Source organism: Erpetoichthys calabaricus, chromosome 11, assembly GCF_900747795.2.
Source record: "Erpetoichthys calabaricus chromosome 11, fErpCal1.3, whole genome shotgun sequence".
NCBI classification, from domain to species: Eukaryota; Metazoa; Chordata; class Cladistia; order Polypteriformes; family Polypteridae; genus Erpetoichthys; species Erpetoichthys calabaricus.
The window spans coordinates 79,320,344-79,392,432 of record NC_041404.2 but is presented as its reverse complement, the minus strand read 5'-3'; the positions used below and the strand labels follow the sequence as shown (position 1 = coordinate 79,392,432).

Genomic DNA, 72,089 nt, shown 5'->3' with positions numbered 1-72,089 from the left:
CTTCACACTTCAAGCTGATTTTATGTAGATCGGGTTTGTGAAATGCATATCAATTCAAGCCAGAGATCTATCCTCCCATTGTCTTTTTGGCCTTGGAACCCCTGCACATTTTGGTTTTTTTTTTCTTCAGCCTAACTGGAGTTTTTTTTTTGTCTTTTTCTGTCCTCTGGTCAGCCATCTGTCCTTACCTTTTCCTTTGTTACTCATTCCTTAATATTATTACCCAATCTTATTTGTTTTTTGTTTCATTTAACTTTTTTTCATCTTGTAAAGTACTTTCAGCTATATTGTTTGTATGAAAATGTGCTATATAAATAAATGTTGTTGCTGTTATTTCAAATTGCAAAAACCAAATAGCAACTAGACTTGATCCTCTGATTCAACTCCTGCAGGCATATCTTCCTCATTGAGTTAACAGTCCCATGGGAAGATTTTGTGGAGAATGCATATGAACAAAGAGTTTGTGCTATGTCATCTTAGCATCTGAAGCAGAGGAAGAAGACTGGAATGTAAAGGAACACCCAACTGAGGTGGAATGCAGGAGCCTTGTAGGCAGTTCCACTATAAAACTCCTGAGGGAAGTCGGAATCAGAGAGCAGGCTCAAAGGGAAGGCGATTAATGGAGAAGTCACTGGTTGTGGCTAAAGAGAAAATACTCTATTAAATGACCAGTCAGAATGTTATCATAAGACACACACTCAGGTTTGATCAGGCTAGGGTGGGCCTACCTCAGTTGAGGATGTCTTGTGATAAAAGGCCAAAACTCCTATAGATGCCGAGACTCACAACTAATGATGTTTTACAGTGGTAACACCATCATACAGTGGTCAGCTCTGAAGATTAACTGTCATCTAACTCAACTATAGTGCAGATACATCAAGGATTGTAACATGCAGTCCTACTAAACAATATTTCAGAAGTTTTCCTTGTACCTTGGTCTTGGTGTCCAGGTCAGATATCTCAGAATCCACTTGTTCTAAAATATTCTGTTTTTGCTAAGATGTCACTCAGGAGCTCTACACAAAGCAAATAACTGCACAATTATATGATGAGAACTATAATTTTAGGATGTGAATATCAATTTCAACAACAACAACAACAACATTTATTTATATAGCACATTTTCATACAAAAAGTAGCTCAAAGTGCTTTACATAATGAAGAAAAGAAGAATAAAAGACAAATAAGAAATTAAAATAAGACAACCTTAGTTAACATAAAAAGGAGTAAGGTTCGATTTTCTACAAGCGCATACACAAAAACACATACAGATACCATATTAAAATCACCTTTTCTCAATGTTTTGAACATCAAACAATCAGAATTTGAACTTAACTTGCCAAACCTCTATTTACATGGAAGTAAAAATATAAACCTCAACAATTAAAAGTAAAACAGACCTAGCCACTCAAACACTTCAAAATTTTCAAAGAGTAAAATGTAAAATTATTGCTATTGTAGTGACCAGCAGACAAAAGTATTCATTGATCTGGTGGAGGAAACTGCCTGCAATGTTTATCACATACCACAATAAACATGCCTATGTCTCTTCTATCTTAGTGCTCTTAGCTCCATCAAAAGAGGCATGCAGTAATAAAAAAATAAAATTTTTCCATTTTGCAATTTATTTTCATACATTTATTATCTATTAAGGTAAATATTACTGATGTAACAAAAATCAAAATCCATGTTAGGATATGATGCAGCCGGAAGACTTATATTTTGTAGACTTGCCTCCTTAAACCTGATGTGAACTGTAATGTCTGCCCTTTAAGAAATTTATGAGGCCCTGTTCACTCAGGCTTCCAGCATAATTAATGTTATATGCTTAAAACATATAATCGATGGGAATCAAAACTGGTTTGGTCATGAAGCCATTATATAACCCACTAGGGGGCTCCGCCCCCTGCTCGCTTCGCTCGCCAACCCCTGGTGTTGGGAATGACAAAGAGCGTGATGTATGAATGAGATATAGAATAGTGTGACAGTGTAGATGATGCAAATAGAATGCCAACAATAAAGTGTGTGGCACAGTGTAAAGGTTTATTTGAAAATTTCTTTGTACACGCCGTTTAAGTGTAAAAGGTAATTCCAGCTCAGAACTTGTAAGGTCATTTAAGATGGTTATTGTTGTGATCAGAGTCAAGTTTGTCAGAGCTTAGAAAGAGTTGTGTCTCTCCAGGAAGTAATAGAATGACTTGGGTATTAATGTTTTCCACATTAATATTTTTTGGACATAATGTAGTGCGTTGTGTTAAAAGGGGCATTTGGTCTAATGAGATTGCTGTTCCAAATCTGTCTGTAACTAAGTCGTCGCAGATAAAGGCTTGAAGAATTGTAATAATATGTGGCTGAAGTCCATCTGTATTGGTGAGTGTACCATCTCTCAGTTGTAATAAGCAATTGTTATGATCTGGTTCTGGACATTGCATCTTTTTTACTAACTGTATCTTTTGAAAGCAATGCCAATTGTCTGCGTATTTTAAGGTGCACTGAACAATAGCTGAGTGCATGGCATCTGGAAGAATAGCTAATCACTGTCTAAAATCTCCTCCTCATAAAAGTACCTTTCATCCAAATCGAATATTATTATTCATAAACGTTTGTAGAAGTTTATGAATGGTGTTGAGTAAGTGACTTCATGCCATTGTACATTCATCAATATAAAGTATCTATCTATCTATCTATCTATCTATCTATCTATCTATCTATCTATCTATCTATCTATCTATCTATCTATCTAATTAACATTTTTTCAAGACGGATGTCACGTGCAGTGCCACCGTTAATGTTCATAGTGGATACCGGATCTAATGTAGTTGATAAAGATTTCACTTTCAGGTACATCGTCAGTTATAAGCTTCTGTAGATATTCAGTATATGAATGTAAAGAAGGCAGTCTAATTTGACCCTTTTGACAACAACGTGTAAATGTATTACTTGTATTGCTAGTTGTTTCTTCAGGGAAGTGAACTGAATGACAATGATTGCAAATGACATTCATTAATCCGAATGAATTTTCCCGGTGTATGTTTTGCTTGTGCCGTTTGAGAGGCGCGTTGTTGCATGTGTAGTATTTGGGACGTGTTGTTTTGGAGCTGTAATCGATTTGCCTGTGCTGTGTGAGAAGCCTGTTGTAGCCTTCCTTGCCGTTAACGTATGTCTGAGACGGGAGGTGTTTCGTTTTGAATCCGTGCCTGTTGCGATGCAGCACTTTGATTGATAGATTGCGTCATGTGGATCTAGGATGTAGATTTGTGCATATTTGCGTTGTTGATTTGTTTCAGGGTGCACTGTTCCAATGCGATGCAGTATTTGTGCACATATGTGAAAGCAGTATGGGCCATTGCCTTTTGGTGGCCTGATATTTACTCCGTTAGATGCAAAAGCAAATGAACTATTGTAGGATCTAATGCAGTTCATAAAGTTTTTACTTTTAGGTACATCGTTAGTTAGAAGCTTTACTTGAGCTTTGCGTTTTTGGAGTCGAGACATTTTTTCTTTTAGAAATATGGATAAGTAATAAGGAGTATTGCACTCACTGTTAATATGGAGCCTTTTCTGCGGTTGAACGGTTAATAGTGCCTTATTGTAATGAGATCCACCAATGCTGACACCTATGCTGTCTAGTGTGAAGGTGTTGACGTTCACTTTAGAATATGTGGCTTTGGGTGTCACTTCTTATGGATGTGTGTGTGGGGGGGCTGAGGATTGTTGTTGCGCGAGCGTCTTCTTTCTTTTTGTGTTCCTGTGTCTTGTTGAATCCCCCTCTTTGTGTGTGTCCCGTCCGTTGCTTGTAGGGTGTGTGGGGTGGTTTTGTGTTCTTTTTTTTGTGTTCCATGGGCTTGTTGAATCCCCCTCTTGGTGTGTGTCCTGTCTGGTGCCTGTGGGGGGGGGTGGAGGGGGGGTGTTGCCTTGCTGTTGTGCGCGAGCCTCTTTTTTTTTTTTGGGTCTAGTTTCGTGTGCAATGTGTTTCGTGCTTTGCCTGCATTTGACTACTTTTTTATGTGCCTTTTCCTTTTTTCGGTGCTCCTTGCGCGTCATTTCTCCTTTTTTGTCTTTTTTCTGTGCTCACTCCTTTTTTCTGTGGTCTTGTCCGTCTCTCGCGGCCCCTCATCCGCCTCTCTCGCCCTCTTTTGTCCCCCTCTCGCGGCTCCTCATCCGCCTCTCGCGGACTCTTTTTGCGCCTGCGCAGTACGTCTTTTTGCAGCTACGGCCCATGGCCGGATGTGCCTGCGTCCATCATCCGGTTTAGCATTCTCGGTTAGTAATATGGATAATGATTAACTTGGTATATGTAGATAACAGATAGATAATGAATGGGGCTCTTGTTGCTCCATCATAACATGGAAGTCTGGTGGAGAAGATGAGAGTAATACTTGTAGTTGCAAGATTTCAGAAAAATGCAAGATTATGTTAAACATAGAAGGGGAAGAGAAATAATTTAGGACTGATTGTGAGAAAAGGGTGACTACCTCTTTTTACATTATGCTAGGAAAGGCGTGGATTATTGAGGCAACTGTCTTTAATTCTTTTCAGTGCAGGATATTATCACATACAACTTGTGGTGTCAACGCTACCACAGCTAGAAAAAAGGTAGAAAAAGAGGAATGTGGGGGACAAAGAGAATTTACAGAAAGTACAGGAAAAAAGCACCCTACTATTATGTGCAGGAAGTGATTTGGTACCCAGATCTTGTGATTTCAGATTATGAGGAATATCAGTTAAGCCTGTAATGGTACCCATAGGACATCACACCTAAGGATACACAATAGTTAGGATTCACTGGCATCAATAATAAACAGTTTACAAAAGCCCAAGGCAAACATGATGTTCATGGCCATTCCGGTATCCGTCAATAAGGGCGCGCACAAAAAGGCGACCTTCAAAAGGGCGACCTCAATTGGGCACGGCGAATAAAAGCGCACATAAATAAAAGTGACCTTCATAAGGGCGACCTCAATTGAGCGCCGAATAACTGCGCGCGTAAATAAAGGAGTGCTTCAAAAGGGTGACGTCAATTGGGCGCAGCGAATGAAGGCAAACACAACAAAATTATTACAGAAAATTTATTAGATAAAGGCAATGATTGAACGTATAAAAAGGCGAAAGCAAAAATATTATAACATCCAATTAATTAATGCATGAACTTCTAACGAACTACTTCTAACAAACTATTTCTAAAGCTCTCTATATTTTGTTGTTTTCAAAATTACAGAAAATTAGATTAAGGCAATGACTGAACGTATAAAAAGGCAAAAGCAAGTTACACTTGAAGCTGTAGATTATGTGCAATGCCACGTAGATATTCGAGATGCGGTCTATTAGCATAATCAAGGACAATTGATTTAATTTGCTCTGAAGTGTCTCTGTAGGTCTTCCTTGGCTTTGGAATAGGCTGACCTGCAACGAGCTGTTCAAGACGCAGCTCAATAAGGCTCTGCTCTTTCTTAAGGCCTTCGATCAATCTCCAGATACTTGGATGACATGCTCCCAGCAAGGATGAAAATGCCCGGTGCCATCCTTCAACAGAATTGTTGAATTTATTCGGTGCTCAATTGAGGTCGCCCTTTTGAAGCTCGCCTTTATTTATGCGCGCCTTTATTCGGCGCTCAATTAAGGTTGCCCTTTTGAAGGTCGCCTTTATTTACATGCGCCTTTATTCGCCGTGCCCAATTGAGGTCGCCCTTTTGAAGGTCACCCTTTTGTGCGCGCCCTTATTGAATAGAACCGCTATTCCGGCTCTTGAATCTTGAACCAACTCAGAGATGGAGAAGGTCTACTCCCAGTACACAAAAGTTGGTCCATGGGTGAGCATTGTAAGTGGTACCAAAGGTTCCTTTCTTAAATCTGATAAAGCTCCCATTAACTAACTTTCAGAAGCTATTTATGCTACATTTGACTGGTTTCAGGGTTGTTTGAACAATTCTAGCTAGCTAAACGCTTATTTTTTTAACTAGCCATCATTTAGTAACGTGGTCTGTCAGAAGCATTCAGGCACATCCAGGTTTAGTTCTGCTCAACTGAAGTTGTAAAATGTTCCTGTACTTTATCAACCCTTACAGGTGAGGATATAGTATCTGACTGAGTATTATGAAAAAGAAAGTTTCAAAATGTTGAAGGCTTTCAGGTGCCCACAAGGCAATACCAATCTTGGTTTGTTATTTTTTTATAATTTGACATTACACCCACAATCCTTATGAAACTTACAGCTGAATAACATGCTTAATCCTTCATCCATAACGCTTATATTTGTTAATTTAGCATAACATTATCAGACTCAGTTATACCAACTCCTTTGAGTTTCAGTGTTTGGTTAACTCTGAATCAATTAACCACAAGGCAGACTTCAACTCTGGATAAGGCACCAGCCCATCTTAAGGTCCACTCATAATTTAGAATAGCCAATTAACTTAACATTCCCACCTTTGGAAATAGGAATGAAAACCAGAGTGTCAGCATTATGGCTAAGTCCTGGCTTGTTAATGTTTTGGCATTTTCCCCATTTCATTGCTTTTGGTTTGTCTTGGTTTTTTTTTTTTTTTTTTGCTATTTATTCCTAGGCCCTTATACTCTGTGTTGTCAATTCTTGCTCCCAGGTGCGGCTCCCTGAGTGGCATATCTAAGACTCAGCACAAGCTGCTATGCTCTTCAGATGCATTTTTACTAATCTCTTTACTTGGTATAACATTGGCTGTTTAAAACGTTTGATTTAAGATGTTTGGATTTTAGATTATTCTTTCAAGTTTAGGATTTTAAATTTTAGTTTGGTTGTACTGATTTTTTTTTGTCATGATTCATTAGTTTAATTCTTATAAGTTTTTCTGTTGAATTTCAGGTTGTGTCAATTACAGTATAGAAGTATCTACTGTAATTCCTTAACTATTTTTTTAGCAAGAACCTACTTAGAAAATAAATGTTTCTTTTTAATTCTTTATGTAAATAGTATTTTATTATTTGATTGTGCAATTTTTATTTTTACTTATTTGTTATAGGATTTAAGAAGAAGTTTGGGAAGGATTTTTTGTGGATTTAACATTCTTCTTTAGGGATACATTCACAACAAAGAGAACCAAGAAAAAAATCCATGAAAACACAGTTAGAATGTGGACCTTAGGACATTATATCTCTTCATTAGCTCTAAACATTGGACAACAGTGCCATTCCAAACGTTAACAGTAATGTTTTAATAAAATATGGCAGAAATATATGTTTAAAACATTACTCAGATCTTGGGACATAGCATGTATAAGCACAACATGCAGCCAGATTTTAAAAAACTAATCTGTCACCTTTTGTGACATTTCACATGCCTCACTGAAATTAAAGGGCACTATCAGACTCTTGGAAAAGGGGCTGAGAAGTTCCTTTCAGTATCTTCTGTTGTTCTTGCCCTTTTTCAAACAAAAGAAAGCTTTCTTTCATCTTCCATAAAGCTATATACTGTATAACCACTTCCACCACACTAAGCACACAAAGTATTCATTGTTTCAATGCACCATACAAAGTATTGTCGTTTCTACATGGTGTGATGAAAGCACAGAGCTCCATTTCCTTGCAAAGGTAGTCCTTGAATTCATGCCAACTTGACTATATATTGCCCAGTAAAGAAGGGGTGTGTTTTCAGTTGGAAGAGAAATGACATCGGCTGTCCTCCAGGTTTTTCCCTCCTACATTCTAAGCAATGTTAATGGTGGTGTCACACTTAATTTGTTTTCTGTATCTGTCCAGCACAGACCCATAAAACACTCCCTATACCAAGTGTCTGACAATATATACAGTAACACTTAAGTTAATCAAGTAGATGCATTCAGAGATTTAGCTCATTATATGAAGCTTCATTATTTGAGGTTAATTTAACATAAAATGAATATGGTATGCATTGTAACACCTCAGGGAGGGGTGTGTGTAAACTGGTGTTACTGGTCTCCCCACTATCTCCTGAGTTGACTTGACTGCCATATAATGTCTATGCAGTGCATGGCCACCAGCTGTCCTTCCATGCGGCTCCATGCATTCCCATCTGTCATGTTCACTGCCTAGACATTCACCCTGCCATCACTTTTATTTAAAAATCATGGTGAAATGCCAATCCTATTGTCGGCACAATCATGTTTTCTTTATTGTACTTCAGACACTCTGTGCGACAATCCAAGCCAGAATCCTTAAAAAGATTTGCTGGTGGGTTTGCACCCAGACTTTTGAACTTTAGCAGCAGAGAAGTAACTCTGTAACTCTGTCTGATCTTCAAAGTGCCCACAGATTCTGCTACATGGCATTTCTTTTCTTACACTTCTACCGTCTTTATAATCTGCAGTTTGGTTTCTAAAAATATTGCTATATGTTTTTGTTATATACTGGGCAAATTATATTTATTACTTTATAAAACAGCAGCGCATGTGAAATAACTAAGCCCTCACATATAATATGTTTGCACTTTATAGTATACACAATCAGTAATAGACAAAGACTATTCTGTGTAAGAAACGCCTAATTGATGGAATACAGCTGAGATGATTGTCCTTCTGGCAGGTTCACCCATCTCAGAAGAGGCCTTCTGAAATGCTGTTAGAGAGACCTTTGGGATCTTTGTTACCTCTCTGACCAAGGCCCTTCTTGCCTGGTTACTGAGTTTGGTTGGATTGTCATCTCAAAAAGAGTCTGGGGACCTCATGTATAATGCCTTGTGTAAAATTCACACTAAAATATGGTGTACGGACAAAACTACAAAAAAATGTGAATACACAAAAAATTCATATGCATAAAACTGTGTGTAAGCAAAGTTCTATGCACTTTCCTTTTATAAATCCCAATCAATGTGAATTTTAATGCACATGCACGTGACTGTAACCCCACCCCGACTCCTCCCAGAATTTTGCCTATTTGAATATACAATACAATATAATACAATTTATTTTTGTATAGCCCAAAATCATACAGAAAGTACCGCAATGGGCATTAACAGGCACTGCCTCTTGACAGCCCCCCAGCCTTGAAACTCTCTATGAAGACAAGGAAAAACACCCAAAAAAAATCTTGTAGGGAAAAAATGGAAGAAACCTTGGAAAAGGCAGTTCAAAGAGAGACCCCTTTCCAGGTAGGTTGGGCATGCAGTGGGTGTCAAAAGAAGGGGGTCAATACAATACAATACAATACACAGAACAGAACAAATCCTCAAAACAGTATAAAAATAAAAATTTTAGAAGTACGGAGCAAAATTTAACAGTAGATGATATCACATAATAAGATTTGGATATGTTTAGAGTCCTGGAGACCTCATCCATCAAGCTGCCTCCCCCATTTGGCCATTCCACGGCTGAAACAGTGCTGGGCCAGCCAATCCGATGAAAGGACCCCTCATTTCCATGGTTCCTGCGATCCTCCATCAGGGATGACTTTACCTTAGGCAGGCAAAACAACTTGGCAGGTGGGCCGTGGCACCAAGTGCCACATTTGAGTACCAAGAAGAGAAACAGAATAGGTGAAGGTTAGAATCCAATTATAACTATCATGTTACTTATGTTTTAGTTCTAATGACTAACAACAGAGATGCAGTATGTACAGTTAATCAGCAGCTCTAGTCAGGATATGCTAAACTAAAGTAGTGAGTCTTCAGCCGGGATTTAAAAGCTGAGACTTAAGGGGCATCTCTTATAGAAGCAGGCAGACCATTCCACAGTTTAGGGGCACTGTAACTAAAAGCTCGATCTCCCACTGTTATTTTATTAATCCTTGGAATCATAAGCAGACCGGCATCTTGAGATCTTAATGTGCGCTCAGGTTTGTAAGTCATGATAAGTTCAGACAAGTAAGCCGTTAAAAGGAGTAACCTGTTAAAAGGAGGATTTTAAAATCTGCCCTAAACTTAAGCCAGTGTAAAGATTTAAGAACTGGAGTTATGTGTTCGTATTTTCTTGTTCTTGTAATAATTCTTTCGGCCACATTTTGGATTAACTGGAGGCTGTATAGAGAACAGTTTGAACATCCAGTGAACACTGTATTACAGTAGTCAATCCTACTAGAGATAAATGTATGACTTAATTTCTCAGAATCATGTTTATTTAGAAAGCGCCTTAATTTCCTAACATTTTTAAGATGGAAGAAACATGTTTTGGACAACTTTGTAATATGCGCTTTAAATGACATGCTAGAGTCAAAGATAACTCCTAGATTGCGGGCTGATTCAGTAAAATTAATTGGGATTCCAACTGAGTTAAATGATGACAAAATATTGTTGCGATCAGCGTGATTCCCTCCAACAATTAACATCTCTGTTTTATGTGTATTTTAAGACAAGTGCTTCTCATTCATCCACTCCTTTAATTCACTAACACAACTAATTAAAGACAGCATTGGAGAAACTTCATTTGATTTAAATGAAAGGTATAATTGGGTGTCATCTGCGTACGAGTGAAAATTAACATTATTAGTTAATTTTTTAAATAACAGTAAAGGTCCCAGTACTGAGCCCTGCAAGGACACCGTATTGAACTTCTGTATATAATGATGGAGTACTGTCAGCACATTTCTGTACATATCGATTTGATAAATAAAAACTAAACCAAGCGAGCACAGTGCCTGTAAGCTCAACATCATTTGCTAGCCTGTGCAGTAAAATAGAATGGTCTATGGTGTCAAATGCTGCACTTAAGTCCAACAACATAATTACAGTGGAGTTTCCTTCATCAGAGGATATCAGAGTGTCATTTACAACCTGCGTTAGTGCCGTTTCTGTACTATGACCAGTGCGGAAACCAGACTGGAATTTCTCAAATAAATTGTAATGCGTAAGGTGTGTCTGAAGCTGACTGGCGACTACTTTTTCTAGTATTTTAGAGAGAAACTGTAAATTTGAAATAGGCCTATAATTATTTAGTATGTGTGGGTCTAGGTCTGATTTTTTAAGTAATGGTTTAATGACTGACACTTTTAGTGTATCAGGTACTGTGCCATGCAATAATGAACTATTGATAATATTTAGAATATTCTCTGCAAGAACATCCATTGCACTTTTTACTAGTTTTGTTGGCACTGGATCTAGGGAACAAGTAGTGGGCTTCATTTTAGAAATTAAAGTTAAGACTTCCTTATCAGTTACAGGATTAAAATTACTAAAGTGCTGAATGCAATGTGAGACAGGGTCTGCTAAGCTAGTATTTGGTTTGTACTGTGATGCAGAGATCTGGGATCTTATATTTTTAATTTTCTCATTGAAGAAGTTCATAAAGTCTGTACTGCTAATATCTGTTGGTATTTTGCACTGTTGATCTGAATTTCCATTTGTTAATTTAGCCACTGTTCTAAACAGTACCCGAGGATTTTTATTATTGCTATCTATTAATGTAGAATAGTATTCTGAGCGAGCTTTAAAGAGGGCTTTTTTATATTTATTAACACTCTCTGTCCATGCAATTTCAAAGACATGTAGCAATCTGCGCTCCAGTTTTCGACACTCTAAGTTAAGAGCTCGAGTTTCTATAAGCTTTGATCACTTTTGTTTTAAAGGGAGCCACTGCGTCCAGAGCATCTCTCAAGGTCACATTATAATGTGATGTTAGCTGATCTAAATTGTTTTCCACATTTACATTTGATGTTAACTGATCTAAATGGTTTTCCACAATTACACTCGACTTACTCAAAGTATCTATAAATTTTGAAGCAGAATTACAATCTAGATGTCGCACTGTCTTTGTTTTAATCTGGGAGTGTGTTGGCAAGGGCAGGACTAAATCCAATGTAATTACAGTAAGTAGTGATCGGAAATAACTTCATTTAATGGAGTAATATTTAAATTTTGAATTTCAACTTTGTAAGTTATAATTAGATCTAATGTGTGGTTATGATTATGAGTTGGACCTTTGACAATCTGACAAAATCCTACTGAATTTAACAAATAAGTAAAACATTTGCTAAAAGTGTCAGTTTCCACATCAATGTGTACATTAAAATCCCCCATCAGTACTACGTGATCATAATTTATAGCCAAATCAGATAGAAGGTTGCTAAATTCAGTCATGAACAATGAATATGGCCCTGGTGGTCTGTAGACTAGCACTATAATTGTGTTGGAATCTGTTTTAATATTTAAAATGAATGCCTCAAAGGATGTAAAGTTGCCTACATTTTTAGAAGTGATTTGCATTTTGTTACAGTGAATTATTCCAAGTCCTACTCCTTGACCAGAATCTCTAGACTTATGAAGGAACGAGTATCCATCTGGTGACGCCTCAGCTAGGGGGACAGTGTCACATTTACTAAGCCAGGTTTCAGTGAGAAGACACAGATCAGATTTTCTACTTAATATAATATCATTTAGCAAAACAGCTTTAGTGCCAAGAGAGCGAATGTTCAATAAGCAGCATTTAAAACTGCATGGTTCTTTCTGAACTGGTGATATATTTTTTGTTTTAATTTGATGTAAATTTCTATTACAGATGCCCCTGGTGGAGGGTCTGGTTTTATCTCTTGGTCTAATTATACACCTTATTTTTTGGTTAGCAATTAATTTAAGGTTTGTATCAAGACTAAATTTACTGGATGCCACACGACAGGGATATACAAATCAATATACTATAAATAGCCCCTTTCCATTCAGTGTTTTGTTAAAAGACAATGACAAAAGCATGTTTAAAAAAAATAATTTCAGTGAATGCGAAATTGATGTCCTGCTCAGTGAAGTGGAGGCAAGGAAAAACGTACTATTTGGTGTCTTAAGAATAAGCTTAAGTGGTAGAAGCAAAAGATGGAAACTGACAGAGTGGCGCAGCGTGGCAGAGGCACTCAAAAGTTCAGGTTCAGAAAGTCACACAGAGCCCAAAATAAAAAAGAAGTGATCAGATATCAAAGTCAACATGAAAAGGTAACACCACTGGAGGAGGTAGCGGAATTCTGACACAGTTTAAGCAACAAGGTGCCGCAATTATTGGTGAGACACTTATAACCAGCATTTTACTTATCACCGGCATTTTACTTCTGCTAATTATATTCAAATGAATTTGTAACACTGTCTAATTTGGCTGATCATTTGGTGAATCAGGGTCAGGTTGATTATACTGCATCTCTTAAGGTATGGGCAAGCCATTATTGTGTGCTTCATTATGCAATATGCTAAATGCTTGGACAATGCAACCCACGTTTTGTGAACTACAGAGCAGCACTCCACCAGTCTTATCCAGGCAGTGCCAACAGCCCTTAAGCTGCCCTATAGAATGTTCTACCACTACTATCATTATAACGTCACTCTAGCTCAGTCACTGGGTTGGCAAGCAGTGTGAGAAGGCATGTCTTCAGCGGGTACCCACTGTCTCCTAAGCAATCATGTTATATGGTTACATCATACAGACAACTTACAATTTTTACCAAAATTAAATGTCTTATCTTACCGAGAAGCCAGCTATCACACAAAACACCATTTTCAAGTTTGTTTCCAACACTACTATTTCTCATTATGAATGAATCATGAGTTAATCCAGGCCATCTCACCACAACATTAATGAGACACATTTTCGTATCACAGATAATTTGTCCATTAATAGAACTGAAATGCTTACTATTTACATAAGCAAATTTATTCTCTGAAGGTGCCTTTATAGTAATGCGCATGCAGGTGACCGCTCTGATTACATTTGGAAAACTGAACGTTGCTGCAATTTGCATTTTGATGTTTGCCTGTTCAACCACATTGTAAGGAATTCTTATATATCTGGATAACAAGCAGCTAATACCATCCCATATAGCTGGCATGGTGTGACTCAGTAATGATTGAGAAACACCCATCAGTCAGCCAGTTCACGTTGAAAAGCTCCTATGGCTAAAAATCCGAACTTGCAAAGGAACAGATACAAAACAATTCCTCAAAGTCTGCCTTTGTAAAGCTGGCCCCTGTTCAGCACACAACCCTAAGAGGTTAACTCTTGGAAATTTAAATTGCCTTAGAAGCCAGTCATCATTATGGGACAAGAAATGATCTCTAAATATGCACTCTCTTCTAATTGTTCCATTTGTGATGTCTACTAACAACGCTAAATCAGCCATGGTAGTTGGAATAGTTTGGCCATTCTGTGCATCATTATATTATTACAGATTGATTAGTATTAGGATGTTGTACAATGTTAGCAATTATGGATGTAATGAGAAGTCAAAAAAATGACACCTTTTATTAGCTAACTGAACATATTACAATATGCAATCTTTTGAGGCAGCTAAGGCCCCTTCTTCAGGTAAGTTGAACATCTTGATTACATCTTGCCTGAAGAAGGGGCGTAAGTTGCCTCAAAGCTTACGTATTGTAATCTTTGGAGTTAACCAATAAAAGGTATAATTTTGTTTGATTCTCGTTACAGATTGATTGCAATCAAGAGCCTTAAATTTGCAAATAATATGCAATTAATTTTTCATGTATTTGATAAAGCCCATGTCATGTATGTGAATCTAAAAACAAGAAACCACACAGAAACAGTAGGACTGCTATGACGTTGGGTGCCATCCGTTTACAAAACTGAGCACAAACGTGTATACGCATGGTCTGAGGCTGCCATGAAAATATCCGTAGCATTATGCCAAGTTTCAGTTTTATTGATCTCGATGTGAGATTTTGTGTGCATGCACTGTTTATAAATGAGGCCCCTGGTGGTTCCAAACATCTTCCATTTAACAACAGTTGAGGTCACTGTGCTCCTGGGAACACCCAAATCTTTAGAAATTGTTTCATACCCTTTCCCCGATCTATGGCTCACCACAATTTTATCGAAGAGTCTACCAAGAGTTTATTGAAATTTCTGGTTGGTTTTTGTCCCAACATGCAGTGTGAATTGTCTGACCATACTTACATAGCTGTGTGCCTTTCCAAAATATGTCCAATCAATTCAGTTTGACACAGGCGGACTCTGATCAAGTTCTGGACACTTCTCAAGAATAATTAGAGCAAACTGGATGCACCTGACCACAATCTGAAGTGCCACAGCAAGGGGTTTTTCATTTGTAATAAATTGAGAAATCTTTCAGAAAAACACGTTTTTCACTTTGTCATATTATGAGTTATTGAGTGTAGACTGATGAACAAAAATGGAAAGCTTATCAATTTAAATTTAAATCTACTGTATATCACAGTAAAGTGTGCAGAAAATAAAACAGTCTGAATACGTTTTGAATATGTGCAGTATTTATTTATGTGCTGCATGCAGCACAGTTTTTCCTATAAAAAATGTGATTTAAGCAGTAAAACTGAGAATATAAATTTTAGTCATGTCACAACTGTTTGGAAGTGATTTTTTTACACAATACAAAACCCTAAAACAAAGTTAAATTTTGTGCCAAATTGAAATACAATGAAATTTTAGATTGAAGAAGTGCCAATGAATATTACAATAGCGCCTCACAGTGGTACAGAGAATGGAATACAGTATTTAAATACCACAATGATCCAAATTAGTGTTTAACTCTGTTGTTACAGGTGTTTATTAGACGTTAGAGATTTACATCTTTCTCATTTATATAAATAACGAAAGGTTTAAACATTGACCCCTGTCATTCGAATTTATATTTAACTTTCTTGTGAGCTTTGTTCATTTATACGTTCAGTGCTTACAACACTGAAATTCGTACAAATACCCATCATTTCATTTAAAAGTGACCCTTGCTGACTCACTTGTATTACCTGCCGTGACCCGGATTCGAACCGGGGTTGCTGCGGCCACAACGCAGAGTACTAACCACTATACGATCACGGCGTACCACAGTGGATCTGAAATGTAAATATTCTGGGGGGCGCTACGGCTACAATAATGTATAATTTGTATTATGTATTATTAGTTGACTGACTAGAGTTATTATTCGATACGTTGTTACGCATTATACTATACAAAGATTTTTGCCTTGACTTAAAAAATAAATAGATGTTAAACCAGACAAGGTGGTCTTGTGAAACGTTGATGTATTTGCATTAAGCATGAAGACTCCCAGCAGCATACGGCCAGAAAATAGATAATCGATCGGTGGAAGAAGGGGCCTAAGTTGCCTCGAAAGCTTGCATATTGTAATCTGTTCAGTTAGCCAATACAAGGTGTCATTCTGCGTGACTTCGCATTGCATCCATTATGTCTAACATGGTACAACACCCCAGTACCAAAAATAAATAAATAAATAAAATATCCATCCATTCTTTCCTTTTATAAACCTGCGTTATCCAGAGTTAGGTCACAGGAGTCCCTAAGCCGCTCCACGGAAAGTGGCAAGGAAGTAATAATCACTAGACTGGACAAATATTGTAAAATATACTCACAACAAAACTTTGGCCGTGCTTCCCATATGGTCTAGCGGTTAGGATTCCTGGTTTTCACCCAGGCGGCCCGGGTTCGACTCCCGGTATGGGAACGAAAATGTTTTTGCTATTAGTAGATGTCCGTTTATAATAACATCTATACAATATATGCAGATTTCTGTCCTTCCCAAATCTGTATTTCAAAAAAAGCTTGTTTCCAAGTAAAAGCAGTTTTGCTGCATTTATAGCTAGTTTAACTGACGCCTCTGCCGCTAGATACAAAGACTGGACCAAATGTGCAACATTTGCATTCGACCGGGTCAGCTAGCGTCAAGTAGAAGCAAGTATACAGTTTTACAGTCTGGAATTCTTTATTCGTACTCTAAAACAAAAAATGTACATTTTTTTCCTCACATATATTCCATCTAGCTTGTAGTAGTAAAAACTAAGCAAACACTGCATTTTACTCGAAGGAAGCTGAGTCGTTTTCCCCATGACAGTCACCGGCCATTGCCAGCTTTCTCATTAACCCAGGCCGTGTTCTGCGAAAATGAATGTGATAGGTTCACCCCTTATGTTATAATATCTCGATTGGTTGAGAAGGACACATGATTACCACTTTTAAAATGTGATTGGCTGAAGTCAAAAAATCTCGCTAGCTGAAGAGGAAGTGTAAACATAGCCAGGCATAAGCCATTCATCGTTGTTTTTTTAGGACTGTTAAATTTACATGCTGCGTTTGCTGAGGAACAAATGTATCATGTAGAGTAATAATTAAATAATTAACCTTTCTGGATACTCCAAACAGGCAAAAATTGTCATCTTGATTTAAGAGACGTTTTCGAAATGACCGCAACTACAGAGGAGACCTCGAGTAGGTTGGATTCGCTGTTGCTGCTCTTGATGGATCAACTGGAAAGCCTTCAAGAAAAGCGAGGCTCGTTTAATGCGCTAATCGAGCAGGTAAAGACACTGTAATTCCAATCTGTAATGAAATCTGCTTGGCTTCTGATTATTATTTAGGCAACCAAAGTCAAATGAATAGATGCGAGATGGCACCTGTAAACGAGTGACTTAAAGAAGAGTTTCTCACCAGTAAAAATCCTGTTACAACACTGATGGTATAAACATATTTCTTCCGCAGAAGAACGTAAAACTTTTCATAAGGTGTTTCATACAGTAGCTTTTGTATACAGTCCATCGACTTTGTAATTAAAAGGAGGTGCTTTCGAAATCTAGCCCTGTTTATGTTCACCCGTTTTTAAAATTTTACACTAAATACTAAACGAAGGTTATGTTTTGTTTCCAGGGCTGGTTTTCCTTGTCAAAAGCTCGTTATTCAATGGGTAATAAATGTGTCTCAGCTCTGCAATATGGACACGAGATGGCGCCACTCGTTTATGTCAAATCAAGGTGTGTCATGGTTTGGTTTAATCTGAATCAGTTACCACTAGATTGGAATATTTAATGCCCCTTTTCATCTCACATTTAAATAGATTGGAACATTTAATGTCCCATTTTATGTCACATTTAAATACTATTCTATCAGACTACTTTAACCTGAAATGCTAGCATAATGTTTTTGTTTTTTGGAAATTGTGTACAGTATATATATATAATTTTTTATATTTTTTTTTAGTTCATTAAACAAAGGGCAGATTGAATTTTGCATAGAGCGACAACATCTTAAATTGCCAGAAGAGACACTTCCAGTGGAAGTCATTGGGCCGAAAGAAGAAGGTAAATGCAACATGTTCTGAAACCTGCTTAATCCAATTCAGGATTCCAGGGGGCTGGAGACTACCCTGACAACACTGGCACAAAGACAGGAACCAACCCTCACCAGGGTGTCATTCCTTCAGGGCTAACTCGCACCCACATTCATATTCTTGTTCACAAAGGACCAATTTGGAATCATTCTTTTTCAGATATACAGTAAATTGGGTACTTTAGGAAAGCTGTGGCAGTTAAAGGTAAGCACGTTTAAGACTGAAGCCAGGAAGCACTTTTTCACATGTAGGGTTATGGGAATCTGGAGCAAACTATTGAGTTATGCTGTTGAAGTTAAGACCTTAACAACTTTCAAAAACTAACTGAATGATTTTTTGAAATATTTAGAAATTAGCTAAACAAATGAGCCTGATGAACTCAAGGGTCTACTTTGAATGTCAGACTTGTGGTCTAATTCTTTATCTTCTTCTTAACAGAAAAGGCTAGCATATATTTTTTATTCTGATATTAATTTTCTTAGTCTTCTTTATCCCTTACTTTGTCATGGAGGACTAATTATGAATTCCTGTATCTATCTTATCAAAACATTTGGTGGGTAGGACAGTGTTATTAACAGTTAGCCCTAGTTTAATTCCCACTTAGGCAGCCATCTCAGTGGAATTTCCTGTTCTCCCTATGCTCACCATGGATTTCTTTTGGTGTCTCAGACTGATATTTCAACCTGAGTTAAGTCATAATTTGCAACCATTTATGCAACCCGGTACTGAAAAAATGCATTACAAAAGTCAATGGATTGATGGGAAATGCTAATTATTGCGTAGGTTTAAATTGTAAGACTTGTTCCAGGCATTTTTTTATTTTTATTTATTTAATTTTTTTTTTGTAGCATTATTTTTCTATATATTTGTTGACCATAAATAAGAGTCTTATATTTATCACAAGAGGGAGATTATATATGAATGGATGTCATTTTAATTGCTAGATTAAATTATTGCACAGTTTGTCTCATTCCTGTGTAGTTTTTGCATTCAGGCTCTTATTAATGTTATTTAACTGATTTGTAAATTTAGTGCTTACTTGCTTTAATAAAAAATGGGTTGTACTATATTAATTTAAAAAAAATTAATAGCTGGAACATGTGCCAGACATCGATCAGGTCCTAAATCTGTGCCAGTCCACTGTAGTGCACACTCTCGCAGTCTCATATAGGGGCATTTGCATTTTAGAAACTCCCTTTAACTTAACATGTCCATCTTGGAGATGAAGGAGGATAAACTATGCAGGCATGATATAATCCTCCATTTGAGAGAATCCAAAAAATGAGCAATTTTACCTATTTATCTGTAAAATCCACTCTTTGAATGACTTCGGCATTAAATTGTTTTTCTTTTACAGGAAGAAGCTTTTCTTATTTGCTATATTTGTTTCATTTTAAAGTAGGGCACGGTACAGAAATCATATGTCAACTGTACACGTCTACATTTTGTCAGTTTTGTATATGCTGTTGAGTATGAACTACGTAATGAAAATGCTAGTCAAGCATCACTGTAAATTCAATAATAACCTGTCATTTGCCATCTAGGGTTCCTGTATATCTGTATCATTTTGAAAGTTTCAAAGCATCCTAAGCCTGACACATGTTTTTGAAATTTTTTTAAATGTATTTTTTATTGTTGTTTTATCTTTGTTAAAAGTTCTTCTTTGACTAGTAGACTCTCTATGTAGTATAAAACACATCACAGATTTGATTTGGTGTCTTTTAGTTTATTCATAATTTTGTTTAATTGCACTGGTATGAGTGAATGTAGGCATGTGCAAGTCTCCTATCTAAGGATGGTTCCTACCCAGTACACAGTGCTGCCAGGATTGACACTACCACTCCTCATAACTCTGAACGTGGTTAAGTGGGTTTGACGATTAATAAATTAATGAATGAATGTCAAGATCCTTAAAAAGAACTGGAAATCTTTATAAGTACAGTAAGTATAGTATCAGAATACATGTTAGTGCTTGCAGCATTAAAAAAGAAAAATCTTAATACTGGTCTGGGAAAAAGCAATTGAAGTTCAATGTAGGTTTATCTTGCAAGAAAACGAGAGAATTATTGATTTTGAATACTTCTAAGTAAAACCTGAAAATGTGACTTTTTTACAAGTAAAAATCCAAACTGGCCTATAATTTTAATTACATATATGAAATTTCTTGAAATTTTATAACTAAGAATTTCACTACAATTTCCATCCATCCATCCATTTTCCAACCCGCTGAATCCGAACACAGGGTCACGGGGGTCTGCTGGAGCCAATCCCAGCCAACACAGGGCACAAGGCAGGAAACAATCCCGGGCAGGGTGCCAACCCACCGCAGTTCACTACAATTTGCTCTGTGTAATTTTATGTTTGCAAATTGTATGTGGCAAATAAAATTTGATTTGATTTGTGTTATACTGTAATTTCCCTTGGCTGAAAAGCTACCAACTTACCTGTGCAGTATATTAAATAGTAATAAACACAGTAGATTCAGACTATGTTAGAATGGATGTGTAAACTTAATCCATAGCTCAAAATGGCAAGTAAAATTTCTTTAATTGGAAGAAGAAGCAAGATCTGCCTTTTTATGGTGGTTTTAGAACTCAAAATTGGTTCAATATTTTAGCTATCCCAAAAGAGTTGGGTGCATGGGGAGAATCCACTGTGAAAAGGGTGCTGATGTAGCACTAGGTGCTCTCAAACCCACACCCACATTCACTCACATTGGAGTCGACTTAGTATTCCTATGTTTGGGATATGCAAGGGAATCTAATGTATCCTGGGAGAAAAAGCCACTAAAATATGTGGAAGGCATGTCTGAGCTGGCATTTGAACACAGGACATTAGAGCCAGCAATTTTTTTTTTTTTTTTTTTTTGTTTGACTAGTTATAGTAGTTGGTATTTTATACAACAAACTGAGGTGAAAGATCAGAGGTATACCAGAGTTTGGCAGAAAATCTCTCGACTGTAGTTGCCAGTTGGACTCTGCTCTGAGATTTGTGGTGAAAGTTTTCATGTTGGTTAGTACAAGTAAAAATCTCACTGTACTGTGTAAATGTAACAATAATGATGCTATAACCCCATATTAATAGTATATCTCCATAGCATAGTTTTAGAGAATACTAGTGTGCTTTGCTTTCAGTTTCTGAAACAACAAGGTGTTTAGTCTTGTCTCTTTTTGTAGAGCTCGCTTATATTTATTTGCAGAATTCCACAAATGCAGTGTTTCTTTTTTGTCTAACTTCTTGGAAAACACTTTATTCCTCCAACTTCTCCATTGCCTAACACAAATGTTCAAATTAAGTCATGTCTGGGCTCATTTTAAAAACAATTGTGCAAACTAGAGCATACGTTAATTAGTTTCTCCATCAGTTTTTTTAAGACTCTTGCACCATTCATGCTTATGGTTTCCTGAGGTAGCTGGCTGTACTTTGGGTTAGACACAGTACGCCATCCACTTATTTAGTGGTAGTACAGATTATAGGAGAAACCCAAGTAAATATGAAAAGAGCGTTACAATTATTAATCAGAATAAATATTATAGTTCATCTTTATTAAATCTATATTTAAGTATCATAGTGGGTTTTGCACTGTATGTTTAGGAAATGCAAATTAATATGCACACATCTATTTTACAGCATTAAGTCTCATTTGATAAAAGCTGGAAATTCTCATTTTAAACCTCTGGAAAAGAATGATACCAATGATAACACTGGACTACTGTGTTTACATGTTGCATGATTAACTGTTTTTGTTAATTTTTTTATTTGTTTTCTGTGTCGTTTTCGGGAAATGTTTATATTGATTTTGGGTTTCTACAACTGAGAATTCATTTTTGTCAGAATTTTATTTTTTTATTTATTTATTTCTCTCTCCATTTAAAAGTGGAATATTTTCCCATTATTATGTGACACCATTTTTGTTAATTTCTGGATGCCACCATTTTTTCAGTTTTAGTGTGTACCATTGCAATGGCAATGTTCCCATGAACCTCCAGGAGTATGTGGTCTGAGATGTCCTCACCACTGGAGTACTTTAACCATAGCATAAAGACTAAATCCAATCTCGGATAAATCAAAAGAACCTTTTGTGTGTTTGATTTTGTTTTGGTGTTTTTCTGGTCATTTAGACTCGCAGCTTTGTTTAACTTTGTCAGATTTTTGGTAAAATAATGTTTGCACAAACTTTTCACCATGCTTTTTTGTTACCAGTCTTTACCATAAAACGTTTCCTCTGTCTTTCTCAGGATAGAACATAATGGTTGTTGGGCTCAGGTTATTGTAAGTGTCAAGTTTGCACCTTTGCCTTAGACTTTCAACAGCTATTAAAGTTTCCTCCAAAACTGAAAAGCCATTCTGGTTAAGTGTAATGAGCAATTCTAAGTTGGCCTGGTATTAAGTGGACACGTTCTGAAATGCTCAGATTTTGTTCCTTCTACACAATCGGTGCTGCTGAAATAGGCTTTGGTTCCCTGTATCCATAGAGCAAATGAATGGTTGTAACATTGTTCTAACTCACCCTCACTAGTATAATCCGTTTTTTTTTTTTTAAAACCAAAAGTGTTGCCAATAGGCTGTGGAACTTTACAGATACTGTTTATTAGATAGATACTTTATTAATCCCAAGAGGAAATTCACATACTCCAGCAGCAGCATACTGATAAAAATAATAAATTAAATAGTGATAAAAATGCAGGTATAACAGACAATAACATTGTATAATGTTAACGTTTACCCCCCCTGGGTGGAATTGAAGAGCCGCATAGTTTGGGGGAGGAACGATCTCCTCAGTCTGTCAGTGGAGCAGGGTAGTGACAGCAGTCTCTCGCTGAAGCTGCTCCTCTGTCTGGAGATGATATTATTTAGTGGATGCAGTGGATTCTCCATGATTGACAGGAACCTGCTCAGCACCCGTCGCTCTGCCACGGATGTCAAATTGTCCAGCTCCGTGCCTACAATAGAGCCTGCCTTCCTCACCAGTTTGTCCAGGCATAAGGCGTCCTTTTTCTTTATGCTGCCTCCCCAGCACACCACTGTGTAGAAGAGGGCACTCGCCACAAGCATCTGATAGAACATCTGTAGCATCTTATTGCAGATGTTGAAGGACGCCAGCCTTCTAAGGAAGTATAGTCGGCTCTGTCCTTTCTTACACAGAGCATCAGTATTGGCAGTCCAGTCCAATTTATCATCCAGCTGCACTCCCAGGTATTTATAGGTCTGCACCCTCTGCACAGTCACCTCTGATAATCACAGGGTTCAGGAGGGGCCTGGGCCTCCTAAAAATCCACCACCAGCTCCTTGGTTTTGCTGGTGTTCAGGTGTAAGTGGTTTGAGTCGCACCATTTAACAAAGTCCTTGATTAGTTTCCTATACTCCTCCTCCTGCCCACTCCTGATGCAGCCCACGATAGCAGTGTCGTCAGCGAACTTTTGCACATGGCAGGACTCCGAGTTGTATTATGTAAACTGTTAGACTGTTGTGCAAAACAATAAAGGTGTTAGATCTACATTTACAAACCCAACTGTGAGGTATGCTAAAATGAGCATGTTTCATTATATAATTATCCAAAATGTTTATTAAAAATATCACAGAAAATAGTTTTTTAAGTTACATTTTAATATAAATTTCTGGTTCAGTAATTTAATTTTTAATGTGGACCATAACAGTGGGATTGCTTAAGTGGCAATAAGCTTGGCACAATTATTTTTCAAATCTTTTTAAGTCTATTTGGGCTGTTGCAATTACAAGCACATGTGGATCAGGGAGATTTTTCTTTCTTTGTTTCATTCAGGTGTGAGAAGACGAAAAACAGCTCAGAAGATAGAAGAGAAAAATGATGTTGCACTACCTGAACAAGCACCTCATAATAATGAAAAGTCAGAGTCAGAAACGAAGGCCAAAAGTCAGTATCAAGATCCACTGAGGTGGTTTGGCGTTCTTGTGCCTCAGACCCTGAAACAAGCCCAGTCCAGCTTCAAGGAGGGTAAGCCTTAGTAGTTAAAAAAATCAAACCAGCATCCTTTGAAGCAGTTGAGCATTTTTTTATGTGTAGAACATAAATCCTCTAGTCTGATTCCGTGATCGCCAGTGTGTGTTTACATTGCAGATTTAGTTACTAAATAATTTTGATTACCTGAAATAACATTTTTTTAAATTCTAAGCATGAAAAAATAGGTAGAATGATAATCTGCTTCTAAGCAGAATGCAAAGTAGCATTAAACGTCTCAGCATAGCACAAGCTGACAACAAGAATGTTCCTATAGAGGATAAATAACACAAGACTAAGTGGTGTGTTAAACATGCTAGTTTTGCAATAGATTAACTAAAATATGCCAAGCTATAGTGTATACTGCATTTTATGAACTCAATTTGATCAATATTTTTTTCATACCAGTATCTCATCTGGTGGTAATTCTTTGTGGATTAGAACACTATGTTTTCTTCAGAAAGCCTATAATTATCTTTCTTGGCAATACTTCATTAACATACACAGGCAATTGTGATCTCTTCTGTACTGAATGTGTATTCATAGCTAAGTGCTAGTTTTAATGTGGCATATTCCACTAGTAAGTATTGTTGCAATCAAATCCAGTAATCACAAATAATTATGAGAGTTAAGTCTTGAAATTCATCTCCTCTCAGAAAGGTTTAAAGATAATTTTTAAAAGAAAGATTACTTAAGCAGAAGATTTATCATAGATAATGTCTAATCTTGATAGATACAAATCACATGCACATTCAGTGTAACTAACAACTCAGTGTTTGTGAACACTTTATAATTATCTTTATTCCTAAGAATAAGTTCTGTGGTCAGAAAATGCTCTGAAGAGATGTGTGTGCTTGAAGCAGCGGACAGTTGTTATGAAAATATTTTGACTATAAACCACTTTATCAGAGCTGTCTCTTACATATTTTCATTCCACGTGTTTCACAACTTCCCAACCTTATTTATCTCTTTCCTATTCTGTCTTCCTTGTAGTAATAAAATTGGCAGCTGACATTGCAACTCTGCAGACACAGATAGAAGCCACAAGAGCCGAATTCAGGACGCTGCTTGAACAGAAGCAAAACTTACAGAAGCAAAGAGACATTTAAGAATCAAACTATGCTTCTTATCAAGTTGATTCCAGTTTTTTACCTTGCAGATTTCTTTTTTTGGGAGATGCCAATGAACCCTTGAAGTGCAATAAAATCAGAATTGCTATAATGTGATCTTGTGTTCTTCATAATATCTTTTTTGGCCTGTTCACAGGCAGCTTCACGATAAAAGCCGGCAGCATTAAATATCTACATAGAAAACTAGCTGTGGTACCCGGTGTTGGCCAGGTATACTTATATAATGGGTTTAGATAAGAAAGCAAATGTTTCTGTTTTGTTTTTAAATGTTGCCCATTGGTTATTACTGGCTGAAATGCAAGTGTCTGATCCATCACCTACACTACTTGTAGCTCTCTGATAACTATCAATTTCCCTGCTCTTATGAGTTAACTTTGTTGTACATTACTGGATTCCGTAATTGTAGATCCTTGCTGGAACCATGTAGACCATTTGTTTATATTTCCTGTTTTATCATGGTTTCACAAATATTTGTTTAGGCCTATATTAATAAACTGAATGGCTTGTTGAAGAATTGAATCATTGATGTGGCATGTAAGCTATCAGATTTTTTTTTTTCCCTCTTAAACCCCTACCCACGATGAAAATTTTGAAACTCCATAAACTCTGTACAACCTTGTGAAAAAGTAAGTAACATATGAGGACATATCAAGATTTGATCTTCATTTAATCACTATTTTAAGATAAATGTGATTTATTAAGGGAAAAATGAAAATGTGACTGCAATAATTTATTCCACAAAAAAATGAACTGATGTGCCATTTTTGTGTATGGAAAAAGTAAGCACACCATTGGCTCTAATAGCTGGCCCTGCTGCCTTTGGCAGAAACAGCCTCAAGTAGACATTTCCTATAACTGTCTATCAGTCTCTGACATTGACTGGGAAAATGTTTTTTCCTCCTTACTTACATGCGGAGGTCTTTTAGCTGTGTGATATTTGAGAAGTGACTTACATGTACATCTTCTTTCAAACCCCCACTATATCATGTCGAGGGTTTCAGATCCAATTCGGTCATTCCATTTCGGCCCTTCCGTGGTGGATTTACTGGTATGCTTGGGGGTCATTGTTGCAGGGTCCACTTTCAGTCGAGGGTCTGTCTGTCAGAAGACAGTCTTGTATTATCCTCGAGCATCCTCTAGTACAGTGAAAGAATTAATGGTGAGATGATCAGGGCTGGATGCAACAAAGCATCACAAACCATAACATTTCCATCATCATGCTTTATAGGTAGCATCAGGTTCTTCGGTCAAGTGCTGTCTTTGGTTTTTTGCCAAACATGTTTTCTGGTGTTGTGGCCAAATAACTCTGTCTTTGCTCTGTCACTCCAGAACACATTGTTCCAGACACCCTGGTCTTTGCCTAGGTTTTCCTGGGCGAACTTTAGTCCTTCCATTTGTGTTCTTTCTGGACAGCAATGATTTTCTCCTTGCACATCTCCCATGTAGATGCAATTTGTAGTGGTAGATTCATGCACTATGACCTCAGCAGTAGCAAGAGCTACCTGTAGCTCTTGTGATGAAATTCTGGAGTTCTTAGAGACTTCTTCTTTTAGCATGTTGTGTCTTGCTCTTGGCCAGAACTTGCTGGGGTGGCCTTGCCTGGACAAGTTGGCAGTTATTTGAAACCTTCTCCACTTATAGATGATTTAATAAACAGTGGAATGGCTAATGTCCAATTTGGAGATCTTTTTAAATCCTTTTCTAGACTCCTAGACCTCTATAATCTTCTTTTTGATGCTCTCAGAGAGCTCTTTCAATTTAGGCATGGTGGTAACACACACTTCAACACCACAGAACAAATAAAACTAAATTCTGTGTTTTAAATATGATGGGTTCCTCAAAAATCTTCTTTAATGATGTTCTAAGCATTTGTCCCTTATTCTTATACTAGGTATTTGAGGTAGTAGCAAATGTAGAGGTTTGCATGTGGATATGTTTATTTAAATTATACAATGGACTAGAATATTTTAGAAAAGAATATTTATCAAATTTTTTGATAGCTCTTGCTCTATGCACACCCGCAGTCTCCCTGCAACCCTTTCCTCTGTATCCTCCTGTGTCTCAACCTTACCAGGTACTTCCTCTGTTGATTGCGTTCTAAGACTGTATTATTTCAAGGGACCCTGTTCGCCTCCTGTCCGCTTTTTGATTGCCACCAGTGGTAGATGAACCTTCATTACCATCTGTGAAAATATTGCTTGTAATCTTACAATACCCTCTACTGACATCAAGTCGGGTTGCACCTCATTAGAATTTAATAACCCAATGTCAGTCAGTACGTTATTTGCTCTGTTGTTGAAATGCTGCTCCTTTTTGGAAAAAAAAAATGTCACTATCAGGAACTGAACTTCACACCCCTAATGTATTGTGTCATCATCCCTACCACTGAGTCACCAAAGTCAAACTGTTGTGTCATTATCCTTACCACTGAGTCACCAAAGCCAAACTGACCAAACAGATTGGGTCTAAACCCACACACACAGACAGTATTATTTTATTATACAGTAGATACTATTTAAATGAAGATCAAATCTTTATATGTTAAAAACGAAACAAACATGGTGTGTATTTAGTTTTTCAAATGACTGTATGATAAATTGAGTATAATATATATATTAAAATTTTCATGAACCTTCACTTAACTTTGGAGTAACGCATGGTTTTTGTGGTGTTGGCCCAACCATTGTGACTGCACAATACAATTTTTGAAACTCCATGAAGCCTGTATTCTAAACTGCATGAACGGTAATCTAAATACAAAACTAAGTTCTTCTTCTTTTGGTTGAGTTAATGTACTTATAACCATTTTTGAGTGATATGTGATTTTTGTGTTAGTCTTTATCACAACACATTGCCACCTCTCCTGCAGTTGTTTCCATTGAATCAATAACATGGAATTAACAATTCACTGTAAACAGGGCCAAACTTAAACATTATGCTAAATTCATTATCATTGGCAGTTTTGCAATTGACCCAACCCCCTTCCACACCCCACTCCATCCTACCACGTTTCTTGGTGGATCTAGATTTTATACTGTATTATCATTAATATGCATGCAAAAATTTCATGAACTTTGACCACTCTGCAGTGATTCAATTTTGATTTCCCATTACAACTTACCCAGTTACATTTTTGAAAAGCCATATATAGTAGTATATATTTTGGTTGGACCACCTCATCCTACCTGCAAATTTTTTTGAAAATCGTATCAGTCGTTTTTGTATAATTGTGCGCATACAAACAAAACGAACAGATAAGATGCGATCTGAGGGGTGAAATGCGGTCCCTAGTGTACAAAAAAGGTACATGACCTCAAGCGATGCCGATCAATTCAAAATATTGATATAGGGTATTAAAATTGTACTTATATAAATTTAATATGGATTCTTATTGGACTTATTTCTGTGTCGCTCATTGCTAGAAATCTCAGTTTTCTACGCTTGTAAACAACAATAACCTGATAGCACCGAAAAGGACAAGCTGTTTCATAGAAAGGTGTGTTTTTCTTTTACGGATTGCCTTTCGTTTCTTTGAAACAGTAGGAGACCGATTTTGTCTTCGTTCATACTCTTTGGATGAAATGTTAATTAAATAACATTGTTATGTTGACTTCTTACTACTTTTCACAGCCACATTTCATCCCACCGTAGGACCAAATACGTCACCATATATTTTTTTTCTCAGTTGATTGATAATGGATGGATGGATGATTGATATGCAATCAACGTTTGATGCGTTTTATAACTTACTGCAGGGACAGAGTTAACAAGGAAGTATGTTATACTCACTCGTAAAATATGGGATTCTGAAGGGGTTTTGGCAAACCAGCGAAAAAGCAGTACCCAAGAAAAAGAAAGTTCCGTACCCACATCGAAAGCTTTATCGTTAATCTCTAAAATTAACGCGCTGTCTTAATAGAAGGAAATAATCATTTCCAAAAGACAATGCCCAGTTATTTTTCCGTTTTATAGACAAAAAGAGGCGAGTCATAAAAAGAGATTGATTAAATTGCTACTATAATCAGTTATCCGAAGTTACATTTTCAATCACGTATGTTATAATTAGGGTAGTACTTCTTATCAACACATGTACACATTCCCTTGAAACATCGAGTAGTCTGGAAAAATTCATAGTTCCCATACCGGGAGTCGAACCCGGGCCGCCTGGGTGAAAACCAGGAATCCTAACCGCTAGACCATATGGGACTTCCTATAATGAAAAAATACGAAGAACGTGTGAACATCACCTGGTTCTTTTTTCTGGTATTATTTGTAGTGAGAAGTCAAACAAAATGATACCTTTTATTGGCTAACTAAAAAGATTACAATATACTAGCTTTCCAGGCAACTCAGTCCCCTTCTTCAGGCAAGATGTAACACCCTAGTACTGATATTTTTTGATATTTTGGTTTATAGTATCTAATTATATTTACTTTTTCTTTTGTATCATTTGTTTTTGACTGCAAATTCTTCTGCTCCATCTTTTTACATTTTTTCTTGGTGTATTAATTTCCCTTCTCCTCTTCTTTGCAGTAAAGCCTTATAGAGGCCATGTCCCGGTTTTGTACAACTTCGGTAGACTTAACGAATCAGAAGCAGTCTCGGTACAACTCAAGAATCTACGTAGCACTGTTAGGGGGGCTGTCAGTCATTCTTCGCACACGCTTAACGAAAACTCGCTTACTAGAACAATTCTCCAAATAGTCCCATTTTTCGTCACGTATTTAGCAGAGAAGAAGGGAGCGCGAGTCGTAATCTCTTCTGATTAGTGGTACGAAAATAAAATAGTACTGAGTAAAGCAATCGATTACACAGCGCTTTTCAAAGAACGCAGTGGAATACACCTGTACATTCGTGTGCATTTAACTTCAGATAGCATAACAGTGAGAGCGTTCCCAGTGTTATTTTAAACAAATTACAAGTTAATACAGGTACATTAGCTAATATATTACAGCAGCTACAGTAAGTAATTCATTTCAAGAAAACGATCCTCCTTTAGGAAGGTTCATGACTGCCGTGACCCGGATTCGAACCGGGGTTGCTGCGGCCACAACGCAGAGTACTAACCACTATACGATCACGGCAAGCTATTGAGGATCTGCGATTGTGTGGGTTTACTGATCATGGAATAACAACAATGATATGTGTGTCTAATTTGTGCGTAAATGGAATTCATGTTTATTATCAGAGCTATTCCTTTGCACAAATTTACCACATATTCATACTACTGAAACCGGTCACAATTTTAATCACATTTCAAATGTCTCCCGAACTACTTTTAGTCAGGTTACCAGGAGGGGCGGGTCCTTTGTTAGCAACGCTGTCGTTCATTGGTTAATTGAGTAGACCAATGGGATCGCTACAAGGAACACGGTGAAAAGGAGGCCGCGTGTTTATAGCGTGAGAGCGTCAATAGAGATGGTGAGTTTGTTTAAAGTAAAATTAGATGGTAATGTTTGTTCATAGGCTTTTTGAGGGACTGCAAAAACACTTATATAGTGAAGTGCGTTATGTTATTGTTTAAAATAATCCTCTTGTGTCTTGTTTCACTTATAAAATATTTCTGTTTTTTACATTTATGCGATTATTTGAGAAGCAGATATTTTCACAGCTTCAATTTTGTATTAAGTTGCAGGAGTGGGCTTCTCTGTGTGCAAGACTGAACAGCGGTAACGGCAGAAGCTGCTTGTACACAATAGTCATTGATAAGCAGGCTTTAGCTTTAGGCTTTTGCTTTTCCATATACAGTAAACATTACTACAGCCACCAGCACGATCGGGCAATGCGTTATCTTGCTGTCAGACTGCTGCGAGCTCAGGATACTTCGGGAGTTTATTACTTAGAGTTTGTTACTGTAGTCCATCCTGCACCGACTTCACTGGCTTCTGTGTCTTACAGAATCGACTATAAAATCCTACTAATAACCTACAAAGCCTTAAATAACTTAGCGCCAAACTACATCAGTGACCTTCTCCATCACTATGTGCCTGCCCGCCCACTAAGGTCCTCTGATTCTGGCAGTCTTGTTGTGCTCCACACTAATCTACACTCCATGGGTGACAAGGCCTTCAGCTGTATAGCATCCAGACTCTGGAATGACCTACCGAAATTAATTGAATCAGCTGACTCCATGAATTCTTTTTAAAAACCAACTGAAAACTCATCTGTTCAGGAAGGCTTTTAGCTCTGCTTGTCTTTATTACCCTTCTCTCAGTTTACTTTTCTGTCAAGATGCTAATATAACCTGTATGTATGTGTGTGTGCTAGACCAGGGGTAGGCAACGTCGGTCCTGGAGTGCCACAGTATGTGCAGGTTTTTGTTCCAACCCAGTTCCTTAACGAGAACTCATTTATTGCTGATGAAGCACATATTGCTTAAGTGACATTTTAATGCTTCATTTTAGTGGTCTCGCTTGTTAAGGTTCTCCAACCTTAATTGCTTATTTCAATCTTAAACTGCTGCATTCAGTGTTTTAATTGCTCCTTATTAGCAATAAGATGTAAAAGACAAAGCAGCCAGCAGTTCTCCAGCTAGCTTTTTTCCAATTACATCTGTGTGTGTTCATCATGCACGGTTTGATTTAATAAAACACTTAATAGAAAAATGTGACAGACTAAAAATGATCTGTTTTAGGCTTCAAATCATTTGGATGATAGCCTTGGAAGGGAAAAAAATCTACGATATAAAAGCCTTACATTGCACAGACTAACAAGCCATACAATTAAATAAGGTCTGAGATTGGCAATGATTGGTTTCTAATTAAGCAATTGGGTTGGATTGAAAACCTGTAGCCACTGCGGCTCACCAGGACTGACATTGCCTACCCCTGTTTTACATCTTATTGCTAATAAGGAGCAATTAAAACACTGAATGCAGCAGTTTAAGATTGAAATAAGCAATTAAGGTTGGAGAACCTTAACAAGCGAGACCACTAAAATGAAGCATTAAAATGTCACTTAAGCAATATGTGCTTCATCAGCAATAATTGAGTTCTCGTTAAGGAACTGGGTTGGAACAAAAAACCTGCACATACTGTGGCACTCCAGGACCGACGTGGCCTACCCCTGTGCTAGACCATCAATTATGTTGCCCGTTTTTTTTTTTTTTCTCTGAATTCACAGTCGTAATCTTCTTTATTTATTTATCTGGTTTGTACAATGCTATATTCTGTATACCCCGCCGTTCTTTCTTATATTCTGTAAGTGCCTTGAGCATGGGAAAGGTGCTATATAAATAAACTGTATTATTATCCACTTTTGCAACTGATAGTCACGTAATATGACATTTAAAAGGAAGCGAGATCAAGTAATTGCAGTCCTTCAGTGTTGATGCTGTCTATACTGACCTAAGCATCCATTACCAAAGCTTACATGAATTATAGCCAAAAATGATGCATCCGTAAGATTTCAAGGATTTATCGATGCACCTGTTGACAATCTTAAGTTGCAATTGGAAAGTGACCAGATGATCAGTATCTTAAGGAAAATAAAGGATGGGTTATAGGCATTCATGCTATGCACAGTTCCCCAGTCCCTACAAGGAATGATGTAATTGAGCGACGTGCGTTGTGATTTAACACATTGTTCAAGATTAAAACTAGCAAGAATATGTCAGCGACTAGATACCATCAATAATGCCATCTACGCCAGCCTCACTAATCATATGTTCAGGGACTGTCATAAATTTAGGCCATTCTGAGAAAAACTGTTTCCCTTTCTTCTGATAGTGTTGGATTGACAATTATACTTAATTAATGTTATCATTCAGAGTAGGCCTGCTTTGCTAATAGTTTGATTTGTTGATTATTTTTTGATAAATATTGGACTTGACATTAATGTGAAAACGTGCAAGAATTTTATTGAAACATTAAGCTTTATTCCTTGCATGTAGATATTTTTCATAACCGTAGTAGAGACACTTGTTAAAAAGGGCATAACAGCAATTGTTTTATTAACTGTACGGTCATGCTTGACACTTTCAAGGCAGTTGTTGCAGTCAAAGAATAGAAAGCAGAGACCAATGCTGTATCAAGAGAAGAAGTTGTCTAGAGTGTCATGAACTGTTTATTTCAAATTTCCCATTTCTTTACAGTATGATATTAAATACCATTCATTACTATTATCAAAACAAATACAGATGGCCCCCAGGGTATGAATTGGTTCAATTTTTGCTGACGTTCATAACCTAGTTTGTATATAAGTTAGAATTTGTGCCGAAGTTGTCTGTTAATTGGAAATATTGGCAAAGATTTACAGTATAATGAATTATAAATGTATAGTTAATAAAATGACTGAAGCAATATTACTGCACTGTCAGTTAACAACATCTAACAAAAAATTGAAATTGCTTATACTTACTGGATTACTGTTTTCCTTTTTTATACAGTTATTTAGGTTTTATTTTGAAAACAGTTTTTGGTACAAAATACAAACAAGATCTTTGACACCAGGATGATGCACTGGACAATTTAGCACAGTTGCATTGTTAGTGCCTGTGAAAGTCAAAGTGTAGATTTACTTTAATTGTACTTTGTTACTTTAAATCAAAGCTGGCAATTTACTTCAATGTGGACGATGATAACTTCTACATAAATCTTGTAATTGGTTCTTGTTTGATTAGTGCACAACTAATCAAAATTTGATACACTGTCATGGTAAGTTTATTTCAGGTGTGTAGTGTGAAATAAACCACATTATGAAGAGCAATATTTGTGAGACACCGTGTTAAATGGCACTAAAAGTACCTGAGCAAATTCAGTCTCAGGTTGTCAACTGTAGATATGCGGTTTTGTATTTTACCATGTCTATTAACTCTTAAAATAAAGTTAGAAGCTCTGTTTTTTGGCCAGAATGTTAGCTTTCTGGGTACCATTGTACATAGTTAAATTTCAAGAATGTTTTCATTTTCCAGATGATTATATCTGTTATAATTTTTAAAAACTGTCTTAATTCTTGTTAAATTCATACTTTACTGTATACAGGTTACTTCATAACTTACTGGTGAATGGTTAAAATCTTTGCTTTTATGTGTATACTGTCTACTTGAGCAAAGTCTGACTTGTGTATTGAGGTACATCCACATTTCTACAACTAGCCACCAAGTAGAGAGATACAAATCTAATTTGATGGAAGCTAGTGCCATATTCTCTTCTTTTCCTTTTTAAAATCTTTCTACCAGAGACATGCCTAATTTAATGATGTACGTGGATGTAGTTTAGCAGAAGATTTTTCAATTGACCTCTATAATATTTCTACATGTACTTGTTTAACACCTTTCTCTTTTTACTTAATTTTTTTATTTTACATATGAAAAAATATCAACCACTCTAAATATATTTGTTTTGATATGTCATTTTTACACATCACATTCATTTTATCATTAATAAATCATAAGCTAAAATTGCATAACCTCTAGTCAGGTTTGAAAGTTCTATCGTGTAATCTGCTTTTTTTTAATAGCAAATTGTTACTTGCTACCTAGCTAGCAAGAGGATGCTAAAGCAAGGATACCACCAGGGTGGTACATAGAATAATAAGTACCTCAAATAAGTATCCAGAGATATGGGAGAGCAACTCTGTGAGTATAAGTGGTCCTTCACTTATATATCCAGTGCAACCTGGGTAGAAACGGCGATCCTTCCTGATGCAACATTATATATGATGCAGAATATGAAAGGGTGCTTTGTGCTAATTTAGAGAGTACAACTTTTGTTAACTTTCAACCTTTTTCTTTATGAAAATGCCACCTTTGGGCAAGGATATACATGTTTTATAATTGGTATGTTTTAAAACCTTGGTTGATGTATTGCATATTTCTGTCCATTTTAGTTTTTCATTTAATAAGTAAGCTTACAATCTAAGCCAACCAGCAGAGATCATGTTTGCTTCCAAATAAATCAACTCGTTTTATTTCTTTTGCACAGCTGAGGCGAGAAGCTCGACTTCGAAGAGAGTACCTTTACAGAAAGGCTCAGGAGGATAAAACCCTCTCTATTGAGGAGAAAAAACAGAAGCTCAAGAAGGCTTTAGATGGTAGGAGTTAGCATGTGGTATCAGTAGTGCACAGATTTACTTTTAAACTATAGCAAATATTTTGTTGCATAATTAATGAAGTGTATTATTGCTCAAGTTCTTGCCTATCAGCATCTTTTCCATTTTTAAATGGGAATACAGTGTTGCAAGACATAAAGCTGAAGTAAAATAAATCCAAAGTACAAGAAATACTTAACTGTATGTGTAATTGTTTCATTAATTGTAAGATCCAAAAGTACCTAATTATAAAACTGCAGAAAATACAGAATGGGTAGAGTACAGACATTTGCATAACAACTTGGTGTTACCAGTCTGAAAGAATATCTTGCTTTCTGCTTTTCACTTCAAAATAGTTCTTAATTATGGAATAATTTATTACATTTAGAATTGGTGTGACCATATAAGTTATGGTTATAATTTATACCTTTTTAATTAGATAAGAGGCCTCATTTGACCTAGTGTCATTACTTAGTACTTATGCAAAAGGTAAATTTCTTTTGTGACAGATTTCATTCATTAATGGTTAACTTTTTGTAGTATTCATCCTTACACCACAGTGCTGTAAGCAGCATGAACGCTGTGTCATTGAAGTGGTTGACTTCAGTTATTTTATAAATGGTTTCATACAGCCACTTTAATTGCAAAAATCTTATATAATGTATGTTTCAGAACTAACAATACAACTTTTTAAAATGTGAATGTGTCTTAGTACAATATAGACATACAGTACATGGATTGCAGACTGTCAAGCATTTTTCCATTTGTTTCAGAGAATCACCTGATCCCAACAGAAGTTCGGAAAGATGCTATTGAGCTTCAGAAATTTATTGAATATGATGATGAAGGGGGTGAAGGTATGTTTTACTAATCTTCCTTTTCACGCTTTTCTTTGTAAGATTTCCTGTTAATGTTTCAAAATTTGTAGACTTGGATGGAAAGTTCATATTTTATATTAATCATAATACTCTGTTTAGCGTAACTTGCATTAGTTGTTTGTTTTTTAAATAATTTTAACATGCATTGGTATAATTTTAAAATTTCTCATGAGAAATATTTCCAATGTTCCTCTCGCTTATATCTAAGGATTTTAATATTAACTTGTAGTTCACATTAAAGATACAGTGTAGTAAAGTACAATGTTTCCGTCCCTTTTAAAACTTTTAAATTCAGTTTAAAAATAGTTGTTTTGCATCCATAAATATCAATTTAACAGACTGAAACATCCTCTCATATGTTTAGCAAAATCAGAATTATTTCTTCCTTTTTGTAATTCTTCTGTGTTTGTTGCTATTTTTGTTTGTTATAATATTTGTTTTTGTTTAGAAGCAATTGCTTTGTAGCATGGTTGCTTTTCTGGTGATGTCAGCTGATCCCTGTCTGTGTCAGTCCCCACTGTTACACTCCACCCATCCACAGAATAAATCCCACCTTTATCGCCAAATGAATGCCCGTGGTCTAATCCACTCGAGTTATTAATAGCAGACATTGTCAACAAATCGTTTCCAAAGAAGATGAGCTCAACCCATCTATAGTAAATACGTTAGAAATATCAAAATTCACGAATAATACTGTATTTATGCTTAAAACTTTAAGAATTTAAATCACTTGTAAGAATATAGCTTAAGAATGTGTATTTTGGAATTGGTATTGTTGCAGCCAGCAAGCTTTTGTTAAGCATAGTAGCTCACTGTTTGCATTAGAAAAACAACTTGTAAAGAAGATTTGCCCTCAATGTTGTGTAAACAGGTTTGTTAATTAAGAGACATGTTTGTTTTGCTTGTTAATCATGTTAACCTTATCTTTTTGATAAACGTCTTAACATTTTTAATTAAGTCCAGCATTATATTTATGCCGTATGTATTATGGATAAATGTTTTATGTACTTGTTTGTTTTATTAGTTTAAAAAGTATATATTTTGAGGGAATTTTATAGTTGCTGAACAATAAGCCCACATAATTTAATTTAGTTAATAAAATGAACAGATAATACCTGTGGTCTGCAGTTCAATTGTAAACACCATAAAGCATTAGTATTATCTGAATTAATTACGGACTTCAGTCTCTCATCTTGCTTGAAGAAGGGGCCTGAGTTGCCTTGAAAGCTTTTATATTGTAATCTTTCTTGTTAGCCAATAAAAGGTGTCATTTTGCTTAACTTCCCACTACATCCATAATGGCTAACACGGTACAACACCTTAGTACTATCACTTACTTGACACATGACAAAAGCTATTGAGTTAATGAGCTAAATGAGGCCACTCCATTGGTTTTGCTTTTTACAACATAAACATACCCAGGTGAATATCTATCAAGTATTTGGTTCTAAAACAGATAACAAAATCTGGTCCTTTACTACTCATTGTTCTTTATTGTCTCTCAAAATACAAAAGTCTTTTTAAAGTGATTCAACTAAATGACTCACTCGGCTATGTTCTCTTCTGTAGAAAGTCTTTGTTATTGTTGATTTAAAATTTGCATTGATACTCCTGAATATAAGCTTATATGTTTTATTTGTTCATGGTCACCTTCTAGCATTTTTTTTTCTTGTTGGTTCTGAAATGTTCTAATTCAGAATGTTGCATTTCATCTATTAATCTGTTTTTGGGTATTTAATGTTTGACATTAGTTTGTATGCAGTGCTTTTTATTTAATCTTTTAGTGTTTGTATTTCTCTTGTACGCATTTGAATATTTGTGAAACACTTAGAGCATGTAAAAGGTACTATATAACTATAAAATGCATTATTTTTATATGTGAAAATATGTTTTGTCAAGAATATTAAGTCTTCATTGCTAGTACTGTGGTTCTGAAATAATTGTTGTCAGCCATTGCATACATTGTCTTTCCACACAGTTTTCAAAACAATACATGATGTCAGTTTTTTCTGAGTTCCAGTTGTTAGTGGAATGATGCATCCAAGGAAAATTATCACTGTAGTCTAAAAAGAGCATTGTCTAAAGTTTATTGTCTTAAGTTTATATTTAATTAAATTAAAATGCTACAGCTGTCTCTCTGATCTTGTTTTTAGGAGTTAGTTCCCACATAGATGATGAGTACAAATGGGCTGGAGTAGAGGACCCAAAAATCATGATAACCACATCTCGAGAACCCAGCTCTCGGTTAAAGATGTTTGCTAAGGTCTGTGGATTCTTTCTGTTTTAACACTAAATTGTTTTTAAGCATTTATTTTTAAACTCTTTAAGCTGTATCACTCTACTTCATTCTACACACCTTTTCTGGACATAAGGTTGCTTCTTGCAGTGGTATAACAATGTCACAAAAGTAAAGGTAGGTGAGAGAGTTTGTTTATTTATTGGTTAAGTTAGTATAAATTGAGGTAAAATATGAGCTAATGCTAGAAGAGTATCATCCTTTTTATTTAAAATCAGTATCTGTATAAGTATTAGTTTAATTTCTCTTTCAAAATTGGTCGATATTGATCAACTAGCCATGTGCGCCCAACTATGTTGCGTGTGTTAAAGTTGTCTGTGAAGGGCTCCCTGTTTAAACGTGGCTGCCAGTCGTGAATTGGGCCCTTCGTCGCACAGCATTATGATTTTTTATAAGGGAAACAAAATTACAAAAGAAAACCCTTGGACATTGATTCGATAGGAATGGCGTACTCGGAATCACTGTCCGAACAGTAATTATGTGGTGGTGTAGGAGCATTTCTGCTTCTGTCCGTTCACAGTCCGTCTCGTTTTCACGATGCTGTCGTTTCGTCTCACGATCTCTTCTCAACCTTTCTCCAGTCTTGCAGGTTGCTTTGTGGCAGTCCAAAGAGTAAGGCAATATACACGGAGCAATGGTTATAAAAGGGGGACACACAAGTACCCAGGTTCTTTAAAGCATAAATAGGGATCACTTCACTGACATGTGAGCAAGCCACTGTACAACTGTGAGACGCGCAGCACTCGCCGGCTACAACGTAACAATAATAATTTCCGGAACGTGCTGTTACGTTGTCATTCATTTTACCCACTGTCTTTCTTTCATTCATATGTTACGTAGGCACGTACCTTTTATCTTCGGCAATCTCATTCTCTAACCAGGCCTCAGGAGCTAACCAGCATAACACTGTCCACCACCCCTTTCGTTATTCCGGCACATTGTTGACATCCGTGAGTAACAATAACGTACTAAACTGGAAGATGGTCCACGCATGCGTGGAACTCGCGGACAAACAAAGATCAAGATCCAAATGAAGATTACAGTAATCCCTCCTCCATCGCGAGGGTTGCGTTCCAGAGCCACCCACGAAATAAGAAAATCCGCGAAGTAGAAACCATATGTTTATATGGTTATTTTTATATTGTCATGCTTGGGTCACAGATTTACGCAGAAACACAGGAGGTTGTAGAGAGACAGGAACGTTATTCAAACACTGCAAACAAACATTTGTCTCTTTTTCAAAAGTTTAAACTGTGCTCCATGACAAGACAGAGATGACAGTTCTGTCTCACAATTAAAAGAATGCAAACATATCTTCCTCTTCAAAGGAAACAGAGAGGAATGCAAACAAATCAATACGGCTGTTTGTTTTTAAGTATGCAAAGCACCGCAGGTACAAAGCTGTTGAAGGCGGCAGCTCACACCCACTCCGTCAGGAGAGAGAGAGAGAAACAAAGTCAAAAATCAATACGTGCTCTTTGAGCTTTTAAGTATGCGAAGCACCGTGCAGCATACTTAAAAGCTGCACACAGAAGGTAGCAACGTGAAGATAATCTTTCAGCATTTTTAGACGAGCATCCGTATCGTCTAGGTGTGCGAACAGCCCCCCTGCTCACGCCCCCTACATCAGGATCACAGATAGTCAGCGCAAGAGAGAGAGAAAGAAAAGTAAGTTGGGTAGCTTCTCAGCCATCTGCCAATAGCGTCCCTTGTATGAAATCAACTGGGCAAACCAACTGAGGAAGCATGTACCAGAAATTAAAAGACCCATTGTCCTCAGAAATCCGCGAACCAGCAAAAATCCGCGATATATATTTAAATATGCTTACATATAAAATCCGCAATAGAGTGAAGCCGCGAAAGGCGAAGCGCGATATAGCGAGGGATCACTGTATATATAAAGATAAGTTTAAACACTGCCGTCAACTGTGACACTACTCAGTATTTATTTTCCTGTATAATAAATTATATGTCACATATGAACTCCTTTAGCAACCCCAGTAGCTAATGCTGCATGCAGGAGCTTCTCATATCTAGTGTTGGGCTAATATTCTATTTATTGATAGCTTCAGTTGAACTGGCATGGTCTTTTTTTTTTTGTCTGCATCAGGTTTTCTGTCAAAATACTCCAGTTGTCACTCCTGTCTCTAAGGGGTTGCAGGTTAGGTTAATTTCAATTCTAAATTGCCCCATGTGAGTATGTGTGAGTGGGCACTGCAGTAGATTGGCACCCTGTCCAAGGTTGGTTTCTGCTTTCTGTGTGAACCCGATTTGGAATAAGTGGGTCTGATAATGTCATGTTAAATCAGAAACACTGCTCAAGCATGGTAAATTAAGGCTAATGTCTCCACGTTGATAAAAGATTTTTTTTTTATTTCTGTAATGGTTGGTAGTAGTTCTACCAGCAATGTAGACTTTCATCAACTGTTAGCTAAGAGCAGAGCAACTATAACCTATGGATCTCAGCACACTGCTTTGCTATAATGCTCAAAATTTCTATTGATTTTTATTATAGTGGTAAATTGAGTAGAAATTATTTGTGAGTGTTCCTAGCACAGTAGATGTGTGTTGTGCATCAACATAACTTTCACAAGCACTGTTTATCTGAGCACATCTATTACAGTTTAGAGAATGTCATTTGTGTTTTCCTGATGTTTGGCTTTGGTACACATTCTTATCATTCATTTATTGTGGGTATTCATTATTCTTTGAGTTGATACTTAATTAGTGTAGCATATGATGTATCTCATTTGAGTAAGAACTATGTTTTGATGTTAGCAGTGACCAAAGTAACCTTGCATGACAAAGTCTTTGCCTTTAACAAGCATCAGGTATTAAACTACTTTTGTTCAGGATAGATACTGGTAAGGATGGGGCAAAGCCAGTGTTGAGCAGTATTTTCAGTGTAAAGTGGCATTTAATTCTCTGTTACAGATTTCTTCAGTCTAATCATAGCCTCTTGGTATGTAATTTTTGTTTAATCAACATCAGGAGAGTTTTGCACAATTCTGAATAACTTTCCAATCTGTAGCACATAGTTTCTCTTCTGATTTACAACAGTTCCATCTTTCAAAAGTATGAATGTGTGCTCTGTGAATTGTGTATTATTTACATAATGCATTTAAAATGAAATTGTCTGTTTAGTAAAGATATTTTAAGCATAAGGGTTTTACATGAGTATTGGAGGAATTTTTAAATGAATAGTTTAGTTGAAAGACTTGTGGAAGGAAAACCATACTGATTGTTTTTTCTTGCATTACTGGTGGAATGGTTTATAAAATGCATAGAGAATATATAAACAGAAAAAACGTTTTATATAATAATAAATTGCTTGTAAAGAGTCACCATCTTTAAAGTACTGATAGAAATATCTGATTCATTTTTGGAATGTCTAAAGTCGATGTCACATTAAGAGACTTCTAGTCATAGGGTGTGCTAGATTTGCCGAGCACAGTTGCTGATCTAATTGCTAGACTATGTCAATTTTAACGACTAAAAAAAGCTGGCCATGTCATATATACAGACTGAGTTGCTGTCCTTCTAGCATAGTTGTAGTTGTACTTGTCTCTTTTTCTGACAGCCAATTGCAAGCTGCCTGATGGAGCCAGGTACAAAGGGTTAATGTTTGTGGCAAGTTTAGCTGCAATTTTTTTTCTTTTTTTTTTTTTTCCCCCTCCTCTCTCCTTCCTGTTCTCCTGTGGTACATAAACACACAAAATTGTACAGAAGAGAGCTACTCAAATAGACAAACATTAAACCTGTTTGATTTTACCTGAGTAAGTCGCAGACAAGTTGGTGTAAATTGCCAGATAATGTCACATAAGGTGAATGACTTCATGGGAGCATACTGCCAACTTCCTTCGACTCACTAAATTTATATAGATGAAGGCTATGACTGAAAATTGTTGGAAAAGGCATGCAGTGTGTCTTAGTCTTAAGCAGTTTTTACCTTCAAGATAAAGCATTTATTACTTATTCCTCACATGTCAACATGCTGTTTAGATGTTGTATATCCTGAATAGTTTACAATAACATCTGTTATTTTTTTTATAATTTAATATTACTGTGGTTTCATCTGACCAGGAAGTGAAGCTGATTTTTCCCAATTCTCAGCGTATGAACAGAGGAAAACATGAAGTAGGAGCTTTGGTGCAGGCTTGTAAAGCTAATGATGTTACAGACCTAATCATCATGCATGAACATAGGGGTCAGCCAGGTAAGTGACTAAGTGTATGTATGCTCACAAAGCTGAGATACTTTAAATACTGTTCCAGAAATCATGCTTTGTGAGTAAATTATAAGCACCACATTTTTCTTTGTCTAGGTCTAGTGTATTTTATAACAATACCAGCAGCCCCGCGATTCTCGAAAGAATCGCAAATCCAAGAATGGCAATCCCTTTCTGTTCCCTCCGATATTTGTAGTGAAATATCATGGAGGGTGGGTGCGTCCACAGTGCCACTCACAGTATGGCAGCGACATTGACATATGATTCTGCTAGTCATGAGGCATGTTTCAGAAGCGCGTTGTAGGTGCCTTGGTGTATTGTTTTTATCCATGTAGTCTCGCATTGGCAGCGGCGGTAGTGTGAATGACTTGCCTGTTGCCTCTGGCATCTGTGCATATATACTGTACAATCTGGCGTGCACACTGTACCTCAGGTGTAGTTTACAGGTCGTAGGCATACGGGCTCGTTATTGTATTACGAAGCGTTGAGCACCTTCGATTTGGAGCCGTGACTCCTTATTGTTTTTTTCTATGCGGTCTCGTGTTTGTTGTTTTGTGGCTCTGTTGTTAGGTAGACGTTGTTTACCGTTAGGAATCATAATTCAAATTACATAATGTTGATTGATAAATGCAAAAGCAAATGAACTATTGTAGGATCTAATGCATTCCATAAAGCTGTTACTTTCGGGTACATTGTTAGTCAAAATCTTCCGTATATATTCAGGATATTCATCCAAACCAGGCAGCTTAACTTGACCTTTTTGACAACAACGTGCAAACTCATCAGTTGTACTGCCAGTTTTTTCTTCAAGGAAGTTACGTGAATGACAATGACTGCAAATGACACTCATTAATCCCAATGAATTTTCATGAACAGTGGACTCATTATTGAATGCGTTCTCAGCTAACTGGCGGAATTATTCAGCATCTGTCCGTCGTTGCTGTCTTTGGCTTTTTCTTTGTTGGAATACTGAACGTCTTAAACCTTGTAAACGACTTAGTAGCCCTTCTGCAGTTTCTTTTTGGATCCGTGCCTCTCTTGCATATAGTGTTCCAGAAGCGCATTGTAGGCGCCTTCGTTCATTGTTTTCATCCGTACGGGCTCGGTTTTGTATTTGTAATCGTTGAGCTCTTTGCTTCTGGAGCCGAGACTTCTTGTTTCTCTGTTACTGAATTACCATTATGTGATTCAAATATGCCACACAGACTGCTGGCACAGTGGATTACAGCAAGTTTAGTTTACAGGTTGTGTTGTTTGGGCGCCACCTACTGACTCTGAGAATCCGCTGGGTTTGACTCTGGGGAACCGCGGCGCAGTGTGCATGCGCTTCGGTGCGTCCGCCGTGCATAAATTAAACTGTCGTTTAGTAATATAGATTAGAATGTCACAAGGTATTTACTCATTTTGTTGCATTTCTCTAAAGGAAAAATTGTTTTTCCTAATGAGATATTAATGTGTTTATTACCAACAGCTTTAAACCTTCAGGTTATAGCCCAGTGTTCAATTAGACTTATCTTAGGAGATTTATGAAAAAATGTTTTAAACTGTGATCATTATCATTTTTCCTTAAGATCAAGACTTGTACTCAATCATTTGTGGATGATACAGTAAAAGAACATGCCAACGTATATCGAGTGAGTGCTGACCTTCTAGCAGTTATTCGTGCCTTTTTTTTTTTTTTTTTTTTTTTTTTTTTTTTCTGGCAGCCAGTAGCAAGCTGCCTGATAGAACCAGCACTGGGTTAACATCTATGACACATTCATCTGCAGTCTCTGCCATTTTTTGTTTTTCTTTTTTCTTCTTTTGCCATTCTCCTGTGGTATATAAACATGCAAAATCTGAAAAACAAGCTTCTCCTCTGTTTGTGAGGTCCAAAACATCTGTGTTCCTTATTCCTTGTCACTGCATTCTATGCCCTTGTACTTCTGGGTGAGCATTCATTGGTTAGCAGCTCTCATGCATACAGAGCCTGCCCCTACGACTAAAGACAAAATCAAACCTGTTATCTGAGCAAGTCACAGACTAGTTCGTATAGGTTGCTGGATTTGTCACACAGATAGGTTGCAGTGAAAACTAACAGTCACGGGGCTTCAATGCTAACAATGCTGGTTGCCATTTTTAACAGCATATAGTTGGAGTAATTAAGAGACTGTTCTGTGCAATTATGTTAGTTTAATAATGAAACCATAAAAGAATGTTTGAAAGCTGTATTGACCAAATGTAATTTTTTAGTATGTTTGTTTTACCTGCATTTCAGTGTCAGAATGTCTGAACTCAATTACTGGTACACCAAACACTTCCAGTAGAGCAGTTATGTTCATCCAAAATAATTCAGCAAATCACTGCTTGCGTTCTGTCTTATAAATTTTGGTCTTCATGCACCATATGCATGATTATTTTCAGAATAGCAAGTTGCAAATGAATTATTCTCCATATACATAAAGTGCAAGTAATAGATAGATACTGTGAATTTCCCCTTGGGATTAATAAAGTATGATATTCAATATGATTTCATCTTGCAGTCTGTTTTATAATCTATCTTTCTTTCTTGTAATACTATCCATTATCCAACCCACTATATCCTAACTACAGGGTCTTGGGGGGTCTGCTGGAGCCTATGTATTAGAAAATTAAAAACAAACTCCTTAAACAAGCGTAAACTACCTGAATGACTTCAGTCATGCATTCTTAAACCCAATAAAATGAAAACGTTTTCCTACTTCTGACAGTGTTCTGCCGTCTTAAAAGCATAAAGGCCCAGGTCACAATATCATAAGCAACTGTTTTAATAAATTATTTTATACATATGTACACATTCTCTATAGCAAATGTCATAAATGAAAACATGCAACAATCCTCCTCATTGTTTAATTTAAATTAAATCTAACACAATGAAACTGAGTGATACCAATTGAAATTGCATTACTGTCAAGTACTTTTTGACAAAAAAGCATGTCAGGTTTATGCCTAACAGTCTCTTTTCTCATTGAGTAAATGAAAAGCTGCACTAACAATCATTTTTGTCTCTACACTCTTACATTGGAGAAGAAAGGTCCCTTATTGGTCCATCTGTACACTGGGAGTTGTGACAGGTGGGTTTAGTGGTGTTATGCTACAGAACTGCTCTGAATGCTAAAACTCCTCCAAACTCCTCACAGTGTCTCAGAGTGAATGCTGTCATCTCTGCCCACACATCTTCTGTTTTACAGTTCTACAATATTCAGGAACTTTGCTCTTACCTGTTCCTTTATTGGGTTTCTAAAATATCCATTCTTGTATCTTTTGTTCAAATAAAAAGAAAGGTACTGTAATTATTACTGGTAAATTATATTGCCGTTTAATGAATTTTATTAACATTTTAGTACTGTTTTTGAAGCAGCCAAACAAAGTGAACAAAAGTGTGCTGTTTTTACTCGTATGTAATGAAACTTGTTTAAAGTCAGTGTTTTGTGCTGTGTGTTGTAATCTGGAATATGAAATTTGTAGTGGCAAAACATCTTTGTTTTAGTTCCATCACAGCTGACATTTTCCTGGCAATTGTTGCATTTAGTGTAACCTTTTCATTGGCAGCCAGCTGTGACACTATTTTTTAAATTGCTTTACTCACATAAAGGGAAGACTGGAAGTGCGACACACGTGCTTGCAACTTGCATTTTATTTTAAAGATAAAACTGACTAGCAATTGGTTAGGTATTTGCCGATCTGTCTATTTACACATAATGAGCAAAAACTGACCAGTGCTGTTCTACTGCTGAAAAACCAGGGCATCAATAAAGTGATGTTCAATAATTGATTGAATGGCCAAAAACTGAAAGAAAGATGCCCTAGCCTGATAAACATTAATTTTGAGACCTGAGTCAATGTTTGATATTATTGGATTAGAGTTCTACAACTCCTTTAAGTTTATTGAATTTCAAAACAAATAAATTGGGGTTGACAGGTGTAACGACACTCATGCACATTCTCATGTTCGTAGCAAAAAGAATTTGAGGAAACTGTTCTATTTTTCATTTAATTTTCTATTCTGTTTGGGAGTGACTGCATACAGTTAAAGAACTGTTCAAAACATCTAGAAATATTTGCCTTGCCATAGATGAGTCAACAGACATATGTAAGATTTTTGCAAAGAGAATTGCTTCATGTGAATTGAGTCATTCTAAAAGATACAGCATATTCTTGCTTTCTGTATCTAAGTAATAATTTAGTGCATTTTTTTTTTTTAATGAATGTCAACCAAATAAATTAATATGAATCCAATGTCTGGTTAGATTTAATAATTTTCAACATCAATTTCTAACTGTACTGGTATTCCATCAGACTTTTGTGAGGACAAAAAAATGTTTTTGTGGTAATGTTGCATGCATTTCTGTATATTTATTGTAAATTAGATAAATGTCACGATTTATGTAGACCAGGGGTGGGCAAAGTCATTCCTGGAGGGCCGCAGTGGCCGCGGGTTTTTGTTCCAACCCAGTTGCTTAATTAGAAAACAATCCTTGCCAATAATTACATTTCATGGCTTGTTAGTGCTTTAACTCTGCTATGTCAAGTCATTCTCATATCCTAGATTTTTTTTCCATTCTAAGGATATCATCCAAATACTTTGAAGTGTAAAATGGATGGGTAATTCTCAGTCGTTCATTTTTTTCTCTTCTCTTTCCTTCCAAGTATTTAATTAAACCAAATAGTGCACGATAAATACACACAGGTGTAAAGGATAACAAGCAAATTGAATAGCTGCTGTTTTCTTTTGTCATTTGAATCTTATTGCTAATAAAGAGCAATTAAAAACGAGAATGCAGCTGTTTTAAGACTTATATAAGCAATAAGGGTTCAAAATCTTTAATGAGGGAGATAACTAAAATGAAGCAGAAGTGTTTCTAGAGCAATAAGTGCTTCTTATTAAGCAATTGGGTTGGAACAAAAACCTGCAGCCACTGCGGCCCTCCAGGAATGACTTTGCCCACCCCTGATGTAGACCAAGATCTCAGCCATGGACTGCAGAATTGATGGCCATAGAAGCTTGACAAAACTGGGAGCTTGTGATGAAAAAGATTAAACTAGCTGTACTGTGAAAAAATGTTTTGAGTGAAAAATGTTCTTTGTACAGTGAATAAAATTCTTAATCACAAATTTATGAGGGAATACTGTATGTAATATAAGTAATAAAACTGGCCATAACTCCTTTTTATTAATGAGAACATCTGAGCAATTTGTCTCACATTTACATCATTACTGAATATCTTTATGGCCTTCTATAATTTAAAACAAAGGCAGTAAAGTTTTCTGTGTCTTTTGTAAGAAAAACATAAAAATAATAAAGCTTCATTTAATGTACATTAGAATCCAAGAAGAATTCTAGGTAAAGGACAAGATCTAATTTTGTTGGAGAGTTAGAGAGAAAACCATATTGTGTAGAAAGTGGAATGTACAATGCATTGAATTTTATTTATTTATTTATTTTGTTATTCCTTTTTAGATGGAATGATAGTCTGCCATCTACCGTTTGGTCCCACTGCATATTTTACTCTGTATAATGTAGTAATGAGGCATGATATTCCTGATATCGGAACTATGTCAGAGGCATATCCACATCTTATCTTCCACAATTTTACATCTCGCCTCGGTCGAAGGGTAAGTTACATGAGAAATGATGTCTTAAATTAAAAAAAGACAATTTTAAGTAGGGGTGGGCGGTATGACCAAAATTCTATATATCGGTATTTTTCTAAATTATCCCGGTTTCACGGTATTTGACGGTATTTTTTTCCCATGCATGAGTGGATGTTAAACACATTTTCCACTGCAATTACTGGCTAAGAATAACCTATTCCACTGTCAAGAGCCTTGTACATTGTACAAAAAAAAAACATTTTAATGTGCACACAAGTATTAATACAGGTTTGCATTGCCCCATAAAGTGATACTTTTTAAGGGGGTGGCACTAATGAAGAGAAGGAAATCACATTTCATGACAGATGCAGTCAAAATATAGAACCTTTTTATTTAATAAATTTTGCAAAAACTTAAATTATAATTTTGACAACATATTTTTTTAACCATCCAAAGAGGTATTTAGACTTAGGAAAATATCCAGAAGTGCTTGTCAAAAGTTGTATTACACTGAACATGTCTTAGAAAAGGAATAAATAAATATTTTTTGTAAAACAACTACACTTTCTGTTAATGTTAACAATCTCTTTCCACTGACACGTTAGTGACTTTTTCAACAACTTTACCATCATTAAACTGCATAATATTTAAACTAATAAATAATTACAATAAAATAAATAATTGTATTATTACTGATAGTTGCACTATTACTTCAAGGCTTCAAAAGCCCAGGTGCATTACACAGTATTCACCAAATTGAATTCTGTGTTTGTCTCTCCGACCACCAGATCACAAACCCAACATTTAAACAATATTTAAGTTAAACCTGTGCGATACCCATTCATACATCCAGTTTTTCGGAGCCTCGTCACACCTGCCATAAAGTTCTCTACACTGAACATATACCTGGGGACCCCTTACTGCGAGGGAGCAGCACTACCACCACACTACCGTGCATGTTTAATACCTGCTTTAATGCATTTCATCATGAAAATGATATCAAGTATTTATCTTAGCATTGTAAATTTTCAGAGAGCAGGAATATCATACAGTGAACGGATTCTGTATGGTGATCGCTGTCTCCTCTTAGTGCGGAGGAAGTCAGTTTAAGAAGCGTAGTGATTAACAACTGGGTCGGGGAACACAACACAAAGCATTTAATGTGCTATATAACTTATGACTGGGTTTGAGAAAATCTAGTAAATTAAATATTCATTTTACGATGAAGTTTAGTTTACGATGTTCTACTTTAATGACAAAGTACGAGAATAAAGTCAACATGTCGTCACAATATTACACAGTACCCAGGTACATTACACTGTATTGAAAATAAATAAAACAAGTACAACTTGGCTTGCAGTATTATCCAGTAGTATAGAAACAGTATTTACACATCTGACCTTTTAAAACTAAAGCATCTCCAGGTGACAGACATGACTCCTTTTTTTCCGGCTCTGTCCATTTTCACCGCGCGGCATACCTATGCTACCGCCCACTATTTGGTGGTGTAGCAGTGAAAAAGCCCTAGTGCAACAAATCTGTGTTTAGCGGTGTAGCAGTGAAAAGGGTCCCCACTTGAACAGTTTCCCGCTACGCCACGTTCCGAACGTCGTTTAGGCAATTTAAACCGGTGTTGCGGTATTAGAAAAATCCATATCATAAAAAAAATAAAAAACTGTTTTCGGTATGAACCGGTATACCGCCCAGCACTAATTTTAAGCTCAAGGCTGTGAATTTAAAATTGTTGTTGTAGTTTTATATCTCACCCTTGTCTTTTGCATTATGCATAAACAAATGCAGTAACCTTCCTTCCCCACAATTTTGGGTGTATGTAGATATTACGTATACAGTAATCCCTCCTCCATCGCGGGGGTTGCGTTCCAGAGCCACCCGCGAAATAAGAAAATCCGCGAAGTAGAAACCGTATGTTTATATGGTTATTTTTATATTGTCATGCTTGGGTCACAGATTTGCGCAGAAACACAGGAGGTTGTAGAGAGACAGGAACGTTATTCAAACACTGCAAACAAACATTTGTCTCTTTTTCAAAAGTTTAAACTGTGCTCCATGACAAGACAGAGATGACAGTTCTGTCTCACAATTAAAAGAATGCAAACATATCTTCCTCTTCAAAGGAAACAGAGAGTAAAGCAAACAAATCAATAGGGCTGTTTGGCTTTAAGTATGCGAAGCACCTCCGGTACAAAGCTGTTGAAGGCGGCAGCTCACACCCCCTCCGTCAGGAGAGAGACAGAGAGAGAGAGAGAAAAACAAAGTCAAAAATCAATACGTGCTCTTTGAGCTTTTAAGTATGCGAAGCACCGTGCAGCATACTTAAAAGCTGCACACAGAAGGTAGCAACGTGAAGATAATCTTTCAGCATTTTTAGACAAGCGTCCTTATCGTCTAGGTGTGCGAACAGCCCCCCTGCTCACACCCCCTACGTCAGGATCACAGATAGTCAGCGCAAGAGAGAGAGAAAGAAAAGTAAGTTGGGTAGCTTCTCAGCCATCTGCCATGAAATGAAATCAACTGGGCAAACCAACTGAGGAAGCATGTACCAGAAATTAAAATACCCATTGTCCTCAGAAATCCGCGAACCAGCACAAAATCCGCGATATATATTTAAATATGCTTACATATAAAATCCGCGATAGAGTGAAGCCGCGAAAGGCGAAGCGCGATGGATCACTGTATATGTATTTTTAAATTTCACATTTGAAGCGGTTTCAAACAGTAATAACAATTAAATGCTACATCTATATACAGTAAATAAAACTGAATTGGCATTTGTTTGTTTGTTCCAGAATCCTTCAAAAACAGCTGCAGATATTTTCATAAAAATTAGAATATAGGCTATGTGACATCTTAATGCTACACTGGCGGGGCAGCTCAGGGTTGAATGAGTGTCTTACCATAGTATGGTTTTTCATTTTATTGTTATGCTTACGGCCCCAAATTATAATAAATATGGTCCCACATAATGCCACATGAGCACTGTCACAAAAACAGAATGAAAATTTTTGATTTAAAAAAAATAAATAAATAAATAACCCAGATAATCTGCTTTCAAGACAAGTATGTTCACCATTTCACTAACCAGTGCAAATTGTCCAGCGCTTTTCTGTGTCATACTTGAAGCTGTACAGTATATAGAATTTTCAATTTGAATTGCTATTTAAGAAAAGTCAATATAGAAAACTGAGTATTGAAGTGATTAGCAGTTTTATTAGATTTTGCTCTTCTTCTAAACATTAAATAAAATCAAAATCTCCAGAGCCTTTTGTAAGCTTAACTACATTGACTCCACCCATGTTGTCTGGCAGTAGTGAGTGTAGGAAAAAAATTGAGCAAGTAGAAGAAGAGGAAGTGTTTAGAACAGGCAGGGTTAGTTCTGCTGTTTGCATATTGTTTGGTTTTACTCAGGATGACAATTCACACAGTATAAAAAGATAAAACACGTTATTGTATATGCAGAGGCCATCCAGGCGTGTGTGGCACCTGTAGTGTGCCTTCTTGCCTCCATGGCAAAACGGGCCCCTGCTAAGAAAAATTCCATAAAATGTTTGCTGTTCCATTGCATACAGTGTAAGCAGATAAGCAGCAGATGGAAGGAGATAACAGCTTCAGCAGCTTGCCATTTTGGAAATCACACTTTCACCTACTTGTTCCCTCAACATACTTTTAAGCTCTCATTTGTCCACCTCGCACCATCTCCGCACTATACTGAAACCCTGTAGAGACAAAATGATTCAAGAAGCTGGATGCAAAATAGAGTTGCCCAACCACAAATACAGTACTTAGTATGCTGGTGAATTTTATCAAATTAAATGCCCAGTATACATCATATAGGCTGTTATAGACAAGAAAAGCATGCATATGCAAATATATAATTTGAAACTATTACAACATATGTAAATCATAAAACAATATGCATACTGTTTGTACATTTATTAATGTCTTTGATTAGTGCAGTAATGAGTAAAGAGCTTTGTCTTTTCCCATATAAAAAGTCAAACTGAGAGAAAGGGAGAGCGAGCAGTTGTTTGACTGGTAGACACAGATGTCAGTTGGATGTGTAGGAGGTTAAACATAATACATGCAATGGAAAATAAAATATATAAATACAGGAAATGTAAAACAAAAATGGATGGGGAAAAAATGTCTTTTGAGGCATTTGTGTGTGTGTGTGTGTGTATTCTGATATAAATGTGTATTTCTATATGATGAGCATATCAAAATTTATTGAATATCACATTTTGGGTCAGTGTAAACACATTATCAATTTAAGTTTGTATTGTCCAGCCCTATTGCTAGCTACATTTACCTATTTGGCTAACTAACTAATTACTCCTTATGGTCATAACCCCCGCAGCTCAGTCACATCATATAACAAATCTGCGCTTTTGGAATACCTGTGCATATGGTTTAAATTTAAAGCTTGAAGTTGGTCAGTCTTTTGCAGAATTTTTAAGCATTCAAAGAAGGGGCGTGATTGGTAGTGAAAGCTCTGCACACAAGTATGATCAATACTTTGATCTTAACAGAATAAGATAAAGGAGAATCCTTATTTATACCAGAGATTCTTCCTGTCAGAGTAACCCTCCATTGAATTGTCAGTTTCTAATTTATCTGCAGACAGTCATGAAGCCCAATGGTACCTCTTTGTTAAACATCCTGACCCTAAAAGATAGTTTAATAATTTAATTCCAAATTGTATCATATATGCTTCTTTAGAACATTTCTAAGTACTTGCAAAGGACAGTAATCCAAAGTTGTTACATTGCAGGCCTTTTTTCCCCCCAGTTGAGTTTTCATCATATCGTATGCTTCCTTGATTTGTCCTCTACTTTTAAATACTTCCTTAAAATTTAGTCCATGCAAGGTCAAATACATGTAGTAAAATAAATGTGGTAGTTGTTTAATTTATGTTAAGTGACTGTTGGTTGTAGGTGGCCCACCATATCTTTGACTGTGGAAAACTGGTGCTTGTTTTTACTCAATTGTTTTTTTTTTTTTTGTTTGTTTTTTTTTGTTAAATATTTCATTGGACTAGAGTACTATGTCTAGTACCGTTTGCTTCTGCTGCTCTTTAACATTAACACAAGTATTAAAAAAGGTGAGCTAGATGTATATTAAACATAAAAAACAATATATATCAAAAAAGTATAAAGTACTCAAGTATAAGTAAGCATCTCCAGAAACTGAGGAGGGCACAAGCACAGTGGAGAAGTCCAGTAAAAGCAAAAATACATCTTCACAGATGTTCCAGCTTAAAGTTGAAAAAGTAACTACTTGTCATCAACTGCAAATTCCAAAAGTGATTGTTTTTGTTATTAAGTCTTTTAAAAGACATACATATTTGGCATATCTTTTTTTTTTTTTTTTTTTCTCCAGGTGTCTGGCATCTTGAAGTATCTTTTTCCAGTTCCTAAAGATGAAAGCAGACGGGTTATTACATTTGCAAATCAGGATGATTTTATATCTTTCAGGTGAGGACAGAAAAAACTGGAGTCACTGGCTAGTTTCATTCCATAATTTAGCTTACTGGTGCCATCCATTAATTGTACATTGTAAGTTTTGAAAATAGATTAACACCTTTGCAAAATAGTCAAAAAGCACACTGTAAACATTACAAATACAAACATGCACAGTAATGTTTAATTTTATGTATTTTCTGTTTGATAAGCTAGACATTTTAATAGGTTTACTTGTTTCTTTTTCTGTTTAAGACATTTATCAAAAAGTTTTGTTAGGTCCAGTACTGTGTCTTTTTTTTTTTTTTTTGATGTTACTGCTTTTATTTTTTATTCAATTAAAGCGCAGAACTACATTATTAAAATACATCCATATTACTAAACGAGAATGGTAAACCGGATATGGACGCAGGGACATGGGCCGTGGACGCAAAAGACGTAGTGCGCAGGCGCCACACACAGCCCCCCTCCAAGCAACGGAAAATAAGAAATGAGGCGCCGGGCCCATAGCACACAAAAAAAAGGAGTCAGACACAGGCGCCACACAAACCCTTGGCACACAGCGCCACACGAAGCCCATAGCACACGAAACGGGACGCACACAAAAAAGAGGCTTCAGACCCACGACACACAAAGCCCCCCTCCACTAACAGAAATAAGAAATGAGGCAACGCGCCCCTAGCGCACCAAAAACAAAGCAGTCTGACGCAATAAGAAATGAGGCAATGTGCCCCTAGCACACCAAAAACAAAGGAGTCGGACGCAAGCGCCACATAGCACACGAAACGGTACGCACACATAAAAGAGGATTCAGACCCACGACACACAATGCCCCCCTCCACTAACACAAATAAAAAATGAGGCAACGCGCCCCTGCCCAGAGTAAAACGAGAAAGACTACGAACCGTCTCACATGCCGCAAGCAGGATAAAGCGAGGTCAGAAGTAAATTCACATTCTCCAGCAGCAGCATACTGATACAATAAATAATATTAAAGAAAGCAAAACGGGAGAGACTACGAACCGTCAGAGTAGGAAACAAAGTAAAACGTCATAAAGAGGTTAAAGAACAGGGACAAACACATAGAGAGCAGGTTACAGAACAAAGCCACCCTGCCCAGAGTAAAACGAGAAAGACTAAGAACCGTCTGACATGCCGCAAGCAGGATAAAGCGAGGTCAGAAATAAAACACAGAGTAGATAGATAGATAGATAGATAGATAGATAGAAACTTTATTAATCCCAATGGGAAATTCACATTCTCCAGCAGCAGCATACTGATACAATAAATAATATTAAATTAAAGAAAGATAATAATGCAGGTGAAAAACAGACAATAACTTTGTATAATAATGTTAAATGTTAACGTTTACCCCCCCGCGTGGAATTGAAGAGTCGCATAGTTTGGGGGAGGAACGATCTCCTCAATCTGTCTGTGGAGCAGGACAGTGACAGCAGTCTATCGCTGAAGCTGCTCTTCTGTCTGGAAAGTGATCAATAAATAAAAATAGAAAAATAAAAGTTGAAAAGCACACATTCACATACAGTCATACACGGAGCTGCTGGAAACGAAGTAAAACTTTATAAAGGGATTAAAGAACGGGGACAAACACATGGAGAGCGAGTTACAGATGATGAAAACTGAAATGCAACAGCTTCAAAAAAACCTAGGCACGAAACACATGCACACCGAGATACAGAATATAAAGGCAGAAACAACGACAGTTAAACGTCCACACCACACAGCGCAGGTGGACCCGTACTCCACAATGCACCGCATAATAGTACGGACGGAGCTCCATTTTAACAGTGGGGGGCCCCAGAGTGACACGGGCGAACGCTCCGTATTAAACGTGCGTCATCCTCACACGTGGCTGCCCAGCGGGCACGGGTTCAAAACGCCAGGGGTAGGCGAGCAGGGGGCGGAGCCCCCTTGTTCAATTGAAAGTGCGAGTACACCCAGTGAATTGCTTTTTCTTTTTTAATATACGGGGACATATCAGGATCTTCATTTAAACAGTGTCTTTAGGTAAAGGTGATGTTGGAGGGAGAAATTGAAAATTTGACTTTGGAATCATTTACTCAATGATAAATGAACAGATATGCCATTTCCATCTGTTGGAAAAAGTAGGCACATCTTTGGCCGTAATAGCTGGTATTGCCCCCCTTTTACAGAAATATCCTCAAGTAGCTGTTTCCTATAACTTCTTAGCAGTCTACGACATTAAATGGAAGAAAAGTTTTTCGCACTCCTCTATGCAGAATTCTTTTAAGTGTGTCTTGTTCTATATAGTTCATATTGCATCCTTCCTACAGCGCTTCGATGTCATTTAGATTTTAGCCTTGAGTTGTCCGCTCTAGAACTCTCCATTTCATTTTTTTCTTTTCAGCCATTACTTGGTGGATTTACTGGTGTGTTTCGGTCTTTATCATGTACTGGGGTCCACTTTTAGTTAAACTTCAGTCTTCTAATGGTATCACATTATCCTCATGCACCCTCTGGTGGAATGAATAATTCGTAGCAGATTCTGTTATGGTGAGCTGCCCAGACCCTAATACAGCAAAGCATCCCCAAATGATAGCTTTTCCACCACAATGCTTGTCCTGATGTTCTTACAGGAGAGCAAAGGATACTACCTGGCACAACTCCCTTATACAGTAGATGTAATTTTTGCAGCCTCTTTCTAATAGTAAACTAATGCACTTTAACATCAGTAGTAGCAAGGGCTAACTGTAGTTTTTTTATGAAATTCTGGGGTTCTTAGAAACTTCTTTCAACATCTTGTTTTTTGTTCTACTCTCGGGCTGAACTTTTGGCCTGGCCTAAACAAGTTTACAGTTGTTTAAATTCTTCTCCACTTGTATATCATCTTCCAGACAATGGAATGGTTGATTTCCGATATTTGGAGATCTTTTTAAATCTCTTTCTATACTCGTAGGCTTCTATAACATTCTTTCTGAAAGCCTGAGAGAGATCTTTTGACCTAGATTTGGAGGTAACGCACAATTCGACAAAAAAGAGAGAACCATGCCAAATGTCTTGAGGTTTAAATAAGACCTAGTCTATCAAGAGCATTTCTAAATATGTTCTAATCATTTGAACTTGATTCATGTTTTAGGTATTTGAGGTAGTACTAAAGGTAGAGGTGTTCTTACTTTTTTTCACGTGCAAAATTTCCATATATGTTTGTTTAAATTATATTGTGGACTATAAAATGTCAATGTGGAATGATGTTTGATATATTGTATCACTTTTAGCTATAGATAATGTTTAAATGAAAATCAAATCTTGATATGTCAACATGTGTTATAAAAGTAAAAATATTTAATGGAGTATACTATAGATTTGGAACCAGGGATAACCAGCTGTTACAAATGTTCATTTTACGCAAACTTCAAAACTGAATGTTAATATGAAATTCAGTGTTTTTTTATTCTGTGACCATTTAATTTGTATAATGATTACACTGTTTTCAAAGGTTAAATTTGTAACCGTACATGGTCAAGGACAAATGAATAATTACGTTTCTTCTTTCAAACGGTCTCTAAGAAGTCTCCTGCCTAGACTTTAATTGTAGTATTTGGTTTATTTAATATTTTAATGGGCTATCAATTTTATATAGTCTGTAATACTAGGAATCAATGCTATTCAACAAAATCATTATAAAATAGTTTATAGTTAATTTCAATATTTGAGCAACAAAAGCAATGATAATAAACAAAAATGTACAGGCTTACAGTTCTTTTGCATGAAAAGACAGTAGATAACTTCTGTACTTTGGTATATTTTGCATACATTTTCTACACTAATATACTATCATAGCACAGTTTTTAATCACTATATAATTATTTAAAGCACTTCCTCAAACTAACTTCCTTCCCAAACACCCTGTGCCTCAATGAATCTCAAAATATATATACTATTAGGTCCAATAAGCAGTGATCTTAATAGGATATGTAGCTATGAAGGGCATGGTTATTAACTCTCACGGATAGAGTCGGCAGTATTATTGCCGCTAACATTAGCCCCTTTGGCATGTGCAGACTATCCCGGGAATTTGCTGGTAAATTGCCAAGCTGAAGGCATGTATAAACAAAGCTTGGGGTTGATTCAGCCTAGCAGTTTCACTGATGAAGACCTAGTATTATTCTATGACGCTAAACAGGTCTGCTTATATGTGAACAAAGACATAATATTGTCGGTGTCAGACATGTAAAAAAGAAAAAAATAACACAAATGTTAAAGTGGCTAGGGGTTTATGACAACCCTAGTCTTTTTCATAAAACATGACAGTTTGATTAGATTTTTAAAAATGTCTGGAAATTGGAATGATTCTGAAATAAGTGTGTTGCTTGTAATCAAAACTGAGGAAACTATTAAAACCTGGTTTTATCAGACTTCGCTTGCTGATTTCTTTGTAAACTGTGAGGCAGCAGGTGGATCAATGAAATGGATAGCAAAAGGTGCAGGCCTTTGACCCTGAAGAAAATTAAACACAGACACACTTTTGTTTTAAGTTTAATTATCCTTCAATTTCCCAACCTTTCAATTATTTGTCATGCATTTTAGCAATAGAAGTACACTGTATAAAACATTGTATGGCAAATAGGACCATAAGCTGTAATTACTTTCTTTTCATTAGTCTATTTCCTTGTGAGCAAACTGCTGTGAAATTTATGGTCACTGGCCTTTTGAGGACGTTTCACGATTTCTGCACTTTTACCTGCTACTGTCCTGTATAAATGTTGTCAGTGTTGGAAAGTACTGGTCTTATCAAATCCATATGTGTTATTGATAATGTTCCAGGTTCTGTATATGAAAAGCTAGTGTAGATTTATGATCTCTCTGGACTTGGAATGTTCCAGTTACTGAGGTCCAAGTTTTCTGTTACTCCTCCCTCATTTTGTTTTCTTTTCCCTCATCTTTAAATTGAGTCAGTCATTAAAGAAATCAGGCCCCCAATATTGTCAGCACTTTCTTTCCGTTCCATTTATAACTTTATACTAGTGACATCACTGTATGGAAGTCTTGACTGCTTCACCTTTGCCCTTATTTTCAGTTTGGCAACATAACCTCCCCTGTTCTCCTGTTCTCCTGCAATCTCATAGAAAGCTATACTTAATAATGCATTTTCATCTTCTATAAAAACAACCTATCCTCATGTTCACTTTAGATTCATACATCATCTGCTCTCCCCCCACTCAATAAACTGTATGGTATGCATTTGACTGCTGATCCCATCTGTCATATGCTTCCCTTAAAATGTTCCCTAGCTGTTTTATTCAAATGTTTTGGGATTGTCCTCCAGTCTCTGCTTTCTGGACTGATGTTTCTAATTGCATGCCTTCTGTTCTCTCTGGTAATATTACCCTTTTGTCTGATGTATTCTCCTTGACCTAACTAATCCTTAAACTCTGCTGGATAAAAGTAAGGGTATTTGTCAGGTTAATGTTACTGCAAATATAATATTAGTCTCTTGTTAGAAATCTCCTGACTCTTTCCCTCTGTGTAACTTCTAGGAATCCTCTTTCTTTACACTTGTCTTAGTAGATCTTTTGAGGTACAGACCAACAGATAGTAGGCTTCAACATAGAGAAGTGACAAGCTGCTGTACCTTTGGTGGGAAGCTAGCAGTGCTACGATTATTAATCCCTAATTTTCCCTTCCACTCTGTCGGGCCTCTCTTTGGGGTCTACACAGGCATCAGTAACTTTTAGTACTTCTTGGACCCCTTTAACAGGATTGTTTGGAGTGGATGGAGTTTGTTGTTGTGTATTGTCATTCCTGCTTTTTCTATGGTGGTTGTTTATTCTTATTAAAGTCAGATAAAAATTTCTTCACAAAAAAGGCTAATGTAGCTAACAATATGGCTGTGGCCACGGGATTTTGTAGGTTTCTATATTCCATATGCATGTGTTTATTTTGCTGATTTCCCTGTGAATAGGTCATAGAAATTCCATCAGAAGAAAACTGTGACATACTTTTTTGGAAATGTACTTATTACAGAACATTTTAATTGCGTGGTAAATTTCCCAAACATATTACAATAAACTGAAACTAAAATTGTCATACTTTAGTGTAAGCAGTGGCAAATGCTGTGTACTTTTAAAAGGTAAATGAAAGTCTGCATGTTACTCTTAGGATACTTATTAAAGTGAACATACTAAATTTAATTGTTGTCTACTTGCTTTGTGCAATGTTTCAGTTTTCCTGTGCAATGTAATATATCGTATTGTTTTTTTTTCCCCCTCATTGGTATTGCAGGCACAATACATATAAGAAGAAAGATCATAAAAACATTGAGCTGACAGAAGTGGGGCCAAGGTTTGAGATGAAGTGTATGTATAATATAATATTTAATACACTGTAGCATAAATAAATGTACATTTAATTTTATGTAGTAGCTGTGTTGCCTGACTTCACCCAGCAAAATTCATAAGAGAATGAATCTTGGTTATAGTGGCGTCAGTTAATTGGATGTATCAGAAGTACTTTTCTGTATATGATTTGTATGTGTGCATTTTTTTTATTATTATTGGTTCATTGGAGTTCCTTACTCTTATGCTGCATACAATTTCCCATGAGTAAAACATTTGTTCTGTGGATCAATTCCTACTTTTCCTACTGATTGACTTTAGCTTTTGTTGATAGTCAGTGGAAAACAGTTTTACAGGGAATGTATTATGTTGAATTGAAATGGGCAATTAGTGGGACTATTGGGTAGTTTGTGTATGAATATAATTTCACCCTTGTAAAAATGGTAGCTTCAGTCAGATTTGAATGTAACGCTTTGATCTGTAATCCATCCATCCATCCATTTTCCAACGCGCTGAATCCGAACACAGGGTCACGGGGGTCTGCTGGAGCCAATCCCAGCCAACACAGGGTACAAGGCAGGAAACAATCCTGGGCAGGGTGCCAACCCACCGCAGTTGATCTGTAATCTTGCACCATTATGTTTTTGGAAGATTTAAATCAAAACCAATATACCCTGAATCATGTTTTACTTTTAACTTATTACATACAGTATTGAAGTTTACAGGTTGCACATTTATGTGGCCCATGGAATGATTTTAATAATATAATCGTTGTACAGAAAAGAACGGGTAAAAAGAAATAATATGGTAATCTATGTACAATGTTCACCTCATCTGTGTTCTGTCTAATAGGAAATCCTTTTACTGAGCTGCACAAGCAATTAACTTGACCAGCTTGTGTTTTACCCAGGGTTTGAAATAAGCTGATATGCTGTACCAGCACTTCATAGTTTCTGCTCTACAAACCAGAGCATAATTGTACATCACTTTTTGACTTCCAAGGGTACACATAATGTACTAAACTGTTTTGCTACAGTGCCTGACTTTAATGACTTCATCCTTTATTTATCTTTGTAGTTCACTGATGATGAGGCCAACAAGGTCTAGGCGTACCTTGTGTGTTTAGGTAAATCTAAGCTGACTTGGGCTAAGAATTGTTAAATGCAAGACAAGCAATTTCTTGTTTTGTGAAGCATATATCTTGTTTTGTTCTGGGCATTCTCCAGTTAAGGAAGGTACTGCAGATCAACTAAACACAACATTGTTGATTGTTCAAAGGAACCAGTGGGTGCAGCAATACATTTCCTTCTGGGCATCACTATCTAGTTTACAAGTTCTTTCCCACCACCATGAAAACAGAGCATTATCCAAATTTTTAGATGCATATGAAAAAATGTAACAATAATATCGAAAAAGTCAATTATTTCTCTTTCTATATTGTATATGAGGTTTAAAGCTTTCAGTTATGCACATATCCTTATATACAGTGCATCCGGAAAGTATTCACAACGCAGCACTTTTTCCACATTTTGTTATGTTACAGCCTTATTCCAAAATGGATTAAATTCATTTTTTCCTCAGAATTCTACACACAACACCCCATAATGACAACGTGAAAAACGTTTACTTGAGGTTTTTGCAAATTTATTAAAAATAAAAAAATTGAGAAAGCACATGTACATAAGTATTCACAGTCTTTGCCATGAAGCTCAAAACTGAGCTCAGGTGCATCCTGTTTCCCCTGATCATCCTTCATTGGAGTCCACCTGTGGTAAATTCAGTTGATTGGACATGATTTGGAAAGGCACACACCTGTCTATCTAAGGTCCCACAGTTGACAGTTCATGTCAGAGCACAAACCAAGCATGAAGTCAAAGGAATTGTCTGTAGACCTCCGAGACAGGATTGTCTCAAGGCACAAATCTTGGGAAGGTTAGAGAAAAATTTCTGCTGCTTTGAAGGTCCCAATGAGCACAGTGGCCTCCATCATCCGTAAGTGGAAGAAGTTCGAAACCACCAGGACTCTTCCTAGAGCTGGCCAGCCATCTAAACTGAGCGATAGGGGAGAAGGGCCTTAGTCAGGGAGGTGACCAAGAACCCGATGGTCACTCTGTCAGAGCTCCAGAGGTCCTCTGTGGAGAGAGGAGAACCTTCCAGTAGGACAACCATCTCTGCAGCAATCCACCAATCAGGCCTGTATGGTAGAGTGGCAAGACGGAAGCCACTCCTTAGTAAAAGGCACATGGCAGCCCACCTGGAGTTTGCCAAAAGGCACCTGAAGGATTCTCAGACCATGAAAAAGAAAATTCTCTGGTCTGATGAGACAAAGATTGAACTCTTTGGTGTGAATGCCAGGCGTCACGTTTGGAGGAAACCTGGCACCATCCCTACAGTGAAGCATGGTGGTGGCAGCATCATGCTGTGGGGATGTTTTTCAGCGGCAGGGACTGGGAGAATAGTCAGGATAAAGGGAAAGATGACTGCAGCAATGTACAGAGACATCCTGGATGAAAACCTGCTCCAGAGCGCTCTTAACCTCAGACTGGGGCGACGGTTCATCTTTCAGCAGGACAACGACCCTAAGCACACAGCCAAGATATCAAAGGAGTGGCTTCAGGACAACTCTGTGAATGTCCTTGAGTGGCCCAGCCAGAGCGCAGACTTGAATCCGATTGATCATCTCTGGAGAGATCTTAAAATGGCTGTGCACCGACGCTTCCCATCCAACCTGATGGAGCTTGAGAGGTGCTGCAAAGAGGAATGGGCGAAACTGGCCAAGGATAGGTGTGCCAAGATTGTGGCATCAAATTCAAAAAGACTTGAGGCTGTAATTGCTGTCAAAGGTGCATCGACAAAGTATTGAGCAAAGGCTGTGAATACTTATGTACATGGGATTTCTCAGTTTTTTTATTTTTAATAAATTTGCAAAAACCTCAAGTAAACTTTTTTCACATTGTCATTATGGGGTGTTGTGTGTAGAATTCTGAGGAAAAAAAATGAATTTAATCCATTTTGGAATAAGGCTGTAACATAACAAAATGTGGGAAAAGTGATGCGCTGTGAATACTTTCCGGAATGCACTGTATTTAAGTAAGAGATGCAAATTACACTGAAATCAGGTGTGACTTTTGCACTCTTTTAGGAAATAGCATTCCCTTATTCTTAGAGTTGTGTATAATAGGTATATTGAATAACATTATCTTGGGCGCTATTGGCTCAAAGATGCAGCCTCAGTAACTATGAATGGGCAGGTTGCTAAGGCATGTTTGGTGAATGTTTTGGTGAAAAAAACTACTTTTTGCTCATATTTTATATGGCAAATAAAAACAGAACTGACAGATAAATACATCAGGCAGCACTCAAATACAGTATGTTGCTGTAATATACAAGAAAATTCATTATTATAATTTATATGTTTAAATGCAGTTGAGTGGGTTGTACAGATTTAGCATAATCAATAGTATCACAGTATTCTGAATTGCATGCATTCCACAGTGGCTTGCACACTCTTTCAGTGGCTGCTTCATTAGGTATACCTACATGATAATCCAAATAGCTTTCTCCTTCAAATGCCACTTGCTGCTCACTGTACAGTATATGGCATGCCTAACATGAGGAAGAAGTACTGTACAATTGTTTAATATGAATTGGAGTGGGGATAAAAACCTAAGACTGTGGCCATGATATTGGTGGTGCAAGATATAATGGTTTCAGCAGCTCATAAATGTTTTACTAGAGTTTACACAGAACAGTACAGTAAACAAAAAACACCTAGTGATTTGTTGGATGAAAGCACCATATAAACAAGACACCAGGGAAGTGTGGCTAGACTCATTCAAGCTATAAGAAAAAACATAAATACTCGAGCAACAGTTGTTTGCCAAGGGACATCTAAGTGCATGCCACTTCACAAGAGTTACAGCAGCAGACAACTGCACTTGGTTCCATTGCTGTCAGTGAAGAACAAGAAGGTGAAATTTCATTGGTTACATGGTCACTAACTCCGGGTGATTGAAAATTTGTAAAATTGTCACCTCATTGAAAAATCAAATAGTATAATGGTGTCTGGGAATGTTTTCTTGGTACATATTAAAACTCTTAATTTCTTTTTCTTTTTTTTTTTTTTTTTTTTACTTTTTATTGAATTTATTAAAAAGCAAATAACATTCCATACAAGCAAGTTATATTTTACAAAACTAAGTTCAAATCAAATCAACCCCTATCCATGAGAAAGAGAGCTAGGCCAACAGAGTAAAACTTTAATAGTAGGAAAAGTAAGTAAATAAATAAGGGAAGATAATCCACTTCCTCAATTTAAATGCTTAATCTAAAATGTTATTGATTAAATCCTGCCAGGTTTTTAAAAAAATCTTAATTTTTATTATGGCCACAATCTACCCGTTTGCAAATGGATACTTTAAAAAAAGGTTATGCACTTTGTCATAAAGAATGCATCATCTCACTTTGACACCTTAAACCTGGCAGTGTACTCCAATTCTCTGCACAGTTCCCAGATCTTGAAACAATAAAGTGACTGTGGGGTGATAATAGAACATGAGATTCACTGTATTTGTGTGTAATTGAAAAAGCTGTAGGAAATGTTCGGGGCGGTTAAGGGGCGCAAACCCTATCTAGGTGTACCTAATAAAGTAGCCACCCAGTATTATGGGTATATATTTTTATTTGCTCACATATGCTTGTGTCAAGTTCATAAGAGCTTCTTTTGCTGATAGCAAGATTATATAATAAAGCCATCACACATGTGGTTGGCAGGCTGGCTGTTTTATTGTCTTTTCTACTTCTACAATTCCAATAGTTCTGATAAGAGGGCTATTGTACAATCTGTTACTGGTTAGTAAAATAAACTTGTAAAGGCAGTATCAAAAAGCACTATAAAGTGGTGCTTAGGACTGTTCTAGCTTAAAAAGACAATGCACAACAAAAATTAGATCATGCGCTTTTTAACAAACGTTAATATAATGTGATAAATTTTGACAAAAATGAATGTTGGAACACTAAATAGGTTCACAGAATTAACAATTACTACTACTTCTTCTTTCAGCTGCTCCTGTTAGGGGTTGCCACAGCAGATCATCTTTTTCCATATCTTCCTGTTTTCTGCATCTTGCTTTGTTATACCCATCACCTGCATGTCCTCTCTCACCACATCCATAAACTTTCTCTTAGAGCTGCCAGGCAAGAGGAAGGCCTGTCTTTAACATCTTTTTCCCAATATTCCCAGAATCTCTCCTCTAGACATGTTCAAACTAAAGTAATCTTGCCTCTGACCTTGTCTCCCAACCTTCAAACCTGAGCTGACCCTCTAATGTACTTGTTTCTAATCCTGTCCACCATCCTCACACCCAGTGCAAATCTTAGTATCTTTAACTCTGCCACCTCCAGCTCTGTCTCCTGCTTTCTGGTCAGTGCCACCGTTTCCAACCCATATAACATAGCTGGTGTCAATACTGTCCTGTGGACCTTCCCTTTCACTTTTGCTGTTACCTATCTCTCACAAATTACTCCTGACACTCTTCTCCACCCATTCCACCCTGCTTGCAATCTTTTTCACTTCTCTTCCACAATCCCTGTTACTCTTTGTCTCAAGTATTTAAATTCATCCACCTTCGCTAACTCTACTCCCTGCATCCTCACCATTCCACTGACCTCCATCTCATTCACACACATGTATTCTGTCTTGTTCCTACTGACCTTCATTTCTCTCCTATCTAGAGCATATCTCCATCTCTCCAGGGTCTCCTCAACCTGCTCCATACTCTTGCTACAGATCACAATGTCCTCCACAAACGTCATAGTCCACAGGGACTCCTATCTAATCTCATCTGTCAACCTGTCCATCACCATTGCAAATAAGAAAGGGCTTAGAGCTGATTCATGATGTAATCCCACTTCCATGTTGAATGCATCTGTCACTCCTACTGCAGACCTGACCACTGTCACACTTCCCTCGTACATATCCTGTACAACTCTTGCGTACTTCTCTGCCACTTCCGATTTCCTCATTCAATTCAACTACTTCTCTCGGGGCACCCTATCATATGCTTTCTCCAGGTCCACAAAGATGCAATGCAACTCCTTATGGCTTTCTCTATACTTCTCCATCATCGCCCTCAGAGCAAACATATCTGTGGTGCTCTTTCTTGGCATGAAACCATACTGCTGCTCACTAATCATCACCTCCATTCTTAACCTAGCTTCCACTACTCTTTTCCCATAACTTCATACTGTGACTCATCAATTTTACCCCCCTATAGTTACTGTAGCTCTGCACATCCCCCTTTTTCTTAAAAATCGGTACCAGTACACTACTTCTCCACTCCTCAGACATCCTCACACTTTCCAAGATTCCATTAAACAATCTGGTTTAAAAACTCGACTGCCATCTGGAGGTATGTCATCTGGACCAATGGCCTTTCCATTCTTCATCCTTTTCATACCTGTCCTTACTTCCTCGTTTATAATCTGTTGCACTTCCTGATTCACGATCTCCGCATCATCCAGCCTTCTCGCTCTCTTTTTTCATTCATCAGTCTCTCAAAGTTCTCTTTCCATCTGCTCTACACACCCTTCTCACTTGTATGTTTCCATCTTTATCCTTTTATCACCCTAACCTGCTGCACATCTTTCCCAGCTCGGTCCCTCTGTCTAGCCAATCGGTACAGGTCCTTTTCTTCCTCCTTAGTGTCCAGCCTCTCATCATACGCCTTTTCTTTAGCTTTCACCACCTCTCTCTTCACCTTATGCCTTATCTCCTTGTACTTTCATCTACTTTCTGCATCTCTCTGACTACCCCACTTCTTCTTCGCCATCCTCTTCCTCTGTATACTCTCTTGTACTTCCCCATTCCACCACCAGGTTTCCTTTTCCTCCTTCTTTCCAGATGTCATGCCAAGGACCCTGTATGCTGTCTACCTTACTACTTCTGCTGTAGTTGTCCAGCTGTCTGGTAACTCCTCACTGCCACCCAGTGCCTGTCTTACCTTCTCCCTAAACTCAACCTTGCAGTCGTCCTTTTTCAACTGTCACCATTTGATCCTTGGCTAGCTGTATTGCTACAGTGAATCAAGTTTGCTACAGCACCACTAATATGACCCATGCAGTACAGCTTATGGAGTTACTTCATTTCGGCTGCTTTGCACGCCCTCAATTTGGTATCGCAGGCTGCACTGAAAATTCTAACCATTGCTTGTTTGCTTGATCACAGTATGGCCCTTTAAGAAATTCACAGTGTTTGACCAAATTAATTCGGTTAGCTTCAAGACTGAATGCTGCAATGCATTTATTTCACCGTGAAAGTCTTTAAAAATAGTGAGACTTATTTTTTTTTTAGTGTTGCTTCATGCTTATACAAACGAAGTGTTAGTTATGTTTTTTGCTATTTTTGATTTAATACAGTTTTAAGAAAGCACAATGACTAAGTATGTTTTCTTTTCTTTTTTTAGTGTATATGATAAAATTGGGAACACTGGAAAATGAAAACACAGCAGATGTAGAATGGCGTCTTCATGCCTATACCCACACTGCAAGAAAACGAAAGCACCTCAGTGTGGAATAAAAAAGTGACTGTAGCTGTAAGCTAATCCAATAAATCCAAAGAACACTGATGTTTTAAAGGACTTTTCAAATATTGCAGAATCATTTTTATAACTTGAATACTTCTGTGAATGTGCCTTTTTTGTTTGGGATAAATGTTTTAGCATTTTGGGACCTAAAATGTACATTTCCTTTTATTTATTGTACTGCTTCAGTTACTTTTACTGAATAGAACAACACATTTCAAAACATTTTGTCTCCCCGCCCCCAAATTTGAGTGAATAAACCATCATGCTCCCATTGTAAAGAATGTGGTTTTCCAAAAAAAGGTATATGGCCACTTGGTTTTCATAACTATCATAAAATCTAACAGTGCTTTGATGTCGAGCATTTTTTAAAACTGTGTTGCTTTATATTATTCCTATATCTGCTAGGCAGAATACTTGAATGGGTGAAGACTCATTTCTATAACATTGTCTCATTTCTTTTAAGTAAAGAATGTAATTACTGTCTGGAAAGAATGGTGGATCATCTCAAGGTAACTGCAGAAAACTGGTTAAAATGCCAATTTTAATGTCAATTTAGAGCACATGTAAAACATCAGTAATACTGTAGGCAAAGTGATTTTCAATAAAACACTTCTTAATGTAATTAGGCAAATAATTCCACAGACAAGGTGCAGCAGATGCAAAAGCTCTGTACCCCTTAGTTTTACACTTTGTACGAAGGACAATAACAGACAGCTGACTGGTAGATCTAAGCTCTCTGAATGACTGGTGTAAAACACACAATTTGGATAAATACACAGGAGCATACCCATATATTGATTTAAAAACCAGCAGCAAAATTTTAAAATCAGATTTCAGATCCTGTATTGGCAGTTCTCCTAAGTGGCTACTATGTCCTAAACCGAAAGCTTTCTTACTAAGCAGTTCTATGACACCTAGTAATTTAGAGATGTACATGAGACAAGAGAATTGTAGAGTAGGTTTTGGCAGTATTCTAGGCTGATAAAATGCTCTGTTGTTAGGTTATTTTTGTTCACCAGTTTTCAAACACAATACAGAAGCAATTTGATGGTATTCTTTGCAGCAGTAGAGTGCCTTGAGAATCTTTTTTTTTATTATTTTTTTGTAGCATCCTATAAATATGTACTGATCTACTGTCATAGTAAGTTTCAATGGAAAAAAATGTGATCAGTTCCCCTCCACAAAAAACAAAGTATATTACAAAGTCTGATTCTGTTGAGCTTGTATTGCTTAGATTACTGCAATTGCCAACAAGACCAACGAGTTTAGGAGAAGAAGAATAAAATGATCAGCTGTAGATATGTTGACTTACATAAATATTTTAGTATTGAAGGTTGTGTTTTGATTCTAATAAAATTCCCTTTGAAATATTACCACCAGTATGGTGATGGTAAAAAATCTACAGTATTTGTTTATTTTGAGTTTTTTAGAAAGAAAGCTTTTAGCTTACTTTTCAGAGGATATTGACAAAGGTGCAAACCTTAGCATCTACTTAGAAATGTATATATTTTGTTGTAGTAATTTCCTTTTAAAGATTTTTATGATTTAAGTTTTGTCATTTAATTTTCATTAAATTTACTCTGATTACAAAAAACCACAAACATCTGTACACATAGAAATAAACAGTACAGATTTAAAGTAGTTTGTTTTTAGGCCTTTAATGGTCAAATTTTTTTATCTTACTTAAAAATGTTGGAAAGAGTGCATGGGAAGCGCATGCTACCAATAACCATGCCGTGGCATGCAAAAGTTTGGGCACCATTACTTAAAATGACTATTACTGTCAATAGTTAAGTGAGCAGAAGATGAACAGATCACCAAAAGGCATAAAGTTAAGGATGACACATTTATTTAATATTTTAATCTAAATTGTTTCCATTTCCATCATTCACAGGTACAAAATACCAAAAAAGCAAAAGTTTGGGCACCTGAGCTGGTCAGTACTTAGTAAGACCCCCTTTGGCAAGTATCACAGCTCATAAACACTTTATGTAGCCAGCTACAGTAAGAGTCTTTCAGTTCTTACTTGAGGTATTCTCACCCATTGGTCCTTGCAAAAGGCTTCTAATTCTGCAAGATTCTTGGTCTGTCTTGCATGCACTGCTCTTTTGAGATCTACTCACAGATTTTCAGTGATGTTTAGGTCAGGTCATTATCTTGTTGTAGGACCCATTCTTGTTTTAACTTGAACATTTTTACAGATGGTGTGATGTTTGCTTCCAGAATTTGCTGGTATTTATTTGAATCCATTTTTCCCTCTACCAATGACCTGTTCCCTGTGCCACTGGCTGCAACACAAGCCCAGAGCATGATCGATCAAACCCCATGCTTAATAGTTGGATACATGATCTTTTCCTGGAATTCTGTACCGTTTTTTTCCTCCATACATACCTTTGCACATTGTGGCCAGAAAGGTCTATTTTGACTTCATCTGGTCCACAGAACTTGTTTCCAAAATGCATCAGGCTTGTTTAGATGTTCACTTGCAAACTTCAGGTGATGAATTTTGCGGCTAAGATGCAAGAAAAGTTTCCTTCAGCTGACTCTATCATGAAGGTCTTATTTGTTCAGGTGTTGCTGCACAGTAGAACAGTGCACCACCACTCCAGTGTCTGCTGAATCTTCCTGAAGGTCTTTTTGCAGTGAAACAGGGATTTTTATTTGCCTTTCTATGACTCCCATGAGCAGTTATTTCATAAAGTTTTCTTGGTCTTCCAGACCTCAGCTTGACCTTCACCATTCCTGTTATCTGGCATTTTTTTAATAACAGTACAAACTGAGGAAACTACTACCTGAAAATGCTTTGCTATCTTGCAGCCTTCTGTTGCTTTGTGAGCATCAATTCTTTTAATTTTCAAAGTTATAGGTAGCTGTTTAGAGAAGCCCATGGTCGCTATGCAATTTGCATCACCTCTGGCTTCCTGATAATGACTGTGAACAAGGCATAGCCCTAACAAGCAAATGAAGGTCTGAGACCGCCGATATCTTGGTGTGCCCAAACTTTTTTATGGTGCTCCTTTCATGTTTTCACTGTATCATTGTACAAAACAAAACACAGTACACTCATCTTGGATAAAATGCTGAAAAGAAATGTGTCATCTTTAACTTTATGCCTTTTGGTGATCAGTTCATCTTCTGCTCACTTAACTATTGACAGTAACGGACATTTTCAGCAAGGGTGCACAACCTTTTGCATGCCACTGCATGTGTAGAAATATAAATACAATAAGAAGGATGTAGAAAGTCATTTGTTTACTTTTAGGCTATTTTTGTGTATAGACTGATACCCCGACAAAGAGGAGTGATGATTTATCATATACATATTTCTGCATCACTGGGAGAGCTAATGAGTACAATATAGCAACAGTTCCCAAACTGTGGTACGCGGAGCCTTTTCAGGTGGTACGCATCGCGGTCCCTGACATTTAATTTATCTGTGCAAAACCCTTTATGACAAGCCTGTTGTGAGCTAAAACCAATGAAACTGTTTAAATACAATAATACATGGATTCCCAAATTTAGTGTGGTGTGAAATTTCGTCATCTGAATAAATAAAACCTATTATTCGAATCAGTATTTAGTTAATTTAACGCTACCATAATTCCGTTTTGCAGATGTCAACTTCTACTTCTTCACTGTTTGAGCTTTTGGTCAGTAGATGAAAGCACCACGCCGACACTATTTAGTCTTCGGTAACTCTGCCTCACAGAAACCGCTCGCGTTTGTTGTTATACGTGCACTGCTGCTGTATCGCATCGTAGTTTCTACACAGTTGTACTAACATAAATTAATTCAATATTGTAGTCAGTGTCGTGAATTTGCTGTATATTACCTAATTAAGAATTCATCATTCATTGCAGTACTTGCTTTTTAATTTTTTTGTTAAAAATTTCGGGTGGTACACAACGCAACTCACTTAACCTCAGGTGGTACTTGACGTCCAAATGTTTGGGAACCCCTGCAGTATACTAAAATATGACTTCAGCCTAGATTTAAATGCTGCTGTTCTCTGAGCGTCAGATTGGTGGATTAGATAATTTCAGAAGATGTGCGGTTCTGTAGTAAATCAATGTATGGGCCTCCATGCAAAGGATGAGAGAAAAAGTAAATCATCCATAGGATGAAAACTTCAAGAAAACAAGCCAGGGAGCTAAGATTAGTATGATGTTCTAAGTTGCACAGCACCTCACTGGACAACCTACAATGCACAATCCCAACTGTTCAGTATATTTTTCTAGATGAGGATGGGTGTTGGGAGTTATTGGAAAGATTACATTTCACTAGTTGGTGTGATGCTGGAGGCTGGATATAGTGGTGTAACATTTTTTCCTCTTCTGTAGTGGTCCATCACTTGTGGAGGTTATTTATCTAATGAAGTTCTTAACAGGTGCCTTGTGCAAGTCATAGATGTCTGCTACATTTTTAGCAAAAAAACATTATGAAGACAAGTTACTGAAATTTAAGCAGAATCAAAGGTCAATGCAGGCTGTGCTTTAGTAAATAATCTCATAGCCATTTACTGTTGCGTGTTTTC

The 72,089-nt window shown here is 36.9% G+C and overlaps 2 protein-coding genes and 4 non-coding genes across 6 annotated transcripts; 3 read left to right on the top strand and 3 right to left on the bottom strand.

The window, feature by feature from the left end:
* Window positions 1–15,656: 15,656 nt before the first annotated feature.
* trnah-gug (transfer RNA histidin (anticodon GUG)) lies at window positions 15,657–15,728 on the bottom strand. The gene has a single exon. It is a non-coding gene; the product is annotated as a tRNA-His (tRNA).
* A 571-nt stretch (window positions 15,729–16,299) lies between these two features.
* trnae-uuc (transfer RNA glutamic acid (anticodon UUC)) lies at window positions 16,300–16,371 on the top strand. Its single transcript has one exon. It is a non-coding gene; the product is annotated as a tRNA-Glu (tRNA).
* Window positions 16,372–16,903: 532 nt separating this feature from the next.
* On the top strand, window positions 16,904–27,776 carry ccdc115 (coiled-coil domain containing 115). Its single transcript, XM_028813416.2, has 5 exons — window positions 16,904–17,221; window positions 17,568–17,671; window positions 17,898–17,998; window positions 23,810–24,001; window positions 24,998–27,776. Exons 1-5 carry the CDS (start codon window positions 17,105–17,107, stop codon window positions 25,111–25,113), a joined length of 630 nt encoding a protein of 209 aa, XP_028669249.2. The 5' UTR covers window positions 16,904–17,104; the 3' UTR covers window positions 25,114–27,776.
* Window positions 27,777–29,268: 1,492 nt separating this feature from the next.
* On the bottom strand, window positions 29,269–29,340 carry trnae-uuc (transfer RNA glutamic acid (anticodon UUC)). Its single transcript has one exon. It is a non-coding gene; the product is annotated as a tRNA-Glu (tRNA).
* Window positions 29,341–30,146: 806 nt separating this feature from the next.
* On the bottom strand, window positions 30,147–30,218 carry trnah-gug (transfer RNA histidin (anticodon GUG)). Its single transcript has one exon. It is a non-coding gene; the product is annotated as a tRNA-His (tRNA).
* Window positions 30,219–30,424: 206 nt separating this feature from the next.
* imp4 (IMP U3 small nucleolar ribonucleoprotein 4) lies at window positions 30,425–67,588 on the top strand. Its single transcript, XM_028813415.2, has 9 exons — window positions 30,425–30,555; window positions 35,058–35,166; window positions 35,937–36,020; window positions 38,195–38,304; window positions 42,421–42,553; window positions 48,045–48,199; window positions 53,576–53,670; window positions 59,920–59,993; window positions 67,436–67,588. Exons 1-9 carry the CDS (start codon window positions 30,553–30,555, stop codon window positions 67,546–67,548), a joined length of 876 nt encoding a protein of 291 aa, XP_028669248.1. The 5' UTR covers window positions 30,425–30,552; the 3' UTR covers window positions 67,549–67,588.
* Window positions 67,589–72,089: the final 4,501 nt, after the last annotated feature.

Bases quoted from the DNA above. Each gene is read 5' to 3' on its own strand.
- ccdc115 (XM_028813416.2), top strand. From the start codon at position 17,105: ATGACCGCAACTACAGAGGAGACCTCGAGTAGGTTGGATTCGCTGTTG. The intron at 17,222-17,567 runs GTAAAGACACTG...TTTTGTTTCCAG, and splicing joins TTAATGCGCTAATCGAGCAG to GGCTGGTTTTCCTTGTCAAA. The intron at 17,999-23,809 runs GTAAATGCAACA...TGTTTCATTCAG, and splicing joins CATTGGGCCGAAAGAAGAAG to GTGTGAGAAGACGAAAAACA.
- imp4 (XM_028813415.2), top strand. The intron at 38,305-42,420 runs GTCTGTGGATTC...TCATCTGACCAG, and splicing joins GGTTAAAGATGTTTGCTAAG to GAAGTGAAGCTGATTTTTCC. The intron at 53,671-59,919 runs GTGAGGACAGAA...TTGGTATTGCAG, and splicing joins GATGATTTTATATCTTTCAG to GCACAATACATATAAGAAGA.